Source organism: Numenius arquata, chromosome 6 (genome assembly GCF_964106895.1).
Source record: "Numenius arquata chromosome 6, bNumArq3.hap1.1, whole genome shotgun sequence".
Lineage (NCBI taxonomy): Eukaryota > Metazoa > Chordata > Aves > Charadriiformes > Scolopacidae > Numenius > Numenius arquata.
In genome coordinates this window covers 39,546,190-39,617,096 of record NC_133581.1, presented here as the reverse complement: position 1 = coordinate 39,617,096, position 70,907 = coordinate 39,546,190, and the positions used below count along the sequence as shown (strand labels likewise).

Genomic DNA, 70,907 nt, shown 5'->3' with positions numbered 1-70,907 from the left:
CCGAAGGTTTTGAGGCCTCTCAAATATCCTGTGATTATAAAAAAAAAATTCTAGTGGAAAAGAAATAAGCATATACTTGCAGAGGAGCTACCTGTGCAAAAAACCAGCTCTGCTTCTCCAGCCAGTAAGAGCCAATGCTCAGGTGAAATTGAGATGGCCAGGCACAAAATTTGCCCTGTTTTCCTGGGTTTTCAATAGCAAGTTAGCAGAGTTGGATGGAAAAGCAGAATATCTGGGTTGTTCATCTGCTCTCAGCAAGATACACCTCCCCCACCCCACCCCCCTTTTAGGAAAATGTTTGCTCATTTGCTTAACTTCACCTGCTAATTGGAACGTACTTAACCTTGGCTCGCCACTTTACTGATCAACACTTTCCTTTTGGTTGCATAAGCAGTGATTTATTTTACTTTCTTTTACCCAGGTCTGTCCTGAGCTGGAGCTGACACTTTCTTTCTGAATCTCCATTCCTGAGGTGCTAAGACCTCACGCTGGAGCAGTTCACCTGGAGAAGCACAGACATTGTTTTTCTGCCGGGCTTTGTGGTGTGATGTGACTTTCCATAGCACAGCTGCCTTTCTCTTTGCAGATGGCCCTTTGGTGCTCTCAGAGGACCTGTGATTTTTTGAAAAACTGCCTCACATTAAGACATTAATGCTCTTTTAACATCCTAAGCGAATCCTGTGTAAACATGAAACAACAGAGGACACCGCATTGGTGGCTTCATTGGTGGTTAAACATCGGTTTAACTTGTAACTGAATGAAAATAGATCCCATAAAAACTGTACAACGCTAGTTTTGATTTCAAAACTACCCACGATAGAGAACCCTCAGCTATCCTTCAGAAATTGCTCCCACCAAAAATGTGCCTGTTGTTGGAAATCGGCAACATGTTTCTACTCTGAGTTTGTCTGGCATCAGCTTCTGGCCATTATCTCCTTCTAACACGGTGTTTTCTTAACAGAAAAGGACCTCTATTATCAAAGATTTATTCCCCAGCTGGGTACTTAAGGATTTTGACCGAGTCACTCCTTAGCCTTTTCATCAATAAGCAGGCTGACCTCCTTGAATCACGCTCTGATCCACTACCTTCCAAGCCCTTTATTCATTCATGTGGCTCTTTCCTGAATTTCCTCTAATTTGCCCAGAGAGTTGGTGCTCTGCCCAGCGGAGCAGGGTGCAGCGTTGTTATACAGCAGTCACACCAATGCCCATTTCACATGTTCCAAAGCCTTCCTATTCCTGCCCAATGTTTTTTCCGCTTACCCTCCTTTGGATCACACTGCCCTTCATGATCACTTTGGCTTTTTGGCTGCTTCTCCCTGCTTCCTAGTGCTGAGCCTCCCACCCTCTGGGAGTATTCATAGAATAGTTAAGAGTTGGAAGGGACCTTAATGATAATCTATTTCCACGCTCCTGCCCTGGGCAGGGACACCTCCCACCAGACCAGGTTGCTCAAAGCCCCATCCAGCCTGGCCTTGAACACCTCCAGGGATGGGGCATCCACAACTTCTCTGGGCAAACTGGGCTAGTGTCTCACCAGCCTCACAGGAAATAATTTCTTCCTAATATCTAATCTAATCCTGGACCCCCTTTAGGGACTGGAAGGGGCTCTAAGGTTTCTCCCTGGAACCTTCTCTTCTCCAGGCTGAACAACCCCAGCTCTCAGCCTGTCCTCATAGGAGAGGTGTTCCAGCCCTTGAATCATCTTCATCCAATATTGCTGCAAGGAATGCAAGAGCTGTACCACAGACAGGTTTACAGTTGTTGCTAGTGACAGGGGGTACACGGCAGCCTCCTGAAATAGGTACACAGCCAGATTTTTTCCATAGATCTCCTGAATCCCACACATCTTGGTCTTGGGACAGTGTAGTGTCCTAGTACAGAACCATTTACCATGAGACCTGTACTGCATGCATGCAACTAGCTGTACCCTTTTGTGTGCTAAATCCTCATCATCATGCTGAGGACTAGCAGAGTGGCAAAGGGCTATACATGCAGATGGCAGGTAGTCCTGGAGGTCTGGAGGTTTCAGGAGCTCTATATGCATTAACACCAGCTGAAACACCACAGCTTGAAGCTCATTTTCTTGAGACTGGTCATTGTATGTCTCCCTTTTAGAAAATGATTCTTTGTTTTTCTCTTAATTACTTCATTTACTTGATTTATATCTACAGGTCTGTTTCAGACAGTAATGGAGGGGCCAAGCCCACATTCCTCTCACAAATCTTCCTGCTTTTTCTTTTTTTTTTTTTTCATATAAATATGTAGAGAGACAACTGCTTTGTCTTAATAGCACTGCAAAAGATTATTTCAGTGGTCTGTAATACTTCACCATCTGGTGGGGGAATACTTCACCACTCGGAGGAAGACAAAATCCCTTTCTTAGAGCATTTACAACCTGAGGCATCAGCATACAAGAGCATAAGGAGGTAGATGTAGTCATTGTAAGCACAAGCATTTTACCTTCCCTTTTGTTTTCTCAGTGCTTCATTTTCTTCGTAAAGAAGTCCATGAAAGCCATATATGTTTTTCTGTCATTACCTGTCTATTTCAGTGCCCAAAGCTGGGTGGTGTAAACACCTTGCTATGATCTGGCAGGCTATTTCAGACCATCATTCTGTTCAAGCTGCCCCATTTCTGTAGCACAGAATCTCAGAATCTCATCACAAGTCAATACAAGTGAAAACATGAGCTTACACCTTCTGATTAAATCTGACTGTTACAAGGATTTCCCTGCAAAAAAACTCTTTCCCATTTCCGTCTGTTAAGTCACACTTCTGCCTGGTGAAATGCCTCAGTGAGAATCAGAGTATCTCTGACAAATACCAGCCCCTGATGGAGTGGGCTGAGCCTGAAACCATCTTTCATTCAGATGTGTGTTGGCTTTTTCCTTGCGATAGTGAGGGAATCTGGAACTTTAATTTGTGTCTTCTAATGCCAGAATAAAAGTTGCAAATCCCTGACCTGCTTATTCGAGTGGCTGGCAATTGCATTAAAGCCATTTTTTTCTGGTAAGACGTGAACTACAGCCAGGCAATACAAAAGCTCTTGTAATTCTCCGTGTGATCTGTACTACCAGTTCTTCACTCAGAGAAAGCCTCTTTAATGCAGCCCTTGGACAGAAAGGTCCAAAATATCAGTGGAAAAACTCACAGCAGAAACAAAGAATCTATAAACACCAAAGGTTGTCCAGTGCCTTATATTTTATCATCACAGAATATTCACGGCTGAAGTATCAGGAGCTGAAAACCAGATATACAATTTTGTCATTCTAATATATGCCTTGTATCAGAATCTGGAGAAAATATGTGGATAGAGTGACTGTAAAACATGTTGTCAGGCCTGAACCTGCCCATAAAGTTTAGCTTGCAAGAACAGGCTTTCACCTTTCTGCCTTGGCAAGTCTCTTTCCACTGGTAGAGGTGACAGATAAGAAAGCTCTGTGATTCTGGAAAATATCAGTGTGAATGGCCAGTAAGAAATGTCATTAGCCTGGTGCCATTTTTTCCTACTACTGCTTTAAAGAAGCAATTTTGTTATTGGGTTAAATAACAAAGCAAGTGTAAAGCTGACTTGGAAATGTATTTATGGTCCACTTTTTTTTTTTAAACAGGATGTGTTAAAAATAAGCAACCATGATAGATAGATGCAGTGACGGTATGTGCCAAAGCTACGGTTAAATTATGTATCTGTACCAGTTACATGCATCAGTGCACACAGAAAATTCCACACTCTTTGGCTTGTCGCTTGTAGAAGCTCCCATCCTGCTAATACTCGATGTTTAGCAAGAGCTGGTTTGTTTTCCTAGCAATAGCAGCAAAAGGCTGCTGCCTGGCTGTTGTTATTAAAATATGATATCTGATGATGATTCTCTACATCTTACATTTCACAGCATGCACAATTTCTGGCAAGAAAAACTTAATCTTCATACACAAGCAGCTAGAAAACTTCTTGGAGAGGTGTACTATTAAATTATTGTCTTGCAGAGAGATTTTGATGTGGCCTTCTTTCCACAGCCTGTTGTAAGCAGTCCTTATGTAATTCTCAGAGCAGCTTGTAGAAAACATATAAGCATTGCATCTCATGGATGGACTGGATGCCGTCTCCACTCCAAATCTCTGTCAATGTATTCTATCCTTAACAGCACCTTCTTCCTTTTCATATGGTTTCCAAATCTCAGGGACCCCTGATCTAGTTGTGTTAGATTTCATTACCCATCCTGTGGAGGAAACCAAAGACATCTGAACAGTGTGGGCACCCTTTTTGTCCTCTTTCAGACTCTCTTCTCTTGAGTGGTGGTGGACGTCTGTAACAATACGATACATTCTTCAAATTCAAGATAAGACCTCGTGGCGCTATGATTAGGATGATACCTGTTCAACTACCGGCTGAATGAAGTGGTTGTTTCACCAGGTAAGTCACCAAATCGTTGCAACAGTCTACTTGTGGCAGAGAAAGTTCAGATTAGCAGAGGTGAGCTCAAGGATGCTGCTCAAGGCTTTAGAAGCTTCTGAGCCACGAAGAGCAAGAAGCAAAGGGAGCGTTTAGTCAGATCTCTCAATCTCTATGTGATGTTCTTCCCGCTACTGAACACAGCGAGGGATGTGCCAGTGGTCCAGCCTGGTGTGGCCACTTCTATGTTCTTGTTTAGACAGAAGACAAAGCTCAAGGTTTTCCTTCTGTGGGCTGAGCTGAAAGGCCAGTTTCCGTGGGCTCAGCAGTGTATTGGAGGGTTGTCTCTGCTTAAGGAGTCTCTCGTAATTTTCTTCTTTATGGGGGTCGGAGGGGTTGGAAGCGAGGGGCGAGATGCATGTCTGACAAGGCTGGTAGCCAGTAGTGTTAAAGAGGAATCTTTTACAATTAAAGTGAGAGTCAGATGTGTGAGGGAAGCTTTGTGCCAGGGAGGTGAATATGTCGTTTATAATGGAACAAAAGCCGAGTGAGTTGTCATGAGTAAGATGTGAAACATCAAAACAAAAGGCAAGAAAAATTCATGGCAAAACTTGAGCTGCAGAAAGATAAAAAAAACCTGAATTTCTAAATGTTTCTGTGTGCATAGTTCATTTTTTTCCTGATCCACAGGCATCAACTGTATTCCAAAATAGAAAGATAAAGAAATTCCCAGTAGAACTGGGTATTTTTTCCAGAGCCTTATAAGGAATATTTTACTTCTTGCTTACTAGTTCCACTCTGGCCCAGACACACAGTGACCCAGAATTATAATCAGCTTCTGGCCACTAGGTACTCCTTGCGAACTACCCGGAAAATGGTTGTACGTGTCACAAGAAGCACATTGAAAGATGGCATTTATTCTCCTGTTCCCCAAGCTGGGCAGTCTGAGAAATAAGGCAAAAATAAATGAGTCAGTGAAAGTTAATGGCTCCATCACCTCAAGAGGGGACTGAGATGAACAGGTAGCCCTTCAGGTCTAGTGATGCAGGTTCTTCTCCTGTGCTCACCAACCCACTGCCTGACACCGGTGTAGCGAGCGGTATGACTAACACCCGGCATATGTTGTTTGCTCTCTCATCCTCTCCAGAGGAAGCAGCATATGCGCCAGTGTGTCTTGTTTGAGAGGATTTTCTGCTGTCTTTTTAAAATAGAATTGCTGCTCTGCATTGATGCTTAGAGAAAGCAGCTCCAAAAGGTTCAGACCCTGCGCTTTGCGGGAAAGCTGGTGACGTGTGGCACGGTGCTTAATTCTTGCCTGTGTTTGTTCCCCAGCCTCTGAAGAACGAGAAAGTTTTGCTTGACTTACATGCAGGCTTTACTCTGACTATAGTGCTATTGTGCATTGCTATCATAGCAGGGCTTCTCAGGCCAGCACCTTTTGGCAATCACTCTCTGTGCCTTAAGAGAGAAAAAATCAACCTCTTGAGCAAATTAGCAAGCTAGCCCTCAGAAACATTGCTAGGGAGCTGATCAAACATTTGGATGCACTTTCTGTGAGTTAGCTAGCAAGGCCCAGCCCCTTCTGCTGACGTCTTTCCTCTCTATCACACATCAGACTTTTCCCAGTGGAGCTGGAGAACGGGCTTCAATGAAAACTGCCTGTTTGCAGCTATAGGGAGATTGCAGGCACTACATCACTATTTCCTCTACCTGACCTGGAGCAGGAACTCCATCATCAGGATAGAAAGGTAGCCTTGTTGCCTAGCAAAGGTGGGATGATTTATCTCTGTCTCTAGATTGGTCCCTTTGCTGCACAAGAGAATTGTTTTCAGACTTCCAAGGAGAATGAAGCCAGGCTAGAAATCGGAGTGGATGTGCGAAAGCTGCTCTCCCACGGAGGAGAAGGAGTCACGGGGTTTCTGTGCTTTTTGTTCCTGTGCAGGGCAGGACAATGGTTTTATCTGCCCCAGTTATAGCCCTGGGGGCTACCTTAGGGACTGCAACAAGCATCCTTGCCCTCTGTGGGCTCACCTGCTTCTGCAAATGCAAGCAACCTGGGAAAGGACTCTCAGAAAAGGACCAAGAGGAGGACACAGAAAATACTAAGCCCAGTGTGCTTCAGCCAGTCCAGCAAGTAAGACACAGTCTCTAATTTACTCTGTGATTTTTCTTTAAATGCAGAGGGTGGGAATGCAACTTCTCTGTTAGGCTACTCAGCATGTGATTTCTGCTGCCTATTTATCTGCTTGCTGTGTTCAGGATGTAACAACATGCTAATGGGAGGAGGAGTGAGGGAAAAACAGAGATGGGCTGGGTGGCCCACAGAATTACCAGAGCAGGAGACAGCTGCTACATTGCCGTAGAGAGAGCTGCTAATGGCAAAAACAGGGGAGGAGGACTAGAAATGCTGCTTAGCTGTCAAGCTAGATCACAGGGGAAAACATTTCCTGAGAAGACTGGACTTTACCAGGTGGCACGCAGCATTGTAAAGAGAAGATGACTCCTGCTGGATCTCCTACAGCAGCTATTTCTCTAACTCTGTTCACAGTATCTTATGGTTCCTGCAGGATAGTTCCCTGTCAACCGCTGGTTTCTTGTGAAAACCGTCACTCCTCCTCCCTCTGCCCCTCTAACTGGGATTAATTATGTGTGAAGTTAAAAGAAGGCATTGAAATGATAATAAAATGCAAGTGAGAATCTGGAGTCTGATGACTGGACAATCTCATCACACTGTGAATTGCTTTTCCACTTCCTGGAAGAGCAATGTGGAGCACGGATAATGTCAGGCATCCCTGTGTGGTCTTTCTTGTCAGAATCCAAAACCCCTGCTCAGTGCAAGAGAGAGCAAGGGAAATTATGGGACACTTCAATATGCTTATTAATGGGAAGCTCTCCTTCAAAGGGAAATGTCTGACTGATTTCTTTGGTTGAGTATGGTCTTTAGCATGAGCTATAGCACTGGTCAGTCTCTGAAAGTATCACCTGTTGGCTGTTGCTCTTGATGTTTGTATGTGCCTACGTCCTTTTCACTTTCATCTAGCCATTCAACTAAATGTTATGCCATAGCAGCCAATTCCAAAGGCCGGTGATCCCTTAAATAAGTCTTCATTTGCCTTTTAATTATCTGAGCTTCCTATTGTTTTTTTTATTCTTAAAAAGTGTAGCAGGAGTCCTAATTAAACTTCTCTGTAATGTTTGTAATTACACATTCAGTTTCTCCCTGGCTACCACTCTTAGGCTCTTAGTAAAAAAGAGCACTGGCATCCTCACGCTCCTGTTGCACTTTGTTCTGAGGAGAGATGACCAAATCTACTAATTGTTTTGTGAGATCTGGTGCAGATACACGGAATTGCATTACCAGAGCTTCTGGTTGCCGGGGGATGGGAGGATGGCTCCAGTGACCATGGATGAACATCTGCACTCAGCTTAGGACTTCTCAAGAGATCACTGCGAATTCTGAGTGTTCATCCATAAGCATGGTGAATACCTCCTAGCACCTCTTTGCATCTTCCTAGGATGAATTTCACCTGCTATTCTTTTTAATAGTTTTGTGATGTCCCTTACAGGCTTCTTTCTTGCCTTTTCTAACTCATACAGGGGATTTGCCAACTGCTGTGTAAAAGGATGTACAATAATGCCAAGATTTTCCAACACTACCCCCAGATAACTTTACCATCAGTCTCTTTCTACAAGACCCTTTTTGTTGTTACAATCTTCTAGCTCAGAAACCTCTCAAATCTTTAACTCCATCCTTAGATTGGACTCTTTTTTTTTTATACAGCCTTTGGGGAAACAACTTGGGAAAGTTTTAATCCGTCCTGGAGCTTGTCCTCCGGGATATCATCCTCTTTGCATGACTGAAATAAGCACTAAGTCACCGTGAAGTCAAATTAAGCCTCCAGTACCCAGCAGCTATTAGGTTATGGTCCTCACAATAAGTGTACATTCATCAAATTTTGCCATAACTTAATCCAGTATTTGACCAACAGGGGATCAAATTATTCAACCTGCCCTCAATGTATCACGATAACCTGAGTGATTGTATTCTTGTAGCATTGAAGACTTACTAATTAGAAGCATTATTTCTAAAGTTACTAGTTCTGGGGATTTTTTTTTAAAGAAATCTGGCCAAATTATAGCAGCCGAATGAACATTCTGTCACAGAAAGTGCAAAATGTTCTTAGTTTGCACATTCCGTATGTTTAACAATTCTTTCCAAATTAAAATAGTTTTCTTGCCAAGAAAATACATTCTCCTGTGCTGTCACTGATTCAGAATCAGTCTATAGACCTTGAAGGAATGAATCTCAAGTTGAGTTCTGAGCTCGTGAAGTTATATCACCTGTGTCTATGTTTATGAATCGTACTGTCAGGACTTTTTTCTAACTACATTTGTACCCTGTATGTCCCAGTCAGTGCTTGACACACTTAATTATTGAAGCCTGTCAGGGCCACTGATTCTGATAAACAGAGATGACAAAAGAAGGATGAAGCAAGACTGCGTTTTATTCACTCGGCATGTCTCCCGTGACAGTGATGCTTGTGTTTGCTATAGGCAGAGGCTCCCCGTGGACATGCCCTGCATACCTGAGGAGGAAGAGTTCGAACACAAAGCTACATATACCGAACAGTTAAAAACTGCCATCAATTTGCAAAGTGTCAGAAAAACGGGCAGAATTAAGATTCCTAAACACATCCAGCGACGGCAACAATCTGGCGCATTGTTTGTGGCGCTAGACAGGGACCCAGAAGAGTCAGTAGCTCCTTGCAGCTTCTGATTTCTTTGCTTTCACGCATTTTATGCAGAACTATCCAAACTCTTCTGCTCGTCTCTTCACTTAGGATACTGCTGCTGATTTGCAAAGGGAACTTCCATAGGGCACTGCTGTGTAACTAGATTAGCAGACAGCACTTGGGAACAGAGCTGGCAGCAAAAATAATAAACAGAGGCAGATGCAGTGGGACGAGGGGGTGGGCTAGTCCCACTGTGCTTGCATATGTCTCTCATCTCTAATTCTGCAGAGCAGACAGACGAGAGGAATATTTAGACCCAGTGGAGCTCTTAGTTGCCGTGTGTGCTGATGGATTTCCTGACTAAATGTCTGGCTTTTACAAAGTGGAAGAAAAGGTTGTACGAACAATACCTGACATTTGTATGGTGTTTTTCATCCCGAAGGATCTCAAAGTGTTTTGTGTGCTGGCAGCACACAGCAAGGCAGGCATACTGCTCTGATGTGATGGTCAGTGACTGGTAGGACTTATACAGAGGCTTCAGGAGAGAAAGAAGAGCAGAGACTGACCACCACGGCAGGCACTGTGGACGTGTTAGAAGTAATGCCTTTGCAGAACAAAAGCGACCTGGTTTTTCAAGCTGTTGTCTAGTGAGTCCTAACGTGTTTTGCTTAGTTGGTCTGCTTTTAATTTTAGAAGAATGGGAAATTGCATTTAAGGTTCAAATTTCCTATGGATTTTAGGACTGATGAGGCTCACATCTCTAAAAGAGGGATCTCACTTACAGACCTCCACTCTATAACTTACTTATCTAATATCTAAACTCAGCTGAATGCTAAGTGTGGTCTGCACACAGTGACATCTGTCTTTCTCAACCCACTTCTCTTTTAGAGCCCTTAAAATTAGACAAGACAGAATGCTACGTTACATAGTGGACTTCCTCAACACTGATGCACTGGCTGCTTTAAGAAGACGGAGCCGGTGACCTAATTAGTTCTTTACCACTGCCAAGCGCGTGTAACCATACTGCTAGGATCTCCATAAGCAGAGTATGACTAAGGAGCTGAAGTCCAAGGCTGCTCTCTTTCTTCAGCTCTATTTCTTGAGGAATAGGTATGCTCCCTCAGGACACATGAACGGGGACCACAAAGTCCCAACACAGACAAGTGCTTCAGGGCATCATCTATCTACATTCATTATTAATAGGAAACAATGAGACTGATTAAAAACTTTAATTACAATTACAAACGTTTTCTGGCTCACCCTCAACCTAAACTTAACACAGCATAGGTTGGCAAGCAGAGGGGTTGGAGAGAATCCCACTGCAAATCAACCAAAACGGCAGTTTTACTTCTGCTTTTTGTCTTTTGTGTTTTGGAAACATAAATAAAATCTGTTGCAAGGGTCAGGGTCATTTGCTAGTCAGCTTTTGTTCTTTCCCGTTTATGAATCCAAATATAAATTAACCAGGAATGATTTCAGTTGTGAGCAGACAGGATTCTTTCTTGGAACATAAAGAAAAGAGGACTGTTATATTTCACTAAAAGACTTTTCATTGTTTTGGGAGAACAGTAATGCCTTTGTGACAACCTTTGTTTGGGCTGCCTGAGCATTACACCATCTTTCAGGTTCTTCTTCTCATTCCATGTTCACAATTCAGCAGGGAATTCAAATGTTAAGAACAAACTCAGACAGAATCCAAATTTCAATCCCAGTATAATAAAGGGGAAATATGTGTCTGGTGGTCACATGGTGCTCAGGTCCACAAAGCCAAGAGATAGTCCAAGAGGTCAAGATGAACACTGAATCAACTACTCTTGGTATGCCATTGCAGGGCTTATTTGTTCAACCAGTTCTCCTTATTACAACATGGTCGTACTTGCTCCAAGTGACTATGATCCATGCCTTTGCCTTTCTAATGCTTGCTACATACTCCTGTAAAATGTTCTGAAATCTGTGCATGGCTAAAGCCTCTTGATCTTGGATTTGACTTCAAACATCAGGGTAAAAAATGCCATACCTGGATCATAGCAAAATGAACTTCATGGTTGATTTCTGTGCTAAGAGAAAACATAGACTTATGAAAGAAGCATTGACTGGTACAGGAACAGAGGAATAATCAAACAATAAGAACATATCTTTTCCTTGTTGCAACCAAACGTCTGTAGAGGAGTAAATATGAAAAGACATACACCAAGTAGGAGGGTATCAGCTTTAGCAAGAACAATCTCTGGACATAAAGGCAGTAGTTTCTACAACCCAAGAAACAATGACAGTAAGAATGACCAGAGGCACTGCCTTTTCTCCCTTTGTCTCAGCTCATTTAACATTGAGAGAACTAGAAGAATTAGTCTAATTAATTAATTAAGTCTAATTACTTAAGTCAAAGTAATAAACAAGGTTTTAATTTTCAGTTCAACGTTAAGAAAACTGCAGAGCCAGTCCAGCCTCGAGCACTCCTCAAGTTTCCCAACATTTATGGCCCCAAACCAGTAGTAACTTCACCTGAAATTGTTAACTACACGCAGTACTCCCTGAAGACAACAGAAGAACCAGCTACGGGAAAGCATACTGGTTTGGATGAGAACAGGATGAAGATACAAGTCAACGAAGAGCTGTTTGTTCTCCCTCAAAACGGTAGGAGCATTTGGTCTTCAGATTAACAATTTCTTTTCTGGGTGTAGATCTGTAACACTTCCGAGCATAACGTGATTGTGGTTAGAGAAATAAATGTGAAAATGAAGACATGGGGCACTTTTCGCCCTCTTATCATGAGAATTGTGAGTGAGTTCTGTCTTCAATGCATGTGTTTAATAGAAAGTAGTCACGGAGCTCATCAGGACATTCAGATAACAAAGCTGTAGCTGTGTCTGGTTGTAAATTTTTTTTACCAAAACACCTTTTGTGTTGAAGAATCTGGCTCACTGGAAGCAGACATTTTGTAGAAAAACATGTATTTAGTGTAGTTTTACTGACAACAGTTGCCAGAGTATGGGTGAAATATCTGGCCAAAACTAGGCAGAGTATCTCCTCCAGGACAAATGCCTGCTGTCTAGCAACTGTCCTTGTCAGGGTCATAGGCAGAAGGGGTTCAAGATTCTACTTTATTTTCTCTGCTGCTTTTTTTCCACCAATTTGGTGAGATGGTGTCGGCTTGTTGTGATGTGCAGTGAATCCAAAGGCTGACACCTCAGACGTTTTTGCCAAAAAGAATTCTTGTTTTCCAGCCAGCCCAAAGGGTAACATGCCAAAGCCTGGAACATAAGATTCCTGGAGCCTGAGAGAAAATGCAACGTTAATTATATACATCTGGCAGCATGTCTGGGTTGCTTCCATACTGATTTTTACCTTCACAGCTGTCTTTTAACAGGATAATTGACTCTTATGGTTACCACATTAATAAAACCTTCCTGAAGATTTGCCAGAGACACAATGCCATCTGTCAGGATTTTTTTAAGAGACCTCTTTTCATTTTTTAAAAATTGCTTGAGATTATATTTTTATTCTTCTGAGAGGACGATCGCTACATTCACCCCTCCACCCTGAGATTTGTGAGTATGGAAAAGAAAGTACCATGGGAAGCAGCTGCAGTGAAGGAAGAGACTGTCTGAGCCACATCCTTAGGTGCCAGGGAGAAGATTATAGGGTGGAGAGGCTGGAGGATGACGGCTGCATGTAGGCTAAAGCTTTTATATAAGTGTGTTGGGGTAAGAGCCTCTCTGCACTGCTAATGGCACAAGCCAGTTTGCTTCCTGCTGTGCCTGATTTCATAGCTCAAGTGTTCCTGAAATAAAGCAAGAATTGCTGCATTCTCCTTTCGGTGCCTCATTGAACTGGTCTGGGCTGTGGCTGAGATTTTTAGGAGGAAATGTGCTGGTCCCACTATTGTTTTCTGCGTGAATCAGAACTGATCATGCAGATAACAGCTTTTCACGACAGAAAGCTGTGGCTTCCCCTTTAGTCTTGCAGCTTGCTTTATTTCAATATGAAATATACACTCAGCTTCAAAATCACATGTGGAGAAACTGCCTCACAGCTTCCCAAGCTGTTTATCTTCAAACTGGTCAAGCGCTATGGAAATAGTTGCCTTCTGCATGGCAAGGACTGTATTGTTAAAATTAAAAAATGTTTAGAAAGGTCTGAACTAATGCAGAGTTGCATGGCAGTTCAAAAGCAGACTCGACTTCTTATTCCAAAGAACACAAGATCTAATTCACCAGTGTGAGTTAAAAACAATTTAAACAATATAACAATTAATGTGTGTAATTTAGACACCTTGGCCTAGGCACAAGGTGAAAGAGCAAACGTGTGAACCATCTTAGCGCACAAGGTGGTAGAGAGCAGAAGGCTTGTCCAAATGCTGTAGAAAGAGCTGAAAGTGAGAGAACACAGAGCAAAAAGGAGATATGGTGATGGAGGAAGAAGGAACATAAACGACATTCCTACATAGAAGGTGCAGGAATAGTAAGACATTAGAAAATTCAAGTCAAGACAGGGTGGGTTTATTCTCCTTGGAAGGTGAAGACCTCCTTGCTAAAGGGTCTATTTCAGTTCCAGGTGTAGTCAAGGACGTGTGTGTCACAGAGCACCTGAACCCCGAGAGGGCAGCCAGCTGTAACCAAGCCCCTGAACTGCGCTACTCCCTTGCGTATGATCAACAAAAAGCCGAGCTGCGCGTGGCCCTGCTGGAAGGTAAGAGACGGAGATCTTCCACTGGTGATTCTCCAGCTGGATGGTACAAGACACCCGTTGATTTCATAGAGAGTTGCCCTCCTACCTTAAAATCGCCATGTGTCCCCAGGACCACTGGATGTTTCACTGGTCCTGGCAATGTCACTGTTGAAGTGAGCGTTCAGGGCACGGCTTGGGAGCAATTGTTTGCACAGCTCAAAAGCAGAAGTCAGGAACCAGGATGGGCTCCTTCAGTTGCAGACATGGTACAAAGCAACCTCTTCTTTTTATTTTTTGCTTTTGGGGCAGAGGGTTGCTATCTCCTTCCTCTCGATAACTTTAATTCTTCAACTGGATCCATGCCCTACTGCCTCCTTGTCAAGTCAAAGACTGAGCTGGAGATACTAGATTTACCTTGTAGGCCAGTGAGGAAAGTGCCTCTGGTTGTGCCTGGCCAGGTGGTCAGGGTCCCCATCACTCTCTGAAGTGGGAACTGACAACTGGGACAGCTTCTCCGCTCAGGGCTGGAACATCATCAGTTCCTCTGGGAAAGTAAAATAAGCTGACTGAATAATTCATGCACAGTGCGGATCTCTGTGGAAACCTAATCAAATCACACCCCTCTGAAGTGAGAATTGAAAGGGTGCTCAACGGCAGCCCCTGCTGCGGGTCATCTGCCAGCAGCAAGCCCACAGCTTCCCTCCAGGGTGGACACCCACGCCTGGAGACTGCCACCTTGGCTGTCCTGCTCCTCCCTGGGTGCCCCACTGCCACCCAGGCAGGATCCAGTTCTGTCCCACCCCGAGAAACCTCTGAAACCTGTTCACAGATCCCTGTGAGCCATGGGACCTGGAAGCTTGGGAGCAACTGTCCTCAGACTGGCTGCAGCAAGGCTTCAGTTTTGCCCACAAAGGCATGCTGTTTTGTGACCCCTCCGAGAAAGGCGTGTTCCTCTTGCTGCAGAGAAGGCGGCACAATTCTGTTGATGCAACTGAAGAGGAGTGTGAAATGCCATTCTCACTCTAGGCTATATAAAAGGGATATAAAATTAGGGATGACTGTCTCTTGACAGAGGTCGTTTTGGCTGTGGGACGGCTCTGACGGAGTCATTTACCAGAGGCTGGATAAGCAGAATAACCCTTAGACACATCCCACACTGGTCTGCAGGGGTGGATGTGTGCCAAGAGGGAGGTCTCTCCCATCTCTGATGTCTGTGACTGCCCATCCCTGTGCCATGCTGTGTCTCATCTCATTGCTGCTCAGCACCTTTCAACAGAGCGTGTCTCCTTGAACTTGGCTGTTGCTCTCCCAAACATTAACAGAATCCTTCTGAAGGGGCAGAGGGACAAGGACATTGTGTAGCATGAGGAGAACATCACAACATGGCCTCATGGCTTAGTCTGCCCCGTGCAAGCAGGAATAGGGGTCAATGTCTATGCAGCTATTCTATGTTATGGGTCCCATGAGATAAGAAATTTAGCCACAGATATTTCAGGATTGTCTTTTGTGAGAGGTCCTTACAATCAATCTTCCTTTTCCAGCTATGCATGGCAAAATGAGTGGGGACCAAGACACTAGCTGCCATTGCTACATACTGGGCACACTGGTGAGCAAGTCTGGTATTGCTGAGGCACAGACAGAGCTGAAGAAGAAGGTGCTTCACACACTCTGGGAGGAGGTCCTGCGATTCCCATTAACGGAGGAGGAGATGCCAGAGGGGACACTGACTCTCACCCTGAGAAACTGCGACAAGTTCTCCAGACACAGCATTGTGGGAGAACTCAAACTGAGCCTTGCTAACATGGAGGAGTCCTTTGGGATGGCCCAGTGGGAAAGGCTAAAGACCCCAGAGAAGGTATGGACTCGGTCTGCGTTGGTAGTCCAGAAACTCTAATGATTAATTGTTCAGTCAAGAGAAGCCATCTTCAAAGATGGCTGCATGTCAGTGCGTGGCTTTATTTGTCTGGAACCAGATTTAGAGGGATGATGTGTGACTGCAGAAGTCACTCAGCGCTGCTCTGTGTTGGCCAGTAGCTAACCATCTCAGAGGGCAATCAAAGGCCCATCAACCCAGCCCTTCCATCCACAGCTCCGGGCAGTTAAGATGTGTGAAAACTCCCTCTTCCTCCCTCAATTACATGACAATCTGACACTGATATCTGTAATTCAAAGCCTATGCCTAGAAAAAGTTACCTTACGTGAGTTTCTGTGAATTAGCGATGCAGGACCGTGGTGGCAAGAGCTGAAATACCAGGGAGTGCCTACAGAGCAGGCAGGAGGGCCTCCACAGAGCTGGGTGTGGGTAGGGCATATGGTGGCACCCCAGGGAGCCTTAAGCTAGGATTGAAATACATTGTTGGGAATTAAATGTTTGACTCAAAACCACTTATCCTTACTGGGATCAATCCAGCAGTGCTATTCATTCTGGCACATGTCGAAATATCACTCATCGCATTGTGTCGGTTTTCTTTAATATCAAAACCTCCCTTTCCTTCCTTATCCACATTTTCCCAGCTGCAGAGACAGGGAAAATGGAGCGAAGGTATTCCAACAGTACATGAAGTAGGTACAGGGGATGCTTCAGGTGCACTAACTTCTTGCACGTTTCCTCAGGAGCCTTTTCCCTGCCATGAACTAGATTATCCTTCCAGGAGCAGCAACACGTTTAACAACAGGGCACTGCTATTGTTGCTACTAGTACACCGCTACGAACAGGTACTTACTGTACTCTGGTATGGTACAGGGCGAGCAGTGCAAAACAACACCAGTATGGTCACTAAACATGCTGAAATAAAGTATTGCCTGTCACCATCAGGGGTGAGGGCTCCCCATGGCATTGGCCACAGACACAGAGTTAGCATTTCTGATTTCCAATAACACTAATTTATCTTATCGCCACTTGAATGCTAATAGGGCTGGCTAATCTAAAAAAAAAACTCTGGCAGAGAGAGAAGCAGCAGAAACAAATGGGTGGTCTGAACCAGTTTAATAAACTTCAAGCAGAAGGCTAAACATTTGCCGAATAGCTATAAATTGAGATGAGTTCCCAGTCTGCTGCTGTAAAAAGAGATGTCCAAAAGAAATTATTCCAATATAATGAGTTAATGATTCCTAAACTGAGGTAGATGGAGCCCCCCCCATCTCCCTAAGCCACTGTAGTATCTGCTTTGTAAGAAATGCCCAAGGACCAGCCTGTTCACAGCAATGGTCAGTTGTCACTCAAGTACATCTGATGGAGTCCTGACATACTGGCTCCTCTGCCTTGGTCCAGCAGGTCCCAACTATGCACAGAAACTGGGCAGCATTCATCTCTTCTCCAGGCTGACAGCACAAGGTTAACACTAACAGTACTGCTGAACAGTGCCCCAGTTTGAGCTGAGGATGTGCAGTGAAAGCTGAATTTGCGTCATCTGGGACCTGAGAGAGCCAACCATTGCACAGATAGCTTATATACGGATCCTGAATCATTCATCGAGCAGCAGAGCAGGAGGGAGTGAGGAAGAGCTGATCAAAAAAAAAGAGGAGCTATTTTTGACAGCATCCATCCAGGAACAAAGTTACTGGGCTTTGTTTAAAGTCTGACATTTCCTTGAAAAGCCACGAGCTGCAGAAATTTCATTCCTACCTTCCTGGTAATTCTCCCACACACAAGCGAGGGAACTCAGAGGGGAGCTCACAGCTAACCAGGTAATGTAATTAGTATTCAGGAATTCATGGACTCCTGTGAGCAATGCAAAGCGTAGATATTGCAGGCTGATATCCTTATCTTGTCTTCCTTCCCTCCCAGCGCTTTGCTAATGACAGTGATGATAGTGACTTCTCATAGCACCTTCCCTTTTATGATTTCATGGTGCCCTGCACGTGTCATTCACTGATGACCCCCCGATGCTTTTTATCATTATTGCACAGAAAGGAAGACTGAAACTCCGGTGGTTGTGTGAATTTGCAAGATTGCAGCAAAAAGTGCAGGTTATGGATTTAATAGGGGAAAAAAAAACAACAAGAAAACCCAGAAGGAAGGGGAAGGAAAAGTACCTCTGGCTTGGTCTCTTCAAGCAAAACTCCAGCAGAGACCAACTATTGTAGGTTTTGGTTTCATGTGGATACAGGCAGGTCAAAAACTTGACTGGAGTATTAGGAGCTAGAAAGCCGTAAGCCCAAGGTATGACATGTGTGTACAGTGTGCGTGTTTGTGTGTGCGTGCCTGTGTGCACGTTTACGGAGCCCTGCCACCCCCTGCCCCCCCAATCGCCACTGTATCTACCTGTGCCTGGAGCTACAGGAAGCAAATTCTAGCCAAGAGCTATCGAGTGGGACCCAGTGAGATGCAGAGGGATAAATAAACAACAGCAGCTTATGACTTCTCTAAACAGCGGTTTTGTATTGAGGCAGCATTTGTATTTGTCCCTCCGTGTCCAAACATCTATTCTTTTGTAGTAGACATACAGCCATTTGAATCTACCCTTGTTTGCTTTTACGTGTGGGGTTTTTTTTTAAGATCCGCTTAGATTTAGGACAGGATTTATGTAAGTGAAACGTGTACGAGCCCTTCGTTGATACCCGAGTGCGTGAAAAAAAAGATTTCCTTGGGCTGATTTGGGATTGAATTTCAGGCTTCCTTGCTAATGGCCTCCCACCTGATTTGTGCAGGACAAATAAGTCATTCAGACCAGACAGCGATGACAGCGGTGTTTTCTGGAGAGTCAATCAGTTCATGCGGAGCATACAGGGGCCTGTCCTTGCCTGTTGCGAATAACCGGGTGAAAACTTAATTTGAAATATTTATGGCTCACTTAGAAGCGAGAGAGCAGAGCACAGAAATGGCCTGGAGAAGGGCTGTGTGTCCTAAAGCCTGTAAATCATGCTAAGGAGTCCAAAGGGAGTCTATTGAATTGACATTGGCTTTCTGGGACTCTTCTGGGTCATTAACCTCACACTAAACCAGATTTCTGTCACAAACTCCTGCTCGCTGAGAGAATCACTCCTCCCCTTTGGCCCCTCTCCGCAGGCTGGCAGCTCCGCACACATCGGCGTGGGATTTCTCTGTTCCCTGCCAGCTCCTGAGGAGGAAACAGGGCTGAGGTCCCAGGGGAGAGAGATGGGTGGTGGGGTTATGTCCCTCCGCTTCCCCCTCTGGGGGGAATTGTCCAGGGCAAGCACCAAGGAAGGGGAAAAAGGCCAGGAGGCTATGAGGCCAATCACTAATGGGAAGAAAGGAATAAGAAAGGAAAAGAAAAGAAAAAAAAATAAAAGCGTGGCCCCCTGAAGTGAACACCTGATGGTTCAGAGCAGGGTTTTCCCCAGGGGAAATCCCATGGGGGCAGCAGGGAGAGCCGCTCGCAGGCCCAAGGGAAGACAGACAGGGAAGGAAGAGGAAAGTACTGTGCCCAGCTCATGGAGGATTTCGGGTTGGCTGGGATTTTGCCGTACCAAGGGTGTCAGAGAAAGTTCAACTCCAGCTCCAGGGCCTAGCTGTGTGACACAGACCCGGGTATCACCTACTAGCAACCTGGTCTGGTGGGAGGTGTCCCTGCCCATGGCAGGGGGTTGGAACCCAATGATCTTCAAGGTCCCTTCCAACTCTAACCATTCTATGATTCTTTCCCAGGGAGCCCTACACTCCTGCTAGGCAGTGTGGAGCGGGGCCCACATCTGGTCACAGCCTCCTCCCTAAAAGAGCAGCTGAAACGAAGAGTGAATTATGGAAAGCAGTAATGGAAGTAGGGGACATAAATAAAGGGCAGCTAGATAAGGAGTATCTGACTACTTGCATGTAGTTCAGCCCCAAGTCCTCTTCTGCTGACTAAATATCCCAGTAAAAGTAGATGTTAGGAAGCAATTACTTTCTCTTTTCCAGCAACAAAAGAAAGCAGAAATTCACGTGATGGGGCCGTGTGAGTGGAGGAGCCCTCTCAGGCATCTTTGCCAGGTTTACTCTCATGCAGCGTAACTGTAAAGATCTCTCATACAAAGACAGGGTGACAACTTGGTCGGTCCACAACCTTCCACCCATCACCTTGTATTATTTAGTTTTCCTAATGTTACAGCCAAGATTGTATAAAAAATTAACCCTTCCTGTGTCTCCATTTCCAGGAGCCGTCTACAGGCCACGGGGAGGTTCTGCTCTCTATCAGCTACCTGCCAGCAGCTAACCGCCTGCTGGTGGTGATTATTAAGGCTAAAAATCTCCACTCCAAGCAGCTGAAAGATCTACTTGGCAACGGTGAGTAGAACAGCAAGAAAGCAGAGACTGTTGTTTCTGCTATTATGTAAATCTAGAAAGAAAGTGGGAAGGGTGGTGCTTGGCAGAAAAACATAAATGTTTGGCTTAGAAAGCCAAAGTCATATGAATAATTTCTAAAAGGTGAAAACCAAACCTGCCAAGATCAATCTTTCTTATGTTCTCTCTCCCAGTCTGATGTCACCAGTTAAAATTCTCTTGCATTCATGTTGTTGCGTGCTCATTAACATGGTGTCTCTCTCCACTTCCTGTACAGATGTTTCTGTCAAGGTGACACTGAGGCATCAGTCCTTGAAGTTGAAGAAGAAGCAGACCAAACGTGCAAAACACAAGATCAACCCTGTGTGGAACGAGATGATCATGTTTGAGGTGCCTCATGAGCTCCTGCGTGCCTCCAGCGTGGAGCTGGAAATGCTGAGCCAGGATGGTGCTGGGCAGAGCCACGTGCTCGGCAAGTGCAGCCTGGGCTTGCACGTCACGGGCACGGAGAAGAACCACTGGGAAGAAATGCTGAGGAACCCCAGGAGACAGATAGCCATGTGGCACCAGCTCCACATGTAGGCTTATCATGATTACTACCAACCAGATTTCCAGCAGGTCTCCGAGCCTGGGGGAATAAGCTGCATTTCACCTCCTACCTTCCCCTCCTCAAATTTGCTTGGCACAGCATTCTTCTTACACCACCTTCTCTGATTTTCCTGCCTCATCCTAACCCAGGAAACTGTCTGGAAAATGTATTTAAAGGACAATCTCTCACCTAATCGAGTGGTTCTTTCAACCAAGGGATTTGGCTGCCTGGATGATTTGAATTTTCATTTTATTAGCCTGCCCACTGTCATTTCTGTGAGGTCCCTGTTTCTGTAGACAAGCAGAGGGGACCAAAAGTATCACGGCAATGTACGCCACTCCTTGGCATCTGGCACTGTCACCCAAGCCCCTTGATGACTGCTGGCTCCATAGTCACAAACACATGGCGGTTTTCATTATACTTTACAAGCCTGTGAGAAACGAAGATCACAAAACTAACTTTCACTGCAGACCCAAAGTATCAGGATGAAAGAGAGAGTGATGCCATTGTGCAGTAGGTGGATACCTAGAAAAAGATACAGAACTAAGGGAGAGAACAGAGGGAGAAGAGAGAGTGAAACGGTCAACACTACCATCCTGCATAGCCTTCGAAGCAAATACCGCCACACAAGAAGTCAAATACCTTCCTTCCTTCACTTCTGTTTCCTGGAGTGTTTGGTTCCTTGTATTTAGGATTTAAGAAAACTGCTGAAAACATGAACGTTTCAGGATCCTTTAGCAGAATACCTGTATCTTCTGTCTTTCTACAGTGTCACCCAGGAAGGCCCTAAACATGAAGGAAAAGTTATCGTTGATGTTACCTCCAAAACTTTGGACCGGATCTTTCTGCTTACTGCCATCTTTTCTGTTCGGGTTTTTTCTGAGCTAGAAAGTTTCAAATACTCTAATTATATTCCAGGCAACACCTAAGACTAGACAAAAGAAGTGGGATCATTTCATACCTTAGAAGTTGATGGATGGTTCTGGTTTGACAGTTAACTGTTGCACTCAAATCCTCATACCAGCATTACTCGAAGACAACCCTTAAGAACTGCCATGTATTTCATCACTTCCAGACAGAAGGAATTCACCGACCAGACAGACTCTCCGGGGCTTGTTTTTTTGTGTGCACTTTCAAGATTTGTTGTGGCTTAAATGTTCCTGTTTACTGTCCTTTTTTTTGTGTGTGTCTAGATGGACTGAAAGTCTGGCGTTGGCAGTGATGATGTTGTTACCCCATAAGCACACTGCTTGTCCTACCACTTTATTTAGAGTCGTAGACACAGCTCTAAGGGACTTGCATGGGGACAAGGCATCCAAAAATCTAAAAACAGAACCATATAGTTTGTAGCACTGAAAAACTCAGAGAACTTCATTTTTGCAGGGTCAGCTTGATCCTCTGTTTAATTCAAAATATTAAGCTAGGCTGTATCTAGTATCCATCCCATTTTGATGACTTAGTCAAACAACTCTAGCATACTGTCAAGTGAAGGCTGCCATCCTGTTGGCAAAGGGAAACCACCAGAACCAGTATGTGAAAATTGGCTGAAGCACCAGGCACAGAGGGCTATGAACAGGGGAGTGAGGTTCAGCTGGAAGCCAGTCACTATCAGGGGCTGCAGCTGGTAGTGGGATTGACACTGTTCAACATCTTCATAAAAGACCTGGAGAATGGGGCAGACTGTACCCTCAGCAGGTTTGCAGGTGATACAAAGCTGGGAGTAGCGGTTGATATACCAGGAGGTTGTTCAGAGGGATGTGGAAAGGCTGGAGAAACAGGCTGACAGGAATCTCCTGAAGTGGAAAAATTCCTGCACCTGGGGAAGGACAACCCCATGCACCATTGCAGGACTCGGGGCTGACCATCTGGAAAGCAGCTTTCCAGAAAAGGACCTGGATATCCTAGTGGACACCAAGTTGGACATGAGACAGCAATGTGCTCTTGCAGCAAAGAAGGCCAGTAGTGTCTTGGGCTGCATTAGGAAAAGCATTGCCAGCAGGTCAAGGAGGGGCGACGCTCCCCCTCTACTCAGCACCAGTGGGGGTACGTCTAGAGTGCTGTGTCTAGTCTGGGGTCCCCAGTGTAAGGTATGGATTTACTGGAGAGAGTGCAGCAAGTGGCCATGAAGATGATTAAGGGACTGGAGCACCTTCTGTAGGAGAAGAGGCTGAGAGATCTGGGACAGTTCAGCCTGGTCAAGAGGAGGGTCGAGGGGGGAACTTACCAATATGTATAAATACCTGCGAGGAGAAAAGAAGATGGAGCCAGGCTCTTGTCAGTGGTGTCCAGTGACAGGACAAGAGGCAAGGGCACAAATCAAACAAGTTGCCAAGAGAGGTTGTTCAGAGTCTCCATCCTTGGAGCCACCCAAAATTTGATGGGACACAGCGCTGAACAATCTGCTGTAGTTTACTCTGCTTTGACCTGGGGTGGGTTTGGACAAGATGATCTCCAGAGACGTCCTTTCCGTCCTCAGTGATGCTGCAATTCTGTGAGGAGCCGATAAGATCGATGCATACTGAAAAATCTTTATGCTGCTATTCCCTTTCTAGATGGTGTAGCCAGGAGTTATAGGATCATTTTGAAGGCAGTGATAAAAACAGCTTTGAGCAACCAACCCACCAACCAGAAAAGCAAAGTGTGCCAATGAATCTTATATCCAATGTTCTAATCTCTGGTATTGCTCCACTGACTAGAGGGGATTTAAACAAAAAGAAAATTGACTTCTTGTTTTGCTCTATGGGTTTTTGTTTATTAACAAAAAGCTGCAGGATACTGTGAATAACAGACATGGGATTTTAGTTGATAGTGAATTCTTAATAGTTGCTGTGTTCATGATTTGCCTGTAGATATGCCTATAGATTTGGAATCGTGATTTCCATTTAAGTGCAAAATTCATCGTGATGTCGGCCTGTTCTACATACAGGCTCCTGGCAGCGCTGTGATTCTTCCTTCTTTTTAGGATAGTGATAAGAAGGATAACTTCATGGCATGATGCTATTTGTCTGGCAGTGGAAACCCTGAAGGGCCAAATATTTGCCTTGCTGCCAAGAGATTTCTCTAGTTCTGCCTCTTGATTATTTTAATGAGCCTTTTATAACATCTTGGTGACTGATTGTAAACAGCATTATCTGCCTCTGCCCCTGGTGATTTTGGCACACCCTGTAATTAGATGGCAATCCTATAGCATCTAAAGGAATAGCCCCTTGCAATCTGATAATGCTGTGACAAAATAATGTCCTCTTTTACAGCAGAAAAATACATGTAGACACTCAACCACAAATCTGTCTTTTGAGCAGAGTGGTGCCATCAGTGTTAAAGCAGGGTGTTGTCTCTTCCTTTGCCTCAATGGGATTTAAATGGAGAAGAGGGGAAGAGCGAAAATGCATGCGTCTTTCCCGGCGGGATCATTTTTGTTGTCTGGCGTTTTTAGCCTGGGAAGAATGTTCCTGGCATTCAGCGCAGCAGCCTGAACAAAGGCTGCCAGGTGTTTATTTAACGAGGCAGCCCTTTGCTGTGCAGGGGCTGAAAGCAAGCGTAGTTAAGGGTGCCGGCTGGCCTGAGCGGGAGGAATGCTGCGTACGTGTGGTACAGGAGGTACAGGGGTGCTCAGCCCGGGCCCTTTTGAACTCTGCTTAATAGGAGCTGTTTGTCATCGCATTCCAGCGCCTGCCCAAGGCCCTGCCCTTATCCCTCTGGACCTCCTGCCTCGCCTGTTTGGCAATGCTTGTCTGCCCCTGAGCCCCACTAGCCCAAGGGCCGGAGGTGCTACGCTAGCCCAAGCAGGCAAACAGCGGGGAGGTGGTGGGGTAGATAGAAATGTCACGAATATAAAGGCAAAGCGTTTGGAAATGCTCGGTGCCATCATACAAAGCAGCTTCAGCAGCACGAGCTGTAAAAGCATCACTTAAGAGCAATATGGCCAGAGAACAGAGCCAGACAGCCTTTCAGCTGTAAATACAGGAGCATCAGCGAGCACCACAAACATGTCTTAAATTAAAGGGTGCTGCTTATAAACTGCATCGTAAGAGAAGAAGCAATAAACCGATTATGGCAATTAATGTTCTTAAGCCACATGTGTGATCAAAAATAGCTATTAGATTCCCCAATGGCTATTCAGTGGTTGCACTGGTTATTTTTCTTACTATAACCGATTAACATGAAGGAAGCAAAGAGACTGTAGGGGGGAAGGGAAAAGAAAAAGAAGAGGGGGGAGCAGTCTACCTGGTCAGAACGAACAATTGTTTTTACAAAGGGCTAGAGAGTTGTGAGTTTAAGGACAGGGATTCACAGTCCTTTCTGTCCAGTGACAGAAACCAAACAACTACTGTAAAACAGAATGAGAAAGGCAGGTCCTGTATCATATCCAGCATCGCCTGGGAGGGGTGGTCTCCTGCTGCGGCCTCTGATCAGAGCAGGGGACTGAGAGGCCAGAGGAAATAACTTGTGACTACATCAAGGAGTCTGTATTATTAAAATATAGATGGTAGCCATATGTTGTTTTGCCTCGACCTGACCTCAGAGATGGATCTTCCCAGAGAAATGATCTAATCTGATTTTAGGCAATTTGTGATACAGTAGTAGAGATTAAAAAGCACAAATCGTCAATACTCACTAAAGCATCTCTGGGATCTGGTTGGGGGAGTGGTTGCAGCTGCTCTCCTGGAAGGGTGACGCTTTTTCTGTGCACAGTTTTCCCCTCACTTCTTGTCCCAAATATCCTTGCGTGGTGATAGGAACCATGTTTTCTTTGCAAAGAAGTAATACATCAGAAATTAATGGAAAATTCCCTTCAACAGGGCTGGGAAAATTTTTAGGCTCAACTATTCTCCCAGGCATTACTGTGCTCTCAACACCTTGAACCAAAGGAATTTTGCTAGCATCTACCAGCAGTATTATCTGGCAGCAGTGTCCAAAGACACCCTTTTTTTTTCTTTCCAGACTGGAGGAGGTTGTAATTTGGGCTCTAGAAATACAGCTCAAGGTTTGCCCAAGATTTCCTGATGTCTAAGATGAGTTGACCACGATGATGTTTAGTAAGAGCCGGGAGCTAAGGTTGCTTGGACCACGCTTCTTGCACTCTTTTGAAGGTCAGTTTGAAGTTTGAGTGAATTGAAAGGCAGGGCTTTGGCCGCATTTTTTTACGTGTTTCAGAATTTCACTAAGTCTCAAAATGTATTTGGTTCATTCACTGACAAATAAGCATGAGGAGTAAATACTAATATTTGACACTTTGTATTGTTTCTTCTGTTGGTAATAATCAAATTGCGCGAGAATAGTAGCAAAGAGAAATAGTGCTTTGGGGCCTTCCAGCATGAGAAGGCTTTTCTGCTTACTTGGTCCTTTAGTGTCCCAGTGTGTTTATTGTACAGAGGCAGATATTGTTTGTAAAGACTCTGTATTGTTTGCACAGTCCAAAGCACAAAAAGCAGAGCATGAGGCTCGGCCATTGTGTCTAATGTTACAGCACAACGTGTAAATCACCGCAAGTAAATAATTCCAACCTGTATCAACAGCGTGTCTGCATTGTTTGCTCTAGGGTAAGTCCCCTCTGCTTGCAGCTCATGTCATGGGGTATGAAGCACTGGGGTGAGTCAACAGAAGGTCCTCTGAAGGGTGTCATCAAGGGATGGAGGTATGATGAGAGGGGGAGCAGTCAGCAATGGAGTCCTATCCTGGCCAAGCGTAGGAGATCTCATGGCTTTTTCAGCAAGGTGGCAGCTAAACAAAGCTGTAAAGGCTCTCCTGCAGCTGCGAGGAGGGAGGTTAGGGCCATGGAGGTTCACGAGAGCCACGAAGATGTTTGTGAGGGCCATGAAGGTGCTCTGAGGGCTGGAGCACCTCTGCTATGAGAACAGGCTGAGAGAGTTGGGGGTGTGCAGCCTGGAGAAGAGAAGGCTCCGGGGAGACCTTAGGGCCCCTTCCAGTCCCTAAAGGGGCTCCAGGAGAGATGGGGAGGGACTCTTGATCAGGGAGGGGAGCCATAGGATGAGGGGTAACAGTTTTAAACTGAAAGAGGGGAGATTTAGATGAGATCTCAGGAAGCAATTCTTTGCTGTGAGGGTGGTGAGACCCTGGCCCAGGTTGCCCAGAGAAGCTGTGGCTGCCCCATCCCTGGAGGTGTTCAAGGCCAGGTTGGATGGGACTTTGAGCAACCTGGTCTGGTGGGAGGTGTCCCTGCCCAGGGCAAGGGGGTTGGAACTGGATGATCTTTAAGGTCCCTTCCAACCCAAACTATTCTATGATTCCATGAATAGGATTCCTCCCAGATACCGGCTCCATCTCCAACGCAAAACTAGGAAGTGAGTTTGGATTCAGTCTTTTTGCTTTTCTCAGTACTTTCAAGGTGGTGCTGATGATGTGCTGTAAACCACGCATCTGTAAGCAGGAATACCTAATTAGCTGACCTAATACCATCACTGGAATTAGCTTGTTCTTAACAAGACATAGAGATCAAAACCTGCAGATAAAAGCAAGAGAAAGCAGCTATGGGGGGCAGGAGTGGGAAGCATTTACCTCATTGACAGTTTGGGGGCACTCTCTCACCCGTCACAGTCAGTGTTGAAGCACAAGGAGAAACAACAAAAGGAACCTGCCGGAGCCCCAGGCTGCTGCTGGCTTCCCAACCAGGGTTGCCACCAGCCAGTCAGCTGCACAGCGAGGCTGATGCTATTGAAGCTTTTGCCGTAGAGGGAAACGAAGGGAAAGGAGCTGTATTTTTGCCGCCCAGGGAGTTGGACACGCGTGGTGCATTTGCCAGGGACAATCTTTCCCGTCTAGGGGATTAGCATGGGGTTACTCGGTAATTCCCAGCCCAGCGTATTGAACAGCAGCAATAGCCACTGCAGAACCATTCTTCTCTTAACCCTGCTGTTCATTGTCACTCTGGATTTATTAGAAGCTTTTTTCCCCCCACAGTATTTAAAAATTAAAACGGGACTGGCCTGTAATCCTCTGTCTGCCAGGAGAGAGTGGCACCTAATCCAGCAGCTGTGTTGCAGCCATTACCAGGGCCAGCCCTGGAGGTTCACAGCCAGTTCCTGCGCTTCCCTGAACTCATAGTGACTGCAGAACATGGAATAAACCCCGGGAAGGGGCTCCAAGATGCCCCTGAGAAGACAGATCAGACCTGAAACCCAACTGCTACCCAGTTTTCCAGGACAGCTCTCCCGAGCGTCAGGAGGTGCAGCAGCAGCGGACCGGAGCATGGCTCTGCAAACCCCGTCCCCACGGGTCCCCGTCCCAGCCCCGGCACCTCCACACCGCTCTCCCACCCCTGCCTGCCTCCGAAGGGACCACCAGTCTCCCCAGAAGCGGGGCAGGCTGACAGCAACGCAGGCAGCACGCTTATTTTTTCCCCTTGGATCAAAACAACTTCAAACGGTGGACTTCAGAGCGCCGAAAAGTCTCGTTAGCGCATATGCTGTTCCGCGGGAGCCTTTGATTATCCTTCGGATATTTTTAGAGCCCCTTGTAAACGAGCTGCGGCTCCCTTCGTGTGGCAACAGCTCTGCGAGAAGCAGCCTCCGGTCCCCTGTGCCCGCTGCTCCCGGCCACTCCGGAGCCAGCCCCAGCCCCTGCCCCCCTCCCATTTAAACACCTCGGTTTGGGGGGGGGGCACCCACTGAAATCCACTGATGTGCTGGGCTGCCCGCGTTTTCCCTCCCACCTCAGGAGAGGCAGAGAGGGAAGGCAGCCCCCAGGAAGCACCGCAAACCCCCTCTGGTGATGCCTGCGAACCCTCAGCACGGCAGGCACCACAGGAGGAAACAACACATTGGGTATTTTTCCTAAATCACGTTGAAGTGCCAGCTGCCAACAACAGCCATCTCCGTGTCCAGGACACCAGCGGAGCCGGAGAAGAACACGCCAGGCTTTAACGCCATGACAACCACCGCAGAGGAATTTTTCAATTTCCTTTTCGCTCGTATTGACAGGAGAATCGGCGGTCCTAAAAATGAAGGGCACCTTTAGCCCGAGACCGGATAAATTCGTGCAAGCTTCCCTTCGTGGCACCGGCTCAGATTGTGCACTTGGCTTGAAGGGATCTTGCTTTTGAGTCCTTGGTTTGAAGCGATCGGCCAGGAGGCTGATGGCTGCCCACGGCGGCCCCGTGGTTAAGAGTCCACAGCACAAAACCACTTCTAGGAAATTAATTACAAATCGGCAACGCCTTTCACGCGCCGCTCTTACTCTTTACACGCGGCTGAGCTGCTGAAAGCCAAGCATTGTCCCGCTTTGTGTGCTGCTAATTGACTAGCCAAGGCAAAAAAAAAAAAACAGAGATGAGGTTTCCACCGCTGGTTGCCGGGTGCCCAGCAAACCCCGGAGCCCATTAGGTTGGAGCTAAGCCCTGACAGCCACCGGGATTTTGCTGGGTTTGCTTGCTGCTCAAAAATAAGCGATTTTTAAATCATTACAGTGAAAGCTGCCAGAAACCGGCAAATTGTTTGTAATACTTGGACTGCTCGATGACTTTGAGGAAGTCATTAAAAGCAACCTTTTCTATTGGATCACTGCTTTGGGGCTATTTTCACTTCTGAGCCTGGAAATGACCTCTCGCTTCCAGGCCCCGTGGCAACTTGTCCCTGGTTAAAATTGTGGGGCGCTCACTTCGAAACCAGAGCTTCTGCACGGCAGGAACCAAGAGCCCTCTCAGCCCAAACCTCCCTCAAGGCCAGAATTTCCACCCAAATTTCCTTTCCTTCGGGAGGACCAGCGAGCTGTGGAGCACCGGCACCTTGCAACCAGAGCAGCCACCAGCGGGACACAGCTGGGCATCAGGTTAAAGTCCAAGGATGCTGGGAGCATCCGTATGGCAGCGGAGCCTCAAGGGGGGAGCAAAAGCCTTTTTACACCATATGGATCCACTCCATTAAATGTTTGCTGGAGGGCTAAACTGCTTGCCCACTTCATGGAACACTGGCTTACCCTCTGGTACCCATTCCCAGGTATCTATCAGTTGGAAAACTGAGATTCCTCCAGACCCAGTTAAATGCAAGAGACGGTCCTGTTCATGAGAGCTTCTACCTCCACGCACAGAAGGTCAGGAATACTCTCAGTACAGGATCCGTACAGTCGGCTGCACAGCTTCCTCCTGTGTTTTCTGGTTGCCCCCACTGACACACACACATGTTTACAGCTGACTTTTTTGAGCTGGAAGGATCTTTTTCTGCCTGCATTTCTCTCCAGCTGCGGCTCGCAGCCTGTAGCAGGGATGGCCTAAATCTTTGCAATGTCCTCCCTCCTTGCGCTGCCGAGCAAACCTGAACTGCGACGATGGAGGGATGGTCCCTGCTCTGCCTTCCCGGAGTCGTACCTCCAGCAGCCAGGCTGAGTCCAAGGAGCCTGTTTTCAGCTTTGGCAGCTGTTTGGTCAGAAAACACAGCTCACAGCCCAGCGCTAAACCACAGACACTCTTACTGGCCTCAGAGGCTGGCTCTCTTGCCCACGCTGATTTAGTAAGAATCAGTGTAAGAACCTCCACGTGCAAAATTACTCTTACTTCATTGGACTATTTTAAAAGTCGCACCTTCAGTTAATCCACCATGGACCCAGCCTCAACCAAATTTCATGTCAAAGAAGAAGAACCCAAAGTTAAAAAACAGCCCTTTCTTTTAAGGGTAGAAAAAGCCCAGCTCCCCCCGACTTTGGAGCACGTAGAGCTCAGGAAAAGACTCTCCATCCTTCAAACCAAACCAGGAACACACACAAGCCAAAGACACCGCCGCTGTACCTGACCAGAAAGGGAGTGCAGAGGTTGCAAGGGCACCATCTGCCCAACCACGACAGGGGGCTGCAATGGACCTGTTTGGATAAACTAACTCCGGAGCCGCTCCTAACAGTCGAGGGCTGGGGAGGAGGGAGTGCGTCCCTCTTAGATGCCCTTGCTCTGGGAAAATTTTGACATTAACCTCCAAGAGCAATGTAAAGAATCAGCGACCCAACTTGGTAAATTTAAATGTTTTTTTATTAACAATCATTTTACATTACAAGGATAATATGACAAAAGGAAGGTTCTCGTGTACATACTATGATATATCAACATAGCTCTATTCGTATCCAGTGTCCTAGGTCCTTTCACACAGGTACTATAAAGCATAGTCTGTAAAGTAATAACATTTTAATGTTCTCCAAAAGAGTGATATTAACATATTAATACATATGTAGTAATAGACGTCTAGATATTTTTCTCTCATTGTGTGTGTGTGTGTGTGATGGGTGGGTGGGTGAGAGAGAGCTGGAAACAATTCAGCAGGGCTGTGCTTGGATGTGGATATGGAGAGGTTTGAGGCAGAACCTCCTTTGTTTTCTGGAAGTAGAAATGCATTATTTATTATTTTTTTTTTTCTTTTTTTTTGCCCAACAGTCGGGTGAGTCTATGAGGATGCCAGAAACTGGCAGAAAACTCCGTAGCCCTCCTATAGTATAGCATTGGGGATGTTACAGCAAACGAGACGTGGTTTCCCCCGCGTAGCCCAGCGAGCTTATTCGACGTGAAGGTGCAGTGCATGGGAGCCCCTTGCCGGGGCGGGTGGGCGGGCGGGTGGCCAGCCCGCGGGCTGAGCCAAGGCGAGTGTCAGTGGCATCCGAAGGAGAGGGCTGGGGCGGGGGGGACGGGGGGGAGGCGAGGAAACCGTCTCTTTGAGGTTCGTTCGTGAGGAACACATGCCGGGGAGGGTCCCCGCCGGCGCTGGGCGGCCCAGGGGCCATGGCGGAGCCGGCGGGGAGGGGGGGTGGGTTGTTGCGGCTGAGGTGGATTACCAGTTGTGTGGAGGAGAGAGGCCGGGGAGAGGGCGCTGAGGTGTGTGGCGGGGCTCGAGGGGCGCTCGCACAGCGTTCCGCTCATGCAATACCAGTGTAACACGTTGTCGGGCCGCCGGCATGGCGACCCACCCTCCTCCCGGCCCAAGCCGAGGATTAAAGCGACCGGCGGGGAGGGCGGTGGTTGCCAGGCCCGGCGTGGGAGCTGCAAAGCCAAACCTCCATGCTTCCCCTTCCACCCCCCCACGGGGAAGCGGCACGGCGACCCGCCACCAGCCTGGCCGGAGGCGCCCCTCGGGTCCCCCCCGAGTGCCAGCCCCGGGCCTCACCCTGCGGCGGGGCCAGAGTCCTGCGAGCGGCCGTGTGAAGGGAAGGACGGAGGGATGAGGCGGCTGTCCATCCCACAGATGCTCCGGGAAGGCTGATCCCTTGCCCGCATCCACCCCCAGCCCCAGCACGGAAATGCCTGTTGTGAAAACAGCTGTCCCTTAGCACAGGCAGGGCAAGGGGGCTGCACCCTTCGGTGCTGCCGTCCGGCAAGGCCAGCACGCTGTGTGCCGGGGCCCAAAGGCCACCAGCCACGTGCCACCAACCACGTCTTCCGCACAATCACATCGTTCCCTTTCCTCCAGAAAAGCCACCCGGGCCCCTGGCCAGGCGGGCTGCTCACCGGCCGGCCCGACCCGACAAGAGCCGCACGTGCCTCCCCAACGGGGCTTGCACGTTCCCATCCTCATCGCTCTGAACTCACGGTCCCTTCTCATCCGTGCCGCTCCAGCTCCCTGTGCCACCCCCCGCCACCTCCGGCCGCCTGGCAGCCACCCTCCCTCCGCTCCCTAACGCCTTTGCTCTCCCGCTGCCTTCCCTGCAGCGCCGTGGCCGCCTCGCTGGCCGACGCCTGCCAGCGAACCCACGCTCTCGCCGGCGAGACGGCCCAGGAACGCGGGGCCGGAGGAACGGAAAGGCAGGTTTGCACGGCACCAGTACCCGCAGCTGCCAACCGCGTCCGTGCGGAGAGAGAGAAAAGTGCATACGAGGGCGGGATACGTGTCTGCCCCAGTGCGAACACACGGGACCTCGGCCAGAGGCTCAGGCAGGAGAAGACAAGGACGCTCCAGCATTTTCCCCCGCCAAGACATTCCTCTATTACACAAACCTTACTTAGCGCTTGGTTAACATGCCGGCAAGGAAACCCCTTGCCCTAACCACAGCAAAGTCCCTCTCTGTAGAGTGCTACACAACGTAAATGTAGGCCTCAGTGTATGGCTAGAACTACCCCAAAGTCCAAAGTCTTCAGTGTTACGTGCCTTGTGCCAGAACACAGGGCCAGCCTTACACAAGGGTGGTTGAATCTATCTCTATATTATATCTTTATATCTATCGAAAACATAGAAATATATAAATATATAGGATTTTATTTATAGATATATAAGCATGTGATTTTTTTTAATCTTTTGTACTGTGTGTATATGTACTGGGATGTGCGTATATACAATATATAGACCATATGCATATGTACTGTATACATACACTAGCTTACATGCACACACGTCATACGTGTCTCCAAGGGAGACAGGAATTGCATAGGCATTACTGCATTGAATACAACGGCTGGGGGACCAACGTACCATTTCTCGGCATTTAAGACCTCTTTCGACAGGGCTGAGAGGGGAATCTGGCAGAGCAGAGGCTGTCGCTGCTCATTTGCAAGCCGGCTGTCTAGGCTGCCTTACCCACCGGCCAGACAGACAGCAATCCTCGTGAGATAAGAAAGAAAGGGGACCTCGAAGACCCCGTGGGCCACCTGGTTGAGTTTGTGCTGTGAGAAAAAAAGATGGACCGAGCCCGAATCGCCTCTGAGGAGTCCTATCAGCAAAAGCGCGACCACCACGGGGGGGGAAGGACATCGCCGCCGTCAGCTCGAGACCCAGAGCAGATGACACACCGGGACCCTGCCCACTGCGTCCCCTGGCAACCCACCCCCTGCCTCCCGCCTGCTTTTGCTGGTATGGGAAGAGCTTTGGTCTCTTGTGAGGATTATCCCTGTTGAGTTTGGTCTCGCGGCTGCAGGGCCCGGACCCCCGCGGCCACTGGCGAGCCTCACAGAAGGACACGTCTGCATGTGCTTCACGGATCTCTGCTTCACAGCAGGGTGAAAGAGGCAAGGAGCCTGAGCGAAAAGTGGGGAGGGGAAATTGGCAACCAAAAAGCCCACGGGCTAGAAATACAAACCCGAGGGTCTGGAGGAGTGTGCATTATTCACAGTCAGATGCCACAGCTAAGACACCGGGCGGGGGGGCAGGAGAGAATAAAGAGCTCATTTGGGAAAAAGCTAAACCCTTGCAGCCACAGCAGTTCAAGATGCTGTGAGCAACACGGTCGAAACAACCTCCTCTGGCTTGCCCAGCGCAGCAGGAAAGGCATCAATTAAACCCAACGCGTGGCCATCTCCGAGCCTCCCTCTGCGCCCCATCGGGCCCTCCCCATGCCCACTGCCGGGGAGAGTGGCAGTGGGAAGCCGGGGGGGTTTTGCATTGGTATTCCTCCCTCCTCCCTGCCCTGCTCATGCCGGCAGTCACGTTTCCAGCCACAGAATATCCACGGGAGCAACGGCTACAGATCTGAGATAGGCGGGTAAACCGAGAGGGAAAGCTCGCCAAGCCCCCCATCACCAATGCACGGGGTCTCCCACCTTTCCCACGGCGGGTACCCCCCCGCACCCCGTGGCAGGGAATCACGCCTCCTGCCCACAACCGCTCACGGCCGCACACGAGGTTGCCTGCAAAAGAACCGAGCGCTTTCCCTCGGCCAGCGACTGCCCAGAGAGAAAAAAAAAACCCCACCGCTCGCTGCACGTTTCCCTCTGCCGATTAGGAATAAGAGCGGCCGGTGAAAGATGCCACTTGTCAAGAGCGGGATTTGCAAACGAACCAAAGGAAAGGAGGGACAAATTATTTCCGAACAGGCCTTTCGGCAGCTCTTAACTTTGTCAACAAGGGCAAGGCACCATTTTCTCCCCAGCAGCAAAAGGAAAGAGGCTCGGGGCAGGAGCTGTAAACAGGCCTCTCTGGGGGCTCAGCACAGGCCCTGGGGGATGGCTCCTGCCTGCAAAGGTGTCTGGAGACTGTCCCCAAGTGTCCCTTCCCTCCACGCAGGCCAGGCACTTTGACGGGCCTCGTGCCGAGGAGCTTTCGCTGCTGCAAACAGAAAGGCAAGTGCTTCCTCCCACCCCCGACAAAGAGCTGTGGAGTTACGCAAAGCAAAGACAAAATGAGGGAAACAACAGGGGAGGAGGGAAACTGTCTTTGCAGCCTCTCCGACAGCCACGGCATCACGTTATCTCTGTTTCTTTTGCTTCTGGTGCCGCCTGAACGCTCGATAAGGAAGACTCTCCCCCCCTCTCTGCCCGTTCCCCTCCCTGCGCCAACTCACTTCTTGGCTCCAACGCCTCCATTCACCTTGCCCATCTCCAGGGCAGAGACTTAACGGAGCAGCAACTCTTTCAATCTTTTTTATCTTTTCTTTTTTTTTTCTTTTCTGTTTACATCTCCTCCAATTTTAACTGCAGAGCTACAAGCACTGCACCTGGAGAGATCCCTATTTTACCACCGGGCAAACAGCCGCCCAAGCCCGCCCAGCTGGCAGAGCGTTTCCAGTTTAATCTCCACTCCTCTAGACGAATGGGTCAATTCCATCACGTCATTTATTGGGAAAGACAGGAAAAAAATGGCAAACAAAGCCTTTTTTTTTTTGTTTTGTTTCTTTTTTGCTTGCTAGGTGTTGCACATCGATGCCCCCGCGCTGCGACGGCACGATGCCCTGACCTGCTCACCACGTTTCCATTAAAAGCGCCCGGCACCCGCAGCCCCACCGGTGCCTTGATGGGTGGCCCTGGTGCAGGTGGCCCCGTCCTGCCCGAGCCAGCCCACAGGCTGCAGAAGCCATCTGAGGTAAGGCAGAGGGGACAGGGAATAAGTGCTACGGAGGGTACGCCGCCTGCCCAGCCCTCGCCAAAACTCTGCCCGAGGCCAGTCTAGCTGCTCCTGTGGGGTCTGAAAGCTGAGCCAGTAGGTCGCGGCGTGGGCTGAAGGCCTCTGCCCTGTGCTGGCCACGTGGCTCTGCTGAGGGCAAAGGGGGCTAGCTGGCTGGGGGGGGGGGAGCGAGACCTAGGTAGAAGTGCGTGTTTTCCAGGGGAAGACAGTGCGTGAACCCTGGCAGTGAAAGTGACTCCGAGAGAGATCGGTTCCAAACATGCTACATCTCCATTGAAAACAAACAAAAAAAGTTTAAAAAATAAAATAATATTATATAATTATATATATTTATATAAATGAAAAGCTATCAACTAGCAGCAATGGTTCTAGAGATATCTTAGCACCAAGACCAAGGGCAGGGGTGTAACAGGAGAAAGGAAAGGTTCAGTGTTGCTGATACCACCATCATGTTTCCAAACAACACAGCTTGGCACAAAGCTCGTCCCTCCGGGAAGTGAGAACCTGTTGGCTTGGCTCGGACACCTTCTGGACAACAGGTTCTCGCTCCCGCGATGCTCTGGTCAGGTTGGTGCTGTCCATGCCGCATCAGCGGGGCAAGGCACTAGCATCTGTGGAGTTTTTGCACCTTTTTGTTTGTGGTTTGTTTTTTTTTGTTTGTTTGTTTTTTTCTTTTTTTTTTTTTTTTTTTTTTTTTTTGCTTTTCTAACCTGAAGTGATATTGTGTGAGTGCCTGGAGCTCATTTACTTTAAAAGAATAAAACGGAGAAGAACCCCAAGCCCACAGAACAATCTCTTTGTGATGGAAGGTGCAAGTCCCCCATTCACGTTTCAGCCGGACTCCGCATCCCTTCAAGAAAGGAAGAAATATGTCGCAGGAAGAAGCGGAGCATCCCTTCTTCCTGCTGTCATCAGTCTGCTGTGCTGTGGAACATGTTACCTTGGTCACAAGAGAATACGTGAACCTTCGTAGGACATCATCACATGAATATAATCCAAGATAATCTTGCATTGATAGCTCCTGCCACTGAACCGCAGCAGGTTTTTCTCTCAGTCATTCCAAACAAAACAAAACAAAACAAAACAAAACGAAAAAAAAACCCACAACAATCTAGGATTATAAAGACATAGTATAAATAATGTAAATTAGAATATAATTTTTTAAGCCTTTGAATCTCCGCCCAGAGATGGCTCTTGACTCATTGGCTGTCTAGCTTCCACAGCAGCCCTGGTTTTGAATGAATAGTTGTATATATATATATTTTTATCTCCTACAATATAAAAATATAAATGCAAAAATTTCCCCCTGCCTTCTCTATTTTGCTATTTTATAGTCTGCACATGACATCATGTTATAATATATGTATGATAGACTGGTACTACGGTTATCGAGAGCTGAAAGCCAAGTGTTACTCTACAGCCCAAAAGTAGGGAGAACTGAGGAAGGGGCATCACAGTTTAGTGGAGGCATTTGTTTCTAAATCAGAAGAAAAAAAAAAAACAAACCCATATCACGCCCCCAGCCTTTCCCTCCCGCCAGTCATCTCCGGGAGTGAAGAAAGCTCCCGCCGGAGCGAAGAGAACTGGGCTGGAGCGGGAGAGCTGGGGGCAACACAAACGCACGGGATGCTCTGTCGGAAATCAGAAATCTGACGGTCGTCAACAAAAAGGCTCAAATGGCTCAATAACTGGACTGAACAACGGAAAGAGAGGCAGAGATTAAAACTGAGGGGGGAAAAAAAAAACACAACCAAACACCCAAACAGCCAACCCCAAAACAAAACAACACAAAAAAAACCCCCCACAACCTGACAAACCGACAACACACATACAAAGGAAACCGCCGGGAGGATGAGGCTGACAAAGACCCGTCGTGTAGCTTATAGATCATTAGGTTTGAACATGTAGAGTATGGCCCCAGCACATGCTTCTAAAGAATGAAATGTTGCCACCTACACTGCAGCTGCCATGGTTGGAGACACCAGTAAATGTCTAAACATTGTCCCAATCTTTAAAATTCTGCTTAGCTTCTATCAGACGCACATCGTCTTAACTTTTAAATTTTCAGTGTGGGTTTTTTTCCTTAATATATATAATATATATATATATTTTATATAATATATCAAAGTTTAGAGTATAGATTAAAAAAATTATTCAACAGCTTTCTGATCTGAGGCATTCCTTCCTAAATATCGGGGTAGAACTCAGAGCCGTGGTCCATGCTCTGCAACATCGGCTTCTGATCGAGAGACGACATCCTGCTCAGCATTTCGGCTGACAGCGCGTAACTATTGCCCGACTTCTCCTCGAACCAGCTATCTAGCGCCCTTTTGCAATCGAAGTTGGCGATGGGCGGCCCGTTAACGGCAATGGTCAAGAGGTCGCTGAGCTGCTCCAGCGTGAGCCGAGAGCGGTGGTTTTTGCGCACTCTCTGCAAGGCGCTGCGCCCCTTCTCGCAGCAGGCCGATGAGGTGGGAAGGACTTTGAGGATCTGAACTATTTTATTGAGGAGGGGGAATCTCTGTTTGTATTTACAAATGTGACTGAGCAAGTCTTTGAAACCGTTTTTGGTATAATAATCCACCTTGAGTTCTCGCCACTCCATCAGCAGACTCCCGCGGGTGTCCATCCCTTCTCTGTAAACCTCTCTGGAAAACGACGGGACCGTCTCCAGGTGTTCGAATATTTGTACCATATCCTCCTTCCCATAGCTCATGAGCTCATCAGTGCTTCTGGGCCAAGCTGCAAGGTCAAATACCTGACAGGCCTTCACAAATGTCCGGCTACGGGAATCAAACCTTTGGGCTAGGATCACCTGGGTCTTCTGGCAGATCTTTTCTCTGATCGACTGGAATTTGGCTTCAGCCACCCGTAGGTTTTTCACAGCAATGCCATTAAAGCTTTCACGGAAGTTTTCCTCAAATTCCTGCAAGTACTCCCCGGGGGAGTCTGCTAGCCGGCTGATCTCCTGGATGGCCTCCTCTATTTTATCGTCCACCTGCGACACGAGAAGGTACTCCCCTTGGAAGACGTAGGCAAGGCGTGACAGCACAGCAATCACATCCAGCAGAAAGTAAATGAGTTTAATCGACTGGTAGTCCATCAGGAACTGCAGGAGGGCCAAAGCAATGGCAGAAGCGTCTGCCCTTTGGGTCTGGCCGCTGACGTCCTTGAGATGGGCCACAACCTCAAGGTAATCCTTGATTAGAGCGTTGAGCACATTCTGCTCCCCAATGATCCACTTCACCGCCCGAATGTCTCCCAAGAACTCGGTCTCCTCGCACAGAGTGGCAGCAGTGACCCTCAACTCGCACATGAGTCGGGGAGAGTAACGATAGAAACTCAGCAGTTGCTTCAAATTGTTTTCTAGCTCCTCCAGGCACGGCAGTTCCTTCCCGCTGATTGCATCCAAAATTTCCAAGTGGGGCCTGTGCACCATAAACGGCAGGCAAAGAAGCCAGGGCAAAGTCTTTCTGATTGTCATGAACAAGTTGGCTCTTAAGCTGGCTGTAACGTTAGCACCGTCAACTCCCAAGCCAATAGTCGGCTTCTCATCCTGCAACCGTATTCCCAGGCTGGAAAAAGCCCTGTCTAACGCTTGGAGGTAACTGTCCGTTGTAGAAAAGCCCAGTTCCTGAAGAGACAGGAATTCGGTTGCCGGAGGCCCATCACTGCTCGTGTACTGCACGTAAACCGCAACCGTGTCCGCGAGCAAGTCATCGCTCTGCCCATCCAGAATGATGCTGAGGAAGGGGGACTGCCGGATGCGTTCCACCAGGTCCTCTCGAAGAGCCCTGGCGATATGGTGGATTAAGATTTGGCAGTCCCCCTCGTTCATGTACTGATCCACCACCTTGAGTTCGCATTTTCTCAGTAGTTCCGCCAGAGGCCGAAAGTCGTAGTAGGGCCTGCCCTCCAGGGCCAAGTGGTAGGCTGTGTTGAAGAGCAGGGTCATATTCCGGCACATCTCTTCCGTCTTCTCCGGGTGCATCCTGAGCTTGTAAAGCTGCAGGCACTTCTTGTGGAGGTTGCTCTGGCTGTGAAGCTTTATCGTGTGGATCTTGAACTGCTTTGAGCCAATGATGAAGGCTGAAGTCCGAGAGGATTGCACTGTGTACTGCCTACAGACGTGGCACCACATTTCATTCAATGTCGGGGAGTACCGCAGAAACCAAAACTTTTTAAGCCACTCTTGCTTGAACCGCCGTATCCTCCGGCCCGTCGCAGAAGACATCTTGGAAGGCTCGTCTGTAGCAGCAATCATGTCATTGGAAACCGACTCATCAGCAGAATCCACCTCTTGGTCATCATCCTCCATGATGGTGGGCACAGAGATGATGCTTTCTGAAGCTGTAAGGAAAAAACAAAAAAAAAGGAAAAAGATATGGTATTTACAAAGTTGCTGAGCTAGAGAAGCTTCCTACTGGTGACAGTAGAGCATTGCCTGAAGAGCTGGCCACAACCTGCCCTCTCCTGCCCACAACGCGCTACAGGTAGAATCTGAATCATGGCTTTGAAGGGAAAAGAAATGTTTCTGCATAGGAACTTTGTCTCCAACGTGCTACAACGGACAGCAAGAAAGGACACTACATCCTGGCCACTTGCACAATACATGGTGTGACCCAAATATTCCCTTTGGTGAAGGTTCCTGGTGGCTCAACAGCATGTTCCAGGAGGAAATGAAATGTATCTTCAGAAAGGGACGCATGTTTGTGTTAAGGCAGTGGAGGAAACAGAGAGGGCTTTCCAACAAGGGACACAGCGGGACATCATTTCATACACAAAGAGCGCACATTTCAGTGTTACCACAGAGTCATTCAGACTTTCTTTCCAGCGGAGGGACTTCCGCTGGAAGAGAATGCATCAAAAATACGGCAAACAAACTGTCTGCAATGGAATGTCTTTTTTTATTGGCAGTGCATTATCGATTACAACGGCAACAAATAGAGCGAGTTGTCATACAGAGTCTTTCCCAGACAGTGTTTTCCACTGTGCCCAGAGCTGTGTCAGCTCCTGGCCCACCCGGTCACAAAACCTGACAACGAGCCTTCCATGGAGCCACGTGTTCACCTGAATACTCAGAGCAAAATGCTTTAGGTGGGTACACAGCACACAGGCATCTCACTACTCTCCTTAGGCAGGGTTTGGAGAACGCTGTTACTCGGCAAGGCTTACCTGTAGGGTCTGAGAACTCTTGGAGCTCGGGTACCTGGGGCGGTAGCACGGGTGGCTCGGGTAACTTCCCAGATCTCAGCATGTCTAGCTCGGCCTGCAGCTCCCGGATCTTCTTCTTCAGACGGATGCAGTTGGGGCAGAAGGAGGTGGTGGGGATTTCGTGGGAATTGCCTTGTGCAGAGGCCAGTGACAGCTCAGTCGGGCTGTCTGCTTTGAGTGACAGGGGCTCTTCTTCCTCATCTTCCAGGAAGCCCACCTCTTTGGCTGAGCTGAAAGAGGGAACCTTCCATTCCCCCTCGCTTCGGTTTCTGCTGAGGTTCAGGGAGCTGTGCTGCATGGCACTGCCACAACTCTCAAAGATGTCTTCAGCCTGGTATTTAGGTGCTTTTCTGATGGAAAGCGGCGTACTCGTTGCTAACTGGTTCTCTTCAAACCTGGCGGACTCCAAGGAAGCCTCCAGGACGTCTTTGAAGATGAGGTCAATCTTTTTTTTCTTTGTTTGGGGGTGGGATTCCCCCTCATCACAGCTGCGCTTGTAAGGGCTCTTTCCTTGCTTTAAGGTGGCGAGTTGGAGCGGCCCCCTCAAGTCCTCTTGTGTTTCCACATTCCTTTCTGACTTTTCCCTCTGCAACTTTTTCTCTCCTGGAAAGGAAAATGAGGGGTGGGGATTATCACCGGGAACCCAGCAACTTCCCTCAATCTAAAATTCAAACGAAAAAAACAAACAAACAAAAAAAAGAACAAAAAGGCAGGCTGAATCCCTGCAGGTCTGCACGCTGCGTTACAAACCAGGGGACGGACACAACTCAGTTGGAAACCAAGGCTCGCGAGAGGAGGAGCCCTGCTAATGGGCAACGTCTGCAAAAATCCAGAGACAGTCCTGGGTAGCCGCAGCCGAGTAGGACCCACACACTTTAAAGAGAAGAGAAGCTACAGGCAGCTTGTTTAACCTAAAGGTATAACCACCCTGCGCTGGAAGAGGACTACGAGGTGAATGACTACGAGGTGAACGACTGATCGCGGTGGAACCTAACACCTAGAGCCCGAGAGCCGTCCCGGCTGGCTGGAAGACCTGTGCCTGTTTTGACTTGGTAAAAGGTATCGAGCGTACAGCAAGTGCAGCGAGAGATTCGGACCGTTTGGTGACAACCCCAGCATCCGTGCACAACACGGCACACCGTTCGCGAGCCCCTTTACTCTCGTTCAGTTTGGAGGCTGCTCCAAGTGAAAGTAACTTGCACTCTTAAAGCCCAAGGTACTCATCGTAAACTGAGCTACAGCGGGTGAATGCCCTCCAAGGATGGGGACATCTAGCTTGTCCCAGTGGAGTCTAAGAGTGTGGCCATTCAGTGATTTTTTAAAAAAAAACAAACAAAAAAATAATAAAAGCAACCTCGTACAAACTATTAATTGTTTAAAATAAAGGGAATAGCCAGATTTCCTTACCTGGAAATTCAAAAGACGATAGGTTTGGCTCAATTTCCATCATTCTTCTATCTTGTAAATAACTTCAAGCATTGATGGCTTCCCAAACAAGACGCTGCGTTATGCTGATTTTTGGTTTTGTTTGCTTTTAAAGTGTATTCATGCTTTCATAAGAGTTACGGAGCAAAAGCTACCATTCCCTTTCTAAGGAGAGCAATGCTAAGAATGCAGAAAAGATGCAAGACTCGAAACAGTTAGAGTAAGGCACCGTAAAAAGGGTTGGCCTGAATGGCAGGGATTTTGCACCGGGATTTGATGCTGGTTGGCAAACCCAGCCACTCCTTGAGCGAATCCATAACAACAGATCTCATTTTCCACGCACTGACAGGAATTTCTATGGGCAAAGCTCTGAGTCTCTGTCTTAGCATTTCCCCTGTTACCGACTATAACGACTACCGGCAGAGGTAGGGATTTAGAGAATGGATTCTTCATTTTCGGTTATGTTTTCCCCCAACCCAAGGAGTGGTTCAGCCCTAGAAATTCACAAGACGATCCCTCCTATTATTGGTCTCAACTCCATTGATGAGGCGGGTCAGAAACCCCCGACAGAACCAAAACCCAGGAAACCACGTTATCTTTCTGTGAGTCAATAAAGCACGCCACTTCGCTCGACGGGCCCGTCTGCAGGGGATTTGAAACCTTCTAAATAGGAAGTGACTCAAGAGATTGTGGTGCCGCTCCCTGACCACCTCCCGGGGCCCTCCCAGCTGAGGCTGGATGTGCCTCGCAAGTCTAGCAACGGCCCGTGATGCTCCATTTTAACAACCTCTCTGCGCTCCTTTCGCCAACACAGGCTGAGCCCAGCTTGCCACAGGACGAGCTCACCGGGATGCCAGCGGGTTTCTCTGATGGCCTCTGCAGCCGCAGGGGTTTCTACATGAGCGTGTGGTAGGCTGTGGCAGGCCCTGAGAAACCCAGAGGCAGGTCTTCACCACACTCATAGCACAAAGCAGGCTGTGAGTGACCATTTCAGCTTACACAAACCACGACACCACGACACACCACGACTACAGGCGTGTCTGTATGGCAGGGCAATCATTCGTAGCCTTGGTGGCCCTCCAGAGCAGCTTCTCCAAGGGCATAGTCTTTCTCTTGCGGTACTTTCAGAAAGTACTAAGCCATCTGGACAACTAACGTGTGCGCGGCGTGCAGCAAAATCACTGCAGCCTGTACTTAATTACTCAGCGATGTTTATTAACAATAAAAAAAAGCACGCTCACACCGACGTCAATTCAGAAGTGGGAATTGCCCAAGTACAGCCATCAAGACGTTAACACTGCAAGTGCATCATAACTCCAAGGTGATGGAGGATAAGCAGCTTTTTCAGGACATCTTGTCCACCCCATGATTAAAGAGGAGACACCTTTTACCAAGTCAAGGCAGCAACAGCAGCTGTGTAATAATACAGATGGGAATCTTAATTAGAAAGTTATACGCAGTGTGGCTGCCTCTCTGAGGCCCTGCCATTCTGTGGAAAGGCCTGGAAAGAAATGCCCTTCGTTAACTTCAGGTCTCAGCATTGTATAGAGGAACAGATGCATTAAGGATTTTTGCCTTCCTCTAAAGCTTCCCGTATTGCTGACATTACACTGACCTAAAGGACCGCTGGGTTTGTTCCAGCACGGCTACTCTTTAAGATAAGATAGCAATTTTTTATCCAGGGGAGAATCAGTCTGACAAGTACAAAGCCTCCTGTAGGTTGTACACGCGCTCTAAGGTTGTGAGACTAAGGAGTCTCTAGCTGATGTCGCGCTGCTCCCAAATTATCTTTCTGAAGAAAGAGGAGATAAATTAAGCGAGGAAAATGGACATACAAACACACCAAAGAAATCTCTCTTTCATATGTACACCGAACCAGCCGGAGCGCCCTCAAACAAGCTGCTCGCAGCAGCCAGAGAAAGCAGCACGTTCAGAAGAAAAACCTCACGCCCGTCTGTGGGACCACCAGCTGGGCAATCGTCAGGCCAGAAAGTCTTGTGACAGAGGAGCTCTGTGACCTCTGGGCTTTGCATGAGGCCCTTGCAGCACACACACCACATGCCACACCACCGACACATGACACGACATAACACAGCATGAGTCTATCTGGCGTGACCTCCATCTCTCGCATGACCCATCCATCCAAACTGCACCCAGAGGTGCTCTGCTTCTAGAAACGCAGCCGTCTCCCTACAGCCTGTGCATCACCTACTTCACCCACCACACGCGGTCCAACAAGTGCGGCAAGCCCCAGGGGACGGGGTGGGGGGAGGCTGGGAAGGGAGGGGACTCACCGCTTGTGAGATTTCTGTTGATGGTCTCCTGGGACATGCTGTGCAACCGCTTCATGTAATCCTCACTGTACCAGACCCGCAGCTTCTCCCCAGGGCGGATGTCACGGCAGGCACGGAAGTAAATCCTCTCGCTGTGCTGGAAGGCCATCAGGTTCTGCTCCCTCTCCTCCCGGGAGATGATCACGTACCTGAGGGCGAGGTGACAAGGCAGGCGTGAAGCACAAACTTTTCTCCCGTGCCCCCACTTTGCACCAGAATGACAACCACCATGAAGCCAGAATGACCTTCAGAGAGAGCCATCAACACAGCCAGACTGGAAAGCATGGACTTATAAGTAATGGCGTGCAAACTGCCAAAGATACAGGACAACGAGCATGGGCACCCAAGGAACACTAAGCCAGTGGGTCCATTTCTGCTGTGGAAAGGATGACGGCAATGTACATCCAACCTGAAGGAATATCTCTGCCAGTAACGGTGACACAGACTCTCATGGGCTGAAATTTCTTTGCCTAGCGATGGAAACAAGGACTTCTGGATTCCCCACCATCACTTCACATCCCAGGGCCTCCTCCTTTGTTCTCAGGAGCATCCAGAATATGGCAGGGTTCCTCTGCCTGTCTCTGTCCCAAAACCACCATCTTCTTTTTTAGCAGAAAACAGATTTCCTCGCTTCTCTCTTCTCGGACAAGCAGAATTGAGGTACTCAGGGCAGAAACAGGGACACCTAATGTACACGGGGGTATTTGCTGGTTGTCCAAAAGAAAACCCAAGGACATGCCAGTACTGGAAGGTTTTGCGCTTGAGTGTTCAGCAGGGTATGACATAAAAATACAAACAGCCCCACAAATCTCAGGACAGCCCAGCACCACACTTTAGGGATCTCCCGGCAGTGCTGACAGAAAGATGGTTTTCTGGGCACGGGGTTTGTTTTCCCAATTTAAACCAGCTAAATTTCAGCTCAACAGAAATGTCTTATTTCGCACTCCAAACAACTGGCCCTCTGTGCAACTTGGTGAAGACAGAGAGCTATTGCTAGGATCATATTATCTGCTCTCACACTCCCCCATGTTTTTGCTAGAGAACACGGAAAAGGCTTGGTAATACTGGTTCCAGCTGCCACCAACATGAGCTCCTGACACCCACTCACGACCAGGAGGAGGCCCTGTCATGGTACGTACAGACCCGAGAGCAGATCTGAACGGTTCGCAGCCAAAAGCTTTTGCTTCTCTTATGCCATTTGCCTCTATTATTCAGCACTCCCTGCATTAGTAACATTAATGAAGGTGAGCAGCACATGGCTCCTCTGACATCTGCTGCTACCAGTCCTTGTCCAAACATCCCCCCTACATCCCACAGGGATTTCTTTGGCTTAAGAAATCCATAATTTTTTCCTTGAATGCTCATTTCCTTGAATGCCCCTTCTCCAGCCATGTGCATGCACAGATAAAGATGCAAGCCCGACTGCACGCGATCGCACCAACCCACACACGTAAGGTCACAAACTTGGTGAAACTTCCCGCAAAACGCAGAAAACCAGTCTGCGATTGGAGTCTCAGACTGCCCAAGGCTCCAGCAATCCTGGTTTTAACGTGAAGCAACTGTGCGTGTGCCTGCAACCAGCTGTATTCTTCCTAACGTGTGCTACGCAGGATGCTCCGCAATCTTCAGCAATTATTTAAACAGCAGGCTCTGGCGTTGCCAAAATTAGCCCAAAGTTGGCTTTTATTAACCCTTATTTTACTGTTGATCACAAAACAACGGAACCAGTCTGTGTATTTGAGAAGGAACAGAGGCCTGGACCAGGGTGGTGGGAAGGAGGTCCTGCAACAGCACACAGCTGGCCCTGCCAGGCTGTCCCTTCTGGGTGTCAGTGGACCACTCCACAAAAGGTGTATCAGGCATTCAGACAGCCGTGAGAGACACAATCCTCGAGATACAGCAACGTGCTGTGGCCGGTGTGATGCCCTGCAGCACAGGTGATCCTAGAAGATCTCTCCCCAGTCCAAGCAAAACACCAGGATGCTTCCCAGCACCAGGTAAGGAGAGACCCTGCGGCTGCTCCGCATCCCCAAACACGAGCGGGAGCAATGGCAAGATCAGGCTGCCCCTGCGACGGAGGCTCATCACCTGCAAAGATTTATCACCCTGAAGTCGCTCACAGCTCCTTAATGCAACATCGAGGACCCACATCCCCACAGCCAGTGGCACTGAGGAATTCACGGGCAGCAGCAGGACTGTCGGGTGCATTCCCAGCAAACTGCATTTGACGGCGAGATTTAGAAAATTCTCTAAAACACAACTTTGTGTGGGAAAGGTGGAGCCTGGTTAACTATTCCTACCAGGGCTCACTCTTAGTATGAAGTATTATATTAAGCATGAGCGTGCTTTTCCCGTTCACTGCTCTCCTCCCGCCTCTGAAGCCCTCCAAGTTTCTGCCCCAGGGTGTTCTTCAGCTCTGGGGCTCCGGCTGCTCCCACAGGGATGGTTGGGGAGCTGGGGGGTGAGCGAAGGTGGGATGGTGTGAGCTGGGGCACTGCTGCAGCCCCACAGCGTGGCCACCATCCACCCGCTCCCATCCGGCTCCCATGGCCACCGGTGCTGCCCATGGGTAGGAAGAAAGGCCTTAGCAGAGCGTTGTGGAATAAGCCAGTCACAAACGTGTTCTTTCCCAGCTGCTGGCAGCTAGTAACTGGTTTACGCTCCCAGAGAGGAAGCTTTACATCTGGGATGCTTCCCTGAGGTAACATAAATGGGGATGAGCTCATCCACATGACAAATGAACCGCTTTCAAACCAGCGCTGCCCAGCCCCGGCTCCAGCGACCCCCGGGGCACCAGTGACACAGGTTATGAAGGGCTGCACACAACCCAAATTCCACCCGAGGGGCGAAGGGACCTCATGCCCCTGCACACCATGAGTTGTAGAAACATAGAACTTCTGAGGCTGGAAGGGACCTTTCAGATCATTGAGTCCAACCATCAACCCAACACTGACAAAACCCATCACTAAACTGTATCCTTAGGCACTACGTCTGCCTGTCTTTTAAATACCTCCAGGGGTCGTGACTCCACCACTTGCCTGGGCAGCCCATTCCAAGGCTTAATAACCCTTTCAGTGTAAAAATTCTTCCTAATATCCAATCTGAATCTCCCCCGGCGCAACTTGAGGCCATTTCCTCTTGTCCCATTGCCTGTGACTTGGGAGAAGAGACCGACCCCCACCTCTCTACACCCTCCTTTCAGGGAGCTACAGAGAGCAAGGTCTCCCCTCAGCCTCCTTTTCTCCAGGCTGAACACCCCCAGCTCCCTCAGCTGCTCCTCACAAGACTCGTGCTCCAGACCCCTCACCAGCTCCATTGCCCTTCTCTGGACACGCTCCAGCCCCTCAATGTCCCTCCTGTCACGAGGGGCCCCAAACTGGACCCAGCACTCGAGGTAGAGGTGGAGCCTCACCAGTGCCCAGTACAGGGGGTGGTCACTGCCCCAGTCCTGCTGGCCACACTGATACAGGCCAGGATACTGGTGGCCTTCTTGGTCTGGGCTAGAGCCAGGCGCTTTCCTGAGCCCGGAGGAAGTCCCTCCACAAAATGGCAGGCAGGGGCACAAACCGCCTGCTGAGGCGAAGAGAGACTGTACCAGCCTGCCTTTACTGACGTATCTTCCCAAGGATGAAGTGCTCACGTCCTGAACAACCCCTCCCGCCAAGGCTGGAAAGCGGCCGGTCCCCTTCCTGATGCCAAACACTCAAGCTGCATGGAGGCAAGGCGGCCACCTGGGTGTAGATGCCCGGGACAGGCACGGCTCAGCTGACACAAGCACTGGGTGCAGATGGGCATGGCCTCACCTGAACAGCGGGTCTCCCAAGGGACCACGATCCCCAGAGGAAGAGCAGGGTTGGGACCAGCATTGGGGCAGACCCGCTCACCCAGAGTTGCTCTCAGTCCTGCAGACAGGCACTGTCACCGGCTGCAAATCGGTCATTTCACGTCCTGCTCGGTCCCTGGGACGAGCCAGGCTCAAGAACACCATAGATTCTGCCCAGGCTACTCAGGATCAGCCATTGCACCGATGGAGACCATTTATAACTGGGGCTTGGATCAACTCCATGGCTGTGGGAGGCAAAGCTCCTTGCTCCGCAGGGGCACCTTTCCCCCAAAACCATCCTTGTCTCCCTTTCTTCTAAGCCACAGGCCACTCAGGACACCAAATTGCCAAGTTTTGGGATGGCCCAGTGAGCAAGCCCAGAAAAAACATCAAGGTAGATTTTGGCAGCTGGGACCATTCCTCCCCAGGAGAGACAGTGAGAAGGAAGGAGAGCCCCACAGCTGGAGGAAGGCTCAGGCTTCTGCCCCCGGCTCCCCAGAACCTGCCCCATGCCTCCCCTGCCCGCTGTCCCTGCTGGCCACCAGCCTTTCCCAGATCAACGCCAGGCGCAAAGCGAGGGCAGGAGATCCCACGCCAGAGAGACGCCACCAAGCCCAGGCAGATGCCATAGGTGCCATACCCACCAGCTCTCCCACACCCAGTGCCCTCCAGGAGACCCAGCATCCGTGAGAGGCTCATTACCAGTTCAGGCAAAAATTGTATGAGAGAAACAAACGACTCAACAGCAGCGGTGTTAAAAGTCTTATATATTTATTGCATTCTTAACAAAAATACTTTTGAAGAGAGAATTCTTTCAGCATGTACAAGACATGGAGATACTGGGGCTGAGCACAGCAGTTTTGCTTCTACAGCCAGTTAACACGATGGGTGCAGGAGGAAGTATCCTTTGCGAGAGGGTACAGAAAAGCCATTCCACCAAGGGGTCTACACAGGGCAGGAGATACGTCCCCAGGTCTGGGCCAATCTGTAACAGTCCACAGAGGAAACCGGGGGAGACATCAGGCAGTTTATAGCACAAGGTGACCTTCCTCCTGACCACAGCCCAGCCTTTGGGGGGTTTGCATTGAAGGCTGACAACAGGGTTCTCGCTCGTAAACGCATCCTCGTGGGCAAACTGGTGGCAGCGATGGTGCCAACTGCCTCTAGTGCCCAGCACCTGTGGGAGCCTCCTCCTCTGCAGACCTGAGGGTTCCCGGAAAGGATCCCCCCCGGACAACATCAGAGGAGCTAATCCTATCAGTATTATCCATGGGAGAACATCAGCAGGGTCCAAATATTATAAAAATATAATACTACTTCTAATCTATAGCAGCAGCACTGTATTGACTCAGAAAGCCTTTAAAACATATCACCATTTTTTTTCAGTTCTCTGTGATTCATAAATTAGATCCACTTCTACCAGATTTCCCAATCTTCCCTTCAACTGAAGGGAGACTATGGCTTTTGCAGAATACAAACGTTACAACTACAACAGGAGTAAAACAACACCCTCAGAGGCAGGTGAGTGAATACTGCCCTGGTCCGGCAACAGCACTGGGAGGAATGTCCTCTGCATGGAAACCAGCCTGGGTCACTCCTCAGAAGAAAGGAGTTTTTTTTTCTCCTTGCCGGACCTCTATTTCCTTGAGCAAGGGCCTTTCACCGCACCACTAAAAATAAATTACTTGAATTAGAATTACAGAACAATTTAAAAGAAGAAAGGAAAAAGCACATCAGGAATGCCTGACACAGCAGACGTGCAGTGGGCTTTCCAGGAGAGAAGTCAGTGCACTACACTTCCAAAGGACAGGCCAGACAGATTAACGAAGATCCTTCGAGATCGCATAAAACGAGCAATCCTTCTGCTGTACTGAGCTGCCTATGTCCGATCCCCGCTGAAGTTTATTAGAACTTTTTGGCCAAGCCTGTAGTCCAGACACGGCAGGACAATGTGCATTCGTATTGAATAGTTTTCCTGCAACCCACTGCCACATACAATCGGACAGCCTGGAGAGCTAACTGTGCGTGGGTACCGCCTCAGCCCTCTTCCCTGCTGAAGCGTATCACGGTAATGATAGTATCCAGATTTTTCCAGAGATGGGGCCAGCACAGGAGGTGCAGATGTGCAAATCAAGAATCAGAGAATCACAGAATGATATGGGGTTGGAAGGGACCTCTGGAGACCATCCAGTCCAACCCCCCTGCCAAAGCAGGTCCACCCAGAGCAGGTTGCACAGGAACGTGTCCAGGTGGGTTTTGAATGTCTCCAGAGACGGAGACTCCACCACCTCTCTGGGCAGCCTCTTCCAGGGCTCTGCCACCCTCACAGGAAAGAAGTTCCTCCTCATGTTTAGATGGAACTTCTTACGTTCAAGTTTGTGCCTGTTTCCTCTTGTCCTGTCACTGGGCACCACTGAAAAAAGACTGGCCCCATCCTCCTGACACCCACCCTTGAAGTATTTATAGGTGTAGAAGTAGACAGACATGTTGTAAAACAGCTGCCACATATGTTGTCACCACCTGAGGTGACGTTATTAAAGCTTAGTTTCAGAATTGGGGTTGTATATGGGAACCTCATGCAGCTCTAAAGCAATTCGGATGCTGTACCACAGTTCCTTCTGGTTCTTTCTCACAGATGGAATCTGCGTGGGGACAGAAAGCAGTACAAAACCAACACGGCTACGATATTAACCTTAATATCTGTAAATTTAAATTGTAAACTCTTCACAATAGGAGAATACGGTACAGATCCCACCCTAAATAACACTGAGTAAGCATAAAGTAACTGTACTGAAGTTGACAGAATTACAGTGACACACAACCAAACTGTTCCTGAGGTCAGGAGCAGGCCCTGTATCTTCCCTTGTTTCTGTGCAGTCTCCCACATTTTGAAGAGGGCGGGGTGGTTCAAATCTGAGGATTATAGCATGCAAGAAAATAATACCATACAATTCTATTTAAATAATGTTGTCATATGATGAAATAACTGCATTTTAACTGCAATTGTGAAGGGTGGGTAGGGTTTTCAGACTGGAGCAGACAAAGATTAAGCTCTTTGATTTAAGTGCGTTACGGTACTGCAGGATCCAGGCACGTGCCATAGCAGCCCTTCTCAGCAGTCCCCAAACCACACAGCGCTCAGACCTGTCCTCCTGTCCTCAACACCGTGTCTTCTACCCTTCCCTGCACAAGCTCTGCTTTTCCACCCCTCTTCCCAAAACCTAGCTGTGAGTCTCAGTAAGCCCTGGACTGCCCGTTATTGCTGAACGCAGGATAAAAATAATGAGCAATACGAGTCTCTAGAGCTGTCAGGATGTCTCTCTGCACAGTGCATATACTCATTTGCAGGAAGGTGATGGGATGGCAGTAGGTAAGGTAAATTTCTGGGTTGATTGCAAAGGGAGCTCTGTAGCACACTGTCCCAGTAAATAACGTTTCACAGGCACGAGAAGAGATCGAGATAATGATTCCTATTGCATCTCTTAGCTTATAGAGCGTTCAAAGCATGGGGACGCCAGTGAAAACTCCTAATCTCTATCAACAGGAAGATGTCCTACACCCCAAGCTCTGCAAGATCTGAGATTCCTCTTTGCCGTCACAGGGGGCCAGCCCTACTGCTCAGCTGCCATAGTTCATGCTGCTCTGTTTGCTAGCAGGGGGAGGGACGGGCTGGGGCGGCTGCTGACCCTCCCCACAGAGTACTGGATGGCATGGAGGGGCCACGTGAGCATGCAGCAGCTCAGGAAGGAGCACCCTTCTTTACTTTACATGAAGCAGACTAAAAATGGTGTTTTCTCTTTCGTGACCTGGTAGTCCGTGCAGGAGGAGCCTGTTTTGGGGGGTTTTGGTTAGACTCTGCACCGGGCTCAGGTTTTGAGCAAGCTGCTTGCAGAAGAGACCCCTGCATGACACCAGGATCCTGGATCCTACAGAAAGCCTGGACCCCGTCACGGATTTCTGACAGGGTCTGGCACATCTGGCCAAGCTGGCTGGTGAGGTCAGCCATCCTCTGACCGATGACGTGCATGCTGTCTGCCATGTCTCTGTGAACAGCCACCAACTCCCGGCAGAACTGCCGGAACAGGTCTGTTTGCTGCGTGTGGGAATGGAGAAGCTGGCGATCGAAGCCGGAGAGGGGCGGGCTCCTTGTGCGGGGGCGTGGGGGTCTGCAGGATGAGGCGGCGCGTGGGGATGGACGGTGCAGCTCCTGCCTTTGGCTGGTAGCTTCCGAGTGCTCTGATGAGGAAGAAGTGCGGAGGAAGGAGGGCCCGGAGAGCTGGTTGACTCCTCCTGCACCGGCCCCCTGCAGCGACGAGAAGCGGTGCTCCCGAGAAGTGCCTGGCATCTCTTCGTCAGCTTAAACAGAAGAGGAAGCATGAATTATTAACGTGAAATCCCTCACAACTCTGACTTCTGTTTCATGGTATCTCAAAGCACATGGAAAAAGGGTTTTCCCCTCCCCCCATCTGCCAGTGGAGACAAGCCTGTAGCTCCTGATGCTTAACTCAACATGCACGTGCTGCAGCATTAGCATCTGGGTGACAAGCTCAGCCGTAAGAGGCCTGAAGAGCAGGCGAACCCAGTCAACCGAGGAGGAATCCAAGCTGCCATGGTATCTTGGACACAGCGTTGTTCATTACTAGAATATAAATCCATTTTAGACAGTAGAAATGACTCCCCTTCCCCAAAACCATGAGTAGCTGGAATACTACAACATTTTGGAGGGACAAAGGCTCCTGGCCTTTGGTCCAGTTTTGGAACACCCTGACACATTCAGTTCCTCAGGCCAAAACCCTGCTTCCATGAAATTTCCTACATCCTCTGCACTGAGGAGAAGCACAGACGTAGTATCTGCTGCTCGCAAAGTCTGTACTGCAAGGCCTCTACGTGGCTTGGCGTCACTAAGATAAGCAGGCAGTTAAGCATAGCAGCAACAGGACCCTATATTAATCGGGAAAGTACACTTGATGCAAAACCCAAACCAAAGCAAAACACCATGGGAAAGTTCTCATTAGTCTGATAAGTATATAGTGATGTGCCAGTTCACGGGTACAGGCACATCAAGAGTAAGAAGAGACGATATTTCACTTGCAACTGCCCACTGTCTCCTTGCACAAGCTGTATTCATTTTACACCTGAAATAGCCCGACTGGCTTCCAAGAGAGATGCAAAGAATGACCAAGTCCCACTTTGTCAGTTCCTGAAGATCTTTGTCCTTGCTTTCCCACTAACAACATTACTTCAGACATGAGATAAGACCTAAGGCGGTAGGACAATGCCACCCATGAAGTGTTAGTTGGCTCACTCTCCAAGAAGTTATTCCCTCCTTCTCTCCTTTGTATCCCTAAAAGCTCACGGACCAAGAATCTGCACCTCCACACAAGAAAACCGCGTGTACGCAAGTGGGGAAAGAAACTGCAAGAAGCAGCTTGTGGTTCAGCGCTGGAAGGTGCCTGAGAGTTGTGGTGGAAGGAGATTAACCTAGAAAGCAGGGCCAGCAGTTTCTTAAAAAAAAAAAAACCAAACCAGCGAAGAAGGGAGTCATTATCATCTGCCTTTTTCACAGCACTTGTGCTGGGCCTTCAGACCGCCAGTAAGAAATCACCAGTGGCCTAGCCTCAGAGCAGAAGCACCAGTGAGCACTGAGCCCCCCCCCAGCAGCCCTCTTGGAAGATGGTTACCATGCAGTGATCCATGAGGGACTGGCACATGCTTCTCAGCTTGACAGCACTGCTGTTTTATTGGGCTGCGTGTAGGATGAAGAACTCCTAATCCTTTACAAACACTTTTTCACAGACTGGAGGTAGTTGCACGTCAACTACAGACGGTCCCTCGCTCGTAGGATTAGTTCAGACTTGTGACCCTCTAAGAAAGCGGAATCTGAACAACGTCTACCCTTAGAAGACAGTATGGAAAAGGACTAGATAAAAAGACAAAGAAGATGATCTTAGCTTGATAACAGCTTTCCCTCAATCCAGCTCAACACCCCACGATGACCAGAGCAGGCTGTCTTGAAACCAAACACGGCAGTAGGACCTGGCTTGACGGGCAACCCAGCATCTCCCGAAACACACACCGCTCTTCTGGTGTCAAACTGATTTATGCAAGCATAAGACAAAGAGGTGTTAAGGCAATGATACTTACAGCTTGTTGACGGGCTGTCAACCACGTCCAGATCCGCTCTCCGGAAGCCGTGCATCTGGCGTGACGAATGCAGCGTCGACTCGATGGCTCTCTCGTGGGCGGTCAGGACGATGGCCGAGGGCCGCCCCGTGCTGCCGGGGCTGGAGAGGGACCTCTGCATGAATGCCAGTTTGTCCTTGGTCCTTCTCTTCATGTCGTCCCATCTGTGTTTAATGTCTTTTACAGACCGGGGGACCTGGCTGACTGATGTGATCTGCCTGGCTATGCCTTCCCAGATCTTGTCCCTGTCAGCATGGGATAGACGCATTGTCTCCCTCCCAAACAGCATGGCTTCATTTCGGGTCACCTCAGTGACCAGAATGTCCAGTTCTTCCTTGGAAAACTTGGGCTTCCTCTTTCGTTCAGCCATGTTCCTTGGGTTGAACATCCCACAAAGCACAATTGGGTAAAAGGAAATCAGCGCAAAGCATCCCCCTGCATCCAACCATTTGGCCAGTGTGGCACCAGGGCAGGGGGGGGTTCGGTGGGATCCAGTTCCCCCCACCCGCAACAACCTCTCAGTTTTCCTCAATCGCACCAGGGAAAGGCAGCCGTTTTGTTTTTAAGAGGCAATTTTCAAGCTTAAGAAAAAAAAACAACACCAAGCAACACTAGTGTGAAGGAGCCTTCTCAGCTTTACAGTTAAAATGAAAACTTTACACGTCGTCTGATGCCCTGACTGACGCGTGAGAATTTCAGCACAGCCTCACATCACCTGCCACGCTTTGGGCACAGAAAAAAGCGTGAGAACTCACAATCAAACTGAAAAATTAGCTCCTAAGATGACACTGCGCAAAAAGGGGCTCTTGAGGAAATTTAGAGGCCCGAAACCTGCCTGGCGCAACATGCAACGGGAAGTTTTACACCACCCTTTCTGTTAAAACTGTCAGGATGTCACGCAGAGGCTACACCAAACGGGATTTCTTTTCAGGGAAGGGAAATTTCTAGTAGTCACAGGCAATTCCTGCCACTTGCTTTTCCTAAGGAAAAGTCTTTCCTTCAGCAGCAGGGGGACCGCACATCCAGCATTTGCTGCTCACAACAAGCTCTTGTTTTACCCAGAAACGGTTGTTGTTTCCTATTGTTCTCAAAAGGGATGAGGCCACCCACTTGCTTTTCCCAGCCGGGCTGGGCTGTCGCTGCTGCCAGCAGGAGCCTGCACCCAGCTCCTGGTGCTTCCAACGAACAACTCATGGTCTCAGCCCATTGAGAAGCCTCAGTGGGACTGCGGACAGAGGAGAAATCCGCAGCCCAGGCAGTGGACACCTGTGTATAAGCCTGCAAAACAGCCCTGAAGGGATCAGAAGTCCATGGAGGAGCAGACTGGTTGTGAAAACTCAGTGTACACCTTGATTTGAATTATAGCAGCGCCAAGTAAAATGCCAAAATGGTTATTCTAGTGCTACATGTTAGAGAAGATGTCTTTTACATGTCTTCATACAAGTAAAAGCAGGGATGTTGGGGACTTTTTTTACAGAGGTCAACATCTTCGATGTTCACGTCATACAGTTCTTAATAGTTTAAAACGAAGTTCTCAGATAGAAATCTACGTGAGCATAGAGTTATGGTGGGGAAAGCAACACTCATCTGAGGTAGAAGATTTCAGTGTTAATATAAATCACTCCAAAAATCTGTCAAAAGCTGTCACTACAAACCCAGAAAATTAATGTTTATAATGGATATTAAGATGTAACGTACAGGAAATAAGACATCTTAATGGGTTAGGACACCTAACAACTCTAACTCTAAAGTGACACCACGGGAGGGAAATCCTATTAGCTTCCCCACGTGTTAGTTTTCTTTCTGCTTATCTAGATATCTACTAGTAGATATCATCTACTAGTAATATCGTCTTTGGTTTCATTTAATGTAGGACCTACTGTTAGCATCTTTGCAAAGTTAAGGGAATAAACTCTGGCTGGGATAACTCAGACCCTCCTCTTTCCAAAAATTAATCCTAATGCCTTGGCTGGATGTCCTGTCTCTGGCAGGCAGACTTTAGCCACCCCAAAGTCCTTTCTGAGAAGCTGGTGTAAGCAAAGGCCTCAGCAGTCTCCCCACTGGTCCCGTATTGGTGGTGGCCCTGCTGGCTACCTCCTTGGAGATGGGTGCCTTTCAGTGCTGCTGTGGATCAGAAGAAGAGAGGTGGTCTGGGACGCACTCATGTGAAAGGTGCTCGTGGGCTGCAGACTAAGAAAAACCTACGGAAAGGCAGAGTGACCCTCATCAAACGTCATCCTAGTTTCCCCTTACTGCTACTACACTACTGTTTAATGAATCTCACTGACGCCGCTGCCCTCCATCGGGGTACCAGAAGCTGTTAACCTTGGTTAAAGCTGGAAAACCAGTAGGAAATGCTGCTCAAATCCAGGCCATATATAGGGAGAGCTGGGAGCTACGTGCTCAGACGCATTTCACCAGGACAAACGTAAATGCATCCTTTAGATGCTGTTTTGGTAGAGCTTCAGTTACGGAGGGATAGAAAGGAGCAGTTAGGGAAGATGGTAATGAAATGATGGAGAGCCAGCAAAGCACTTGCTACGCTGACCTCAAGGGAAAAAACAAAAAGGCCAAACTTAAAAGGAAAAAGGAGTTCTCCCAGCTAAACACTGGAAAGAGGGAAAAGGCTATGTGGAATATTGAGCATAATAAGGGAATATTTACAACTTGGTTTGTATCACACTCAGTGAAACTGGGTTTCATGTATAGTACCCCTGACTGCACAGTACCACCAGTGCCTCCATGTGGTGGAAACAAACCTCCACTGACAAGCTGCTCTGGTGACAAGGAGTAACAGCAATTTGCAAGACGGCCTGGGTAGGGGTGAGCTTGCAGAAGAGAAGACCCTCCGGAGCTGCTGAGAGCCGCTAGTTGGGTCAGGAGACCCGTGCCCCCTCTGCCCTGCTGAATGCATGGCTGCTGAAACTGGCAAAGCTGCACCGATGGGGAATTACAGCCCCTTTCGGCTCTTCCCAGACAGGGCAGCCCAGCAAGCGTATTTAGGACAAGACCTGGATGTTCAGATTTCAGGGTTTCCCCTCATTTGCTCCAGTATGACTGGGGTCAAAACTATTTAAGATAACTTAGGTATTCCAACAGCAAATTCACCATGCAAAAAGTAATGAGTCCTGGCCAGTTTTAATCTCAAATTCAATTAACGTTAAGTTCCCAGCAGGCACATTAACCTTCTTCTTATAAAAACGCAGACAGCATTACTGTCAGAGAGACCTTTTTCCCCTCGAGCATTTCCTCCAGCATGCAAGGATGTCCCTGAGAGCAGTCACCGATATTTGGAAGTACCTCTCTGGGGATGCCGGATGGATATCAGCACGCTCCAGAGGAGCCCCAGCAAATTCACCCCTCTGCCCAGGTCAGCCTGAAAGTGCAAGACTCTACAGCTATTTCTTTAAAAAACCACACGTGACGTTGTAAACAATGTGAACAGTGGGCACTTAATGATCACCTCACAAAGAAATCAACTGGCTCCACTTTTCTTGGCCTCTCAGAAGCAAGCATATAACCACTTCAGAGACTTGGGGAATTTTTTTTTTTTTTTTTTTTTTTTTTTTTACAGGAACCCTCTGCTCTGCATAAATTTCAGTCTGTAATGCATAAGAACATTTGCTCCACTTCCTGCAAGGTAACAGAGACCAGTTCATTGTGTTCAACAAAATGACCTGTGCATAGGCTGGTGGCTTTTATTCCACCCGAACACATAGGCAGACACAGTAACCCCGACTTTTTTAAACATTTTATTTTTAAAAGGTCCTGTAAAGCCGAAACAGCAGCTCAAAACTTAACTGATCTACTGATCTAAGCTGGTCCTGCTTCAAGCAGGCCATTGCAGCACCTCAACAGAGCTCCCTTCCAGGCGCTGTTATTGAAACTGGAGACATCTCCATTATAAGGAGACACAGGATGATTTACAGACCAGTCTCGCTCCCCGTAAGCTCTTTGTTACTGTGTTTGGTGGGGAAAGGGGGCAGAGAGGAAGGCAAAGGAGAAAGAAGTGAGGAAGTCTTGCACCAGCCTTTTCACGTGGGCTGAAGTAAGGGATGAATTTGAACTGTGCCAAAAGCCTGAGAACTCAGGTACTCATATGTACGAAGGGATACAGACTACAAATGCCAAAACGAGCCTGGAAACCCCACGCATGAGGCACTTCGCTCCCAAAATAGGTTAGGCATCACCAGTTTGCTGGTACTTCCTATCCTGCATCTCAGTCTGGGCCAAGGGAAACACACATAGAGGGATGTTTCCTGGACTTTCTGAATTACTTTCATGTTTTGCTCAGATCCCTTTTTTTTTTTTCTAAAAAGTCCCCAACAACTGAATAACGGAGATTCCTCAGAAGTAACCAGGAACAACAGCTGGTTCTGTGCAATCCATCAGAAGCCCCAAGAACTCCCATCAGCAGCAGTTTACGGTTCGTGTTCAAGATAGCACCAGTTTCACTTGAAGTTTGCTGCCATCCATGGTAATCGGTCACTCTGAGCCCCCAGAAAAACAAAACCAGAGGAAGAGAGTGGCACACATCCCTGCAGGTCAAAGCCGGGGAGTTTCATAAAGTATTGGACACACCAGCACTTTACTCTGGGCAGAGACGAAGGGTGCGTTATTCTTCTCAGGAGAACGAGCTCCCAGCATCAGGAGTTCATCTCAACGGACCAGCCCAAGAGGGAAAAGGCAAGAGGATGTTACCATTGCCATGCCCTTTGCTGCGTTTCGTACTCCCTCCTCCCTGCCATCCACTGCCCTGGGCAAACAGCCACCTGAAACCAAACCAGCGAGTGCTGTCGTGCACACATTGTCCTCACTGGGAACATGAAAACGGACTCGGATGTGGTAGTCAAACAACAAAACCGATAGCCAGATCTACAAGAAGAGAGAGGAGCCAGCCCAAGCTGCCCTCCCCATGCCATACCCACCTACCCAGAGGGTGAGTAGATCTGCTTTGCAAAGCACTCCATCTGTGAGTGATGGCAAAGAGCACCATCTGAAAAACAAAAAGAGCGCCGTCTACAGCGTCCTGAAAGCACCGTTTCTGTGGGTCATCTCCACGACAGGTGATGTCCAAGCACAGGTGACCAAGCACATCTCTGTTTGAAAGCTGCTAACAAACAAGGCCCAGGCTTTTTGAGGACTACTGTCTCCCCTTGAACTCAGTCAGACTCTACATAATCTGCTATTAGAAGCAATTTTCAAAAGTAAGAACCAAAAGATCAGTACGACTGGTATAGCCTGCATAGGTCCTTCCACACACTCTTCCCTAGAAGAGCTGAAAACATCCCCTTTCCCACAAAACCGTAACCTCCTTGCCTTTCAAGACCGTACAGAATGGCCCAGACCACACTCATCTGGAGTCTTAACCTTGGCAAATACAGGCTTAGGCAAGAACATTCTGCTCTTTGGTGCTGGGACCGTGAGTAGTGCCCATTTAAAGCCAGACATCAACCTTACTTTCACAGCACTAGGAAGAAGAGTTCATCATAGGATTTTTCCTTTCCAAGACTCTGTTTTCCCCCCAGTTTCACTGTCATCCAGACCACATAAAGATCCGGGTCTAAGTAGAAAAATCTCACTCTGATTTTTGAACTTTGCATTCTTTACTTCAAGATATATGTCCCTCTACCTGTCTGTCCACTGCTTCTTTTTGGAGTGACAACTCCAGCCTCAGCCCAGGTCTAACATTTTCTCTCACCCAGCAGTGAACGAGTATTAACGACTGTTAACTCTTACACAAAAATGAGATCCTTCGCTGAACTTTATGGACAGGTAGCAGCTGTTCTGCCACTTACATGTGAAGACTCAAATGGAGCAAAAGTGGTGCAACCAGCTTTGACCAGCTAAGTCAGTCCTGCATCTACCTGTACTTCATGCTCTCTCTTCCCTTACTCAAAATCCTAGGCATCCAGGTCAAGAAAACAGTTAATCCCCACACTGCTTTACTCATGTATGAAATGCCTTCTTGGCAACAGCTGCTTCCAAAATTCAGGAATCGGACCTCATGTGGGATGGGCCACAACACGCAGCGATGTCCCACTCTGGTGGCTCACCACACGCACGAGGAACCTCAGCGCTTTGCCTCCGCCTTGGGAGGCTGCAAGAGTTACCTACGCTTTGCAGAGATACATGCCAATACTTAAAGCACTGCGTCACAGTTAAACACGTTCCCTCACTGCTGCACTTAACAAAAATCCAGCTGGATTTGGGCTCTGCTCTGCCGAGTCCCGGGGCCGGCAGAGGGAGTGCAAGCGCAGGCATCATTTCTGCCTTCAGAGCCGCAGCAGCTCGCCCCCTGTTTCTCCTAACACAGCAGAGCTGACACTACCAATGACAGCCACCGCAGACAATTGTTTCAAGTGAAGCCCAGAAAACAAAAGGAAAAAAAACCAAAAAAATAAAAAAGGCACCTCTTTCAATGTCTGTCAAATGGGAAAGGACAAAAAGCCCCAAACAGAATCAAACGTTACCTTGGGAATAACGCAAAGCATTTTGCAAATATTTGAACATAAAGTGGAAAAAAAAAAAAAAAATAATGGAGTGAGACCTGTCAGCATTTGTAAGATTGGATAAATAGGATCATCTTTATCATTTGTCCTGATTCCAGAAAACAGCCATCCTCCATACACACATCCTTGTTTCAGTCCCTTCCACTGAATCTGACTCCAAAAGGTTCTCATCACAGTAAATACTGAAAGAGCGCAAGCACACCCTTTACAGAAGGGGCTGTGGCATTTTGGTTTACTTTTCTGGCACACAAAACCACGAGGAGTGTGTGATGGCCTCTCTCTGGAACACAGAGCCCCAAAAGTGAAGGCAAAAGAGAACCGGACTCACCTCATCCAGTTTGCTTTGGTTTCATCTGTCCCATCGATGGATTTGTAGCGGTTGTTCTTATCAACGATCTGCAGAAGTAGAGAACAGAGGCAGCATGTCAACTAGCTCATCCAGACAGGAGAAGATCTAAGACTCCCAGTTCCAGCCTCAAGTCAGGACACAGATCTCTTTGACGTGAATCTCAGCTCTCTGAGTAGGAGCTGCTGCCCTGGATATTCACGTGGAGGCTACTCTGAACTGACGAAGAGGCATTTTCCCAGGTAGGTATACCCGTAACACAGAACTATGGATGCAGCTGACAAAATTGTTAACAGTCCTGAGATACAAAAAATTAACTTCCCTTTCAGGGCAGGTCTGAGACAGACGTTTATTTTACAGACAGAAATGCGTGGGCAACATTTCGTATCGGCAGCTCTTGAAATTTTTCCCCACCTAAAACTCAAGTCCCACATCTCATTTCTCATAATAAACAATACGCGTCCATCTTCTGACATCTCCATCTCGTAGGCTAACCAAGGCCTGTAGTACTAGGGAAAAAAAAATAAAATACAGTTTTTGGTGCTGGAGCCTGCATGTAGATCAGTTCCTGATGGACTGAATCTCCTCCTCGGTCCCTCAGGCCATCTGGTCTGTTCAAGCAGACTGGGAGGATTTGCTGGAGGTCTGCAATCTCTAGATGCAATCTTTCCTCCATACTCGAAATGATTACCAGAGCAGAGAAAGGTACTGAAGGAGCCCTCGAGGTTGAGTGGAGATGGAAGAACATGGTGAAAAGGAGAGGAGAAGCAAGGTAACAGCTGTGAAGTCAACTCAGGTGCCATGGCAGCCGATCTCCTTTCACGTCTCTATACCCTTAAGCCACTAATAATTATGGTGGGTCAGTATTTGCCTACTGTCCATGTGGGGCAATGGAAGATCTTCACAAGAAGGGGGAAGATGGCTCAGGTCTGGCTCCACAGGCCCGTGAGTCCCTCAGCTCTGAGCTGCATGGCTGGGGTGTCACTTCATTCAGGAGATATGTCACTCACCAGCCATGAGAAGAATCCTGCGGACTTGTCCTGGCTAGAGATCTGCCCCTCGTACGGCCCGAAGATGTGACCTTTGGGGATCACCTCGTTCATACAGCGCACATCGTTCTCCCCGTTGGGCTCCTTCACCACCTCCATTCCCGGCGGGATGGTCAGCGCTGCCCGGTCTGGGATGCCAACAGGCACTGGGGTGTCAGAGACGAACACGGGGGGGCCGTGGTTCGGGCACTCATCCACAAAGTACTCCTGGCAGGACTCGCAGACTGCGGGTGGGAGGGGAGCAGGGGTTAGGCCAGGCAGACATGATGCTCACGCAGCTCGTAGGACACACAGCGCTCAGGACAGCACGCCCCGGCTGCCCAGCCTCCCCCTGGCCCAGCCAAGCCCCCTCCCCAGAGCCTGGCCTCCACGTGCACAGACGCTTCGCTGGTTGCTCCCTGGTTTCGCCACACGTCTCTCAACAAGGGCTCTGCCCCAACCCACACCTGCCTGATCAATGCCGGTGCTTGCATGAGCCCTACGGAGATTGGCCACCTGTGGAAAGACCCCATAACAGTCCACAGAGACAGAGGCTGGGGGCTCCTCACGCATCACTGGTTAGCAGCAATGTCCTCAAGCCTCAAGCCAAAACATTTGATTCCCCACACACCGGAGGGGAACTGAAACAAGCATCCCTGAAAACAAATACCATCATCATACAGCCTTCATCCTGTGCTTGGGAGAGAGACAGCATCCCCAGGCACTTGCCCTGTGACCAGACAAGGACTAAGACCTACAGTGGGATATTAGGTATGCCAACATAACTGGCACCTGTTTTCTTTCCCAGAATACGGGGCAAGGCAAAGAGCTGCCATCCGCGTGATGCTCCCTTTGCAGTTTCTGAATCCAAGCTGTTGGGTTTTGCAGACTCTCGGGGTTTTCCCACGTGCATTTTCATGCTTCCAGCACGCTTCCCACCTACCTCCTTACTGCTGCATAGCCCCACCATGGACAAGCTGCTTTGTGCACCAGCTTCCCTATCAAATGTGCCAGTCTTTTCAGGAGAACACACAGATTTGTCCTCGGCTTTTTTCTTCCCCGCTTCCCACCCCAAACCAGCAGGGCGCCTACTAGGAAAGACCCAAGTCTATACAAGTGGCGGCGTTGCTCTTGCCTCAATCACAAGACACTTACACCAGAAATCCACTTGCTGAAAGCTCTTGGTCATGATCAAATCCCGTTTCCCTTTCAGTTTCTTGGGCTCCACCTCCATGGACTGCGGGTCAGGCCTTCCAGAGCTGGGAACAACAAAAGATTACATTAACCTACCAAGACAGCGCACAAGAGAGGAGCAGAGGCAACAGGGCCTGATTAACTCTCTTAGTCATGGAATCACGGAATTGTCAGCGTTGGAAGGGACCTCGAAAGATCATCTAGTCCAACTCCCCTGCTAAAGCAGGGTTGCCCAAAGCACATCACTCAGGACTGCATCCAGGTGGGTCTTGAAGATCTCCAGAGAAGGGGACTCCACACCCTCCCTGGGCAGCCTGTTCCAGGGCTCTGGCACCCTAACCATAAAGAAGTTCTTCCACATATTTGAATGGAACTTCCAATGTTCCAGCTTGTGCCCGTTGCACCTCGTCCTGTCGCTGGAAACCACTGAAAAGAGTCCGGCTCCATCCTCCTTCAACCCACCCTTTAGGTACTTGTAAACACAGATAAGGCCTCCCCTCAGCCTTCTCTTCTCCAGGCTAAAAAACCCCAGCTCTCTCAGCCTTTCCTCATAAGGGAGATGCTCCAATCCCTCAATCATCTTAGTTGCCCTACGCTGGACTCTCTCCAGTAGTTCCCTGTCTCTCTTGAACTGGGGAGCCCAGAACTGGACGCAGTATTCCAGTTGTGGCCTCACCAGTGCAGAGTAGAGGGGGAGGATGACCTCCCTTGACCTACTGGCCGCACTCTTCCCTATCCAGCCCAGGATTCCATTGGCCCTCTTGGCAACAAGGGCACATTGCTGGCTCATGGAAAGTTTGCTACCCACCAGGACTCCCAGATCTTTCTCCTCAGTAGTGCTTTCCAGAAGATCCATGCCTAACCTATATTGGTGCCTGGGGTTCTTCCTCCCCAGGTGCAGGACCCTACACTTGCCCTTGTTGAACCTCATTAGGTTCTTCTCTGCTCAGCTCTCCAGCCTGTCCAGGTCACACTGGATGGCAGCACAGCCCTCTGGAATGTCAGCCAGCCCTCCCAGTTTGGTATCATCAGCAAACTTGCTGAGGATACACTCTCTCCCCTCGTCCAGGTCATTGATGAATATGTTGAACAGGACTGGGCCAAGTATTGACCCCTGGGGGACACCACTGGTTACAGGCCTACTAGTCCCCACACTGCAGCTGAGAAACGGTTCAACCTGCCATCCTCCAACCTGCCAAAAGCTAGTATCTGAAATGACTAAAGCCTACAGCTGTGGCTTCAGCTTGAGCACCTCCAGACATGGCACACACTTGGCACGCCCCTCATGGGGCAGGGGAGTGGCAGACGGGGCTCCCACCAGCAGAGAGGCTCCAGCCTGGGAAGCACGATGCTCAAAGGCAAGGCATCACCTTCAATGCCCGGTGCGAACCACCATACAGAGCAGACGTAGTAAGTGACCACCCCTGTCATACACCTCAAGGCAGACCTCACAAGGCAGAGTTTTAGTAACTTTGAGAAGTTCAAGTATATCCCTCAGAACCAATTTAAGCTGGGTGAGAGGTGGAGAGAAGGGGATTAGAGTACGTCAGACCAAAGGTCAGCTGCATACCAAGGCTGTCCATACTCCTGGTCCCGGCGTGGAGAGCAGGCCTCTGTTTTTATCGTCACCATCTCCCCTAAGGAAGCCTGGGTCTGGATCAAACAGTCCTTCAAGTTTTCACTCATGTTCTGAAACGGAATGAAGGAGAGGAGAAAAATGAGAGGCCAGGAAATGACAACTTTTCTCATGCAGGAACCACAGCCTTCCTCCCCCAGGCCAGGACACAACCAGCAGGGCAGGCTCCTTCCCAGCACCAAGAGCCACCACCACAGGCTGGGGCATCTACGTGTGCATGTAGGTGGAAACCCCTATCCCAAGCCGGGGAGGGAAGAGAGCTCAGTCGCAGGGCAGGTGAAGAGAGCGAGACACCACAGAGCAACCTGAGGTATGGGGAATCCAAAGCACACGCCACAGCGCCCACAAAAGACATTGTGCATGGAATTTAAGACTGATTGGCGGGACGTGTTACGGAAACGCAGAGCACTATTACCTCAGAGCAGGTCTTTGGGGGCAGAATGCCAAGAAAGAGGAATGCAGGTGGTGGCATGAACCAGGACCTACAAACGTAACATATGCTGGTCTCCGTCTGGGAAGAGTGCAGTATATTACACCCCTGCAGACGGAGCCTTCCGTGTGCTCCAGCCACCTCTGACAAATAGGTAAGTGTCTACAGCACCCCGATGGAATCCAACAAAATTGCACAAGTCATGGTCTCTACCTTCCTGGCCCTTACGATGACCGGAGCTGAGTTACCATCACCCTTTTGGCACACAAACCACTTAATGATGTCTAAAGACACCAAGCTCCAAAACGGTAACACTTCCCTCCTCCCCCTCGTCACACGTACGGTGCTAAAAAGAAAATACTGACATGGTGAGTGATGATAATTCAGAATTGGTTTAATTAAGATTTTTGAAAGGGCCACTAAGCTTCAGAGCGTCCCTGCTTGAGACAAGGAATAAAGCAGAGCACGGCTCATTTCTTCATTGCATTCGTCTTGAGGCTTCCTCCAAGGCAGGCAAACTGTTGGGTGCCACACCAGGTTGGACAGACTTCACAGCTGCCCCCTCCAAAGTCTCCTGTGACCCCCCCTTTCCATGCCCACTGCCCAACAGCACGCTGTGTCCCGCTGGGCACCCACAGCACCCAACGGTCAGACCCCTTCTGTCAGGGGAGCCAGTGGAATAGCCCGTCCCCATCACAACCTGGCTCTGGACATCCTAGAATCTGTGTTCTGAGGCTACAAACCCCTGAAAACATGAATTTTGTTATTCCACATGTGCTTGTACGGAACTGAGCACCACAGAAGCCTGGTCTGCGTTTGTGCCCTGTTTATAGTCAGAGGGAACGCTATTCCCAGCCTCTGCGGCTCCTGTTTGTGCCAGGGGACAAATGATTAATTTTTCCAGCCCAACTTCTCACATGCCAACGTGCAGCCTGAAAAAAACCCTTACTGAGCCTGTATCAAGGAAGCACCAGCTAATATTCATATAGTGCTCTCAAAGCAAAGCCTCAACGCAAGTACGACCAGATACATGCAAACACATGTACTTTTAAGCCTTTACAAGATGCCCAAAACGAGACATCATCTTTCAGCATTACCACAGCCAGTCAAGCAGGAAAGCGGTATTAAGGGCAAGGGTGGGCCTCTATTTTGGCAGACTGAGCCCCTGGTCTGCGTTCTCTGGGGCGAGAGGGAACCTCTCCAGCTTTGTCCCCACGTTCCAGAGGGTGCTGCAGAAAGGTGCGACCTGCCCTTCCCGGGGGAGAGGGAAAGGTCTTTCCCCAAAAGTCTCTGCAGTAAAGCAGCTCAGGAGGAAAAAAAAGCAGCAGCTGGGTGAAGGGATGTTAATTGAATTCTTGGATGTTAAAATCCAAGAATAGTCGGGTGCTGCCCCAGAGCTGGTTAGCTGTGAGGTCTGTGCTGGTGCAGGAGAGGAGGACGCTGGCAGTGGGGCAGATGCCGTCGGTCGGAAAAGCCACCCATTTGGGAAGCCTGGTGGACAGGGCACGTGGGGTTTAAATGCCCACAACGCCCAAGACTTCAGTAGGAGGAGATGCAGACGACTGTCTCTGAAGAGACACTGGCTTTTCCTTTCCCACTCGTCCCTCGCGGGGACTCCTCCGTTACAGAGCAATGGAGACCCTGTGATGGTACAGTGTGGCCGCAGCGCTCCCTTCAGTGAACTCCCGGTTAAATACAGCCTACCTCCAACAAGAAAGAGGAAAAAAAAACCACAAACAAAAAAACAAAAACCAGAAGAAATCCAGTGTTTTATTTTCCACACAGAGCTCCTCATTTCACTGCACGGCACATTTTGCAGCCCTCCCCTCTCACGGCCCTCCCTGAACTCTCTCCAGCTTATCAGCAGCATTCCTGGGCAGCACCCGCCACAGCACCTTGCTCCGAGATAACACCCTGCTCGGGTTTTCCACGGTTGCATCCAAGCTGTAAGAGCCCTGGCTCCTGCCACAGCTCCCAGGCCACCAGATGCCCCGCCAGCCCTCCTACCGGCCCCTGTGACTACCTGCCTGGCTTCAAGACACTCACAACTCCTTGCTGTGTCACCCAGCGTACGCACAATCACAGCTCCACCACTGACCTGCCTCTTCTCATGACTTGCCACATCAGGGTAGAAAAGACCTATTTTCCAAAAATCTGTACAGATTATTACAATTCACGCCCCTTTAACCAAGAGCAATCAAATCCCTATTGGCTATTACATTCTTTTACTGGAAGTCAACATCAGCCAGCAGCCAGCCTAATATCCTAGTTTGCCCAGATTAGGCTTGATATTAGCTTACTTGTTTATGACTAACATACAACGTATTTTTTTTTTTTTCGGTCTAACTCATTACAAAAATTTTAAAAAAAAAAAAAAAATAATTAGCATTTATGGCCCAGAGAGCGCTGCTCAGTCAGCCCTTTTAAAGTCCCTGGATGCCAGAACAGCAAACTTAAAAGCATACTGCTGTAGTAGCTGCTGTTTGGTAATTTCCCAGTCTACCGCTACAAGAGGGAACATTACCCGACTGCTGGAACCGGTAGCATCACCGTGCTTTTCTGCCAGATACAGGAAAGGAACATTCAACATCTCTCCAGTTTCAGGCATCAGCAGATGACTGCGCTTTTAGGAGACTTTTAGCTTCCATTATACTTCAAGCTGCTTTTAATTTTTCTTAATTTTATTGCCACTAGATTATCTTTCTTGCTCTTTCTCTTCCCCCTTTTAAGTTTTCCACAACTACAAGATTCCAGTTCACATTCTGTACTTTTCACTCTCTCCGCTTCATTTATTTTTTTTTTTTTAAGGCAATTTTTATAATTGTGTTGGTTCTAACACCTAAGCATGAAGATTTCAGGTAAGGCAGAAAAGCAACGTGTATGCATAAGCAGAGCAGGCTCTTGGGCTACTGCTGAAGGTATTCTAGGGGGTACTCAGCCTCCCACGTGCGTGTCCTGGTGGCCACCAGGACAGCACCGGAGGACCTGTTGCAAAGTCCTAGCAGCCTCCTGGAGAAGACAATCCCTAGGCCAGCGGGATGCTGTGAAGATCCAGGTGGCGTTTGTCCACAATGGCGAGTCCTTTGGGCAGCAAAGGCGGTGGTGGCTGCTGCAAATTCAAAGAGGCATCCCTGGGTTCACAGGCAGTGCCAGGGAACCTCTCCCTCCTTCTTTACAAGGTCCCGTCACATTTCTGCGCAACGCATGTTAAGATCTCCAGCGGCTTTACCATGTTGCTCACAATCAGGGAAGCAGAAAACACAGGAACACCTGAGCTGGTAATCTCCAATGCAGGGGAAAAAAAAAGTCCAAAATGGGGTTAAGCATGAACGAACCTGCGAATTCCTGTCCTCGAATATGCCGCTTTTATCACTGCCCCTCTTGTAGTTATTAGTTAACAGCCACAGACTCTTATCTGCGTGGATCAGCCTCCAAAACAGAGCTTTAATTTTACATTTTACTGGCACGTTTCCCAGATCGGGACATTCTTGCATGTGAAACAGCCTTGTAGGAATCCATCCCCTCCTCGGCACACAGCTCCTTCACTTGGTTTCTCACTGCTGGCCTTCTGGAGGTCATCCCCTCTTAAGAAAGATCTTGCGTAGCTTGTACCACATCTTAAAGTGCAGGCCCATGGTGAAAGATGGACTTGAATTCACGCACTTTTTCTACAGTTGCATATTATTACCAGAAATAGTACTCCAGAACAGTCAGCTACTGACGATGGAGAAGGGGGAATAAAGCACAGCATTCAAGGCTCCGAGCTCCCCCCAAACAGCCACCGAAGAGCCGGGCTGACTGCTTTCCCCGACGTGAATTCACTTACCGAGGTCCTCAGCTAGGCCAACCGTTCTGGGTCACTTTATGAAGCACCAGCTGGCCTGGCAGCTCACGCTCGCAGCCAATGCAAACACCAAGAGATCCCACGAAAGAAGAGGGGGAACGAGTTTGCCCAGAGGAGGACCACTGTCCACAGATAGACAAGAACCTCACGCTCCGCTGGGAAAACTGCTTCTGCCTCGATAGTTGCCACCATGTTCCTGTGGGTCAAGCTGTCCTCCATCCAGCAGAGCAGCGTCCCGGCACGGTAAAGGCTGGTGGCAGGGCAAGACCCAATGACCTGCCTCCCAACAGCCGTGGAGCAGGGCTGAATGAAGCCCGTGCAGATGGAGACAGGCCGGGGCAGTCACAAAACCCAACCGAATTAGTGAAACAATAGGGTCTCTTCTCCCAAGTCACAGGCGATAGGACAAGAGGAAATGGCGTCAAGTTGCACCAAGGGAGGTTCAGATTGGATATTAGGAAACAATTTTTACACTGAAAGGGTTATTAAACATTGGAATGGGCTGCCCAGGGAAGTGGTTGAGGCACCATCCCTGGAGGTATTCAAAAGATGGGTTGACATAGTGCTTAGTGACATGGTTTAGTGATGGTTTTTTATCAGAGTTAGGTTGATGGTTGGACTTGATGATCTTAAAGGTCCCTTCCAACCTGGACAATTCTCTGATTCTATGTAGGATTTGAGCAGCATGGGCCGCGACTAGGACTCGTGATCATTGCCAATTACTCCGCTACAGATGGTAGCCATAAATTCACCAGAAGAAAAGTATGACACATTTCCTTTTGAGTTTTGAATTCTCTAAACACCGAGGAAGGTCAGGACTACAAGAAAGACACCAGGAAGCACCACCGGTTTTGCTGCAGCCTTCTGAAGAAACTTGGAGAGCAAGCTTCAAAACCACAAGACTTAAACCCATTTTACAGCAGGGAGTACTGGGGGTTCCCAGTGGTTTCAACAACTTGCTCTAGACCAGCAACCAACACAACAAATGGCACTGGGGTGACATCCCGACTGCCGATAGGCTGGGGACTGGGCAATTCCCATTTGTCAACCTGGAACTCCTCCCATCATTTCAAGCAGACGTCAGATGTATTCACACTCTCACTCTTATGTGGTTCATTGGCAAAACATGCCATTAAAACCTGCCATGATCTACTCTAGGATGGACACGTTTCAGAGTGCGGAAGAAGGAAAAGAACCTCTGAAACAATCACTGAGCTAGTCTTAAGTTTGTCTTCTGGTGGCTTCTAGTCAATGTAGAAAATGCCACCAACTTTAGAGGATTTGGCACAAAATTCTGTATTATGGTGAGTTCAGAGCATTTGCCCTTCATTGATCTAAGAGTAGGAAGGTAGCGTGATGGATCAGCATAAGCCTCTGCAAACCGGGTATTATTTGGTGCGACTTCTCTAAGTTGAGTGTTGAGTAAGGACTCAACACAACGGGATACTGACAATGTAAAGCATCAAAAGCATCATGGCCAGCAGGTCGAGAGAGGTGATTCTGTCCCTCTACTCCATTCTGGTGAGACCCCACCTGCAGCACTGTGTCCAGCTCTGGGGCCCTCAGCACAGGAAGGACATG

General features: G+C 48.5%; 2 protein-coding genes across 3 annotated transcripts; one reads left to right on the top strand and one right to left on the bottom strand.

Annotated features, from left to right (window-relative positions):
* The first annotated feature begins 6,343 nt into the window (after window positions 1-6,343).
* Window positions 6,344-20,595, top strand: SYT13 (synaptotagmin 13). Of its 2 annotated transcripts, none has more exons than XM_074149738.1 (6): window positions 6,344-6,526; window positions 11,537-11,759; window positions 13,680-13,814; window positions 15,335-15,648; window positions 19,887-20,016; window positions 20,291-20,595. In XM_074149738.1, exons 1-6 carry the CDS (start codon window positions 6,344-6,346, stop codon window positions 20,593-20,595), a joined length of 1,290 nt encoding a protein of 429 aa, XP_074005839.1. The 2 variants fall into 2 exon arrangements, with proteins under 2 accessions (XP_074005839.1, XP_074005838.1); XM_074149737.1 differs by having other exon boundaries at window positions 13,674-13,814.
* A 16,948-nt stretch (window positions 20,596-37,543) lies between these two features.
* Window positions 37,544-65,102, bottom strand: PRDM11 (PR/SET domain 11). The gene is made up of 7 exons (XM_074149667.1): window positions 64,987-65,102; window positions 63,378-63,481; window positions 62,205-62,467; window positions 61,177-61,244; window positions 44,292-44,479; window positions 40,534-41,175; window positions 37,544-39,708 (listed from the first exon to the last, which is right to left on the bottom strand). The coding sequence occupies exons 1-7, from the start codon at window positions 65,100-65,102 to the stop codon at window positions 37,544-37,546; spliced, it is 3,546 nt and encodes a 1,181-aa protein (XP_074005768.1).
* Window positions 65,103-70,907: the final 5,805 nt, after the last annotated feature.

What these genes read in the sequence shown, in the direction of transcription:
- SYT13 (XM_074149737.1), top strand. Translation starts at nt 6,344, where the DNA reads ATGGTTTTATCTGCCCCAGTTATAGCCCTGGGGGCTACCTTAGGGACT. An exon ending in TGCTTCAGCCAGTCCAGCAA is followed by an intron (nt 6,527 to 11,536) that starts GTAAGACACAGT and finishes TTTAATTTTCAG; the next exon opens with TTCAACGTTAAGAAAACTGC. An exon ending in GAAAGATCTACTTGGCAACG is followed by an intron (nt 20,017 to 20,290) that starts GTGAGTAGAACA and finishes CTTCCTGTACAG; the next exon opens with ATGTTTCTGTCAAGGTGACA.
- PRDM11 (XM_074149667.1), bottom strand. Translation starts at nt 65,102, where the DNA reads ATGAGTGAAAACTTGAAGGACTGTTTGATCCAGACCCAGGCTTCCTTA. An exon ending in CAGGAGTATGGACAGCCTTG is followed by an intron (nt 63,482 to 64,986) that starts GTATGCAGCTGA and finishes TGTTGTTCCCAG; the next exon opens with CTCTGGAAGGCCTGACCCGC. An exon ending in TCAGCAAGTGGATTTCTGGT is followed by an intron (nt 62,468 to 63,377) that starts GTAAGTGTCTTG and finishes TCCCACCCGCAG; the next exon opens with TCTGCGAGTCCTGCCAGGAG.